The following is a 71,515-nucleotide window of genomic DNA, read 5'->3' as shown; positions in this document are numbered from 1 at the left end:
ATCTATATAAATAACACGCCAAAACTTTAAAAAAGAAAAAATTTTCTTCATGTATTATTCATCATCTTAGTTACCCCACTTAAATTTGTAGAAACAATTATATTTGTCCGAATCCATTATAAATTTGCGGCATTGTGAGAAGCAGAAATGATAGTTTTCCAAAAAAGGATGATCTAAGAATTTGTGATTGATTAATAGCACACATAATTGGCCTACCCTAAAAAATGGCAGAAGTAATTAATTGGAAAGCTGAAATGAAGAGTAAAGTTTGAGAATATTTTGGGTTAGAATTGTCAACCTCAAAGGACTACGGAGAAGAGGCCCTATCCCTGCTCACCTACTCTCTACTCTCAACAAAACTATGTCATTAATGCTACCACTCTCCTATTTATATTAGGCTCACATTATCTTCACCTAATCATTTTTTCTTAAATATATTTTTAATTTATGAACTTCGATATAAAATTATAATTTTTTAAAATTTTGATATATTTTAATTTTTAATTCTAAAATTAATAAATATTATTAACGTTAAATTCTCTAAACATACTGCTAAATTTTTACAGATACTTTACGCTCACTATTACCATTCTTAGTATACACACTTACTTTCTCTTATATATCTATCTGTATCCAAAGAAATATGTGTCTACTTCACTGTGATCATGATCATCATGACTGAGCCACTCACGACATAAATAAATGCACACAACACTTACAACAACACACCATATTTTTCCTCAGGGCAAACATATATATTGGTTGCAAATTTGGCCATGTTAAAATTAAAAAAAATAAAAATAAAAAACATTTTAATGAATGAAGTATTCAGACAACTAATGTGAAGTCCTTTCAAAACACAAACATTAAATCAAAACACATAACAAGATGTGAAGTGATTTAAAAAAGAAGAGAAAACATCATTAAATTCTTGCATTCGAATTATTTGACTAAATTATGCTTCTGTCGAGTCTTTTAATCACTTTATGATATAGATAAGCTACTTATGAGTAATGTACGCCGATTATAAATAACTTACATTCTAAATTTTACATAAGAATGGATATACATACACCGTGATCGCCATCACCAGTCAACTATGATACATATATATATATATATATATATATATATATATATATATATGTATATGTATTTGATACATTAATATATTTGTTTTGAAAATAATTTGATTAAAATTATATATATTAAAGTTATTAACATACAAAATTATAAATTAATGTCATTATAAGATAACTATTGTTTTATAGATTAATACTTCATTATCAAGTATCGTTAAAGTATCCTATACAAGTACGTGTGAAATAAGGATACGTGATCCAAATTGAAGTATTAATACATTATAGAATACAAATTATGTTGGTGATGCACTTACACTTTTTTTTTTTTAATATCCAACTTATATTGCATAAATACAAAGATATATTAATTATTTAACGAATATTAGATATACCTTAAATGCTAAAACCATTAATATGTTTTTATACCATATTCTTCTTCTAGTCAATTTTTATTCTTTTTACTTTTTCCACTCTGACATACAACAAAAATAAATAACATTTACTTTAATTAATATTATTTAATTTACTATTTTAGTTAAAAAATACTCCTTAAACTTTCTTTGTAAAAATTGTCATTGCAATTAAAAGGAGATAAAATTAGTCAGGACTATATTTCTTTTATATTGGTAGTGATAACAAAATGAGTGTTTTTCCTGTTCAAATCATGGGAAGATTGTGAAACTTAAAGTAGATTAAAGAGACTCGCTCCTTCTTTCAATGAAGCTTTTAGACCGTGTTTCTTTTGATAAGATATATTTGGAGGGAGTATAAAAATGAATTTGTATGGATTTGAGATGATGAATATGTGTGTTTTTTGAGTAGATTTAAAGGATAAAGTAAGTGAATTTGGAGATGAATTTTGTGAAAGTTAGTGAGTAATTTGATTAATGTGATAGATTAAAAAAAATTTTAATAGATAAAATTTAAAGATTACTAAAATACTTTTGATAAAAAAATCTAGATAATTATAAATAAGTTAAAAATACTAAATTTAAACAATATTGTAATTATTATACGTATTTAATATATTTTTATTTTTATTAATTATTATTATTATTATATATATATATTATTAATAACAATTATTATTAATATATTTTTTTAATAGCATTATTAATTATTATATATATATATACAATTTATTGTAGGATCAGTTATTTCATCATCACGAATTATTAAATTTCTTTCTTATTTCACCGATCATGAATCAATATGAACCCATTTTTGTTGTTATAAAAAGAGGAATACAAAGGTAAAATATATAATAATCTATACAAATTATCACAGTTTTGAGAGGATGAGATTTTGGTATCATCCCGTAAATCCATCTTTACATTTATTCTCAAATAATTTTAAAGGAACACAAAATTAGATTAATATTTGTTTTCTTAAATCAGTTGATTTGATGAATTTCTTCAAACGAACACGGTATTAGATAAAAGGGAGAAAGAAAATTATATTTCTTTGTTTGGTTAAAGAATAAAAGACTGTATAAAGTAAAAGAGTTAAGTTAAGTCTTTTGCACTTTTATTAATTTTATTTATTATTTTCTATTAAATGAATACACAAATTTCAAAATATTTTCTTTTTATTTTTCTATATCTTGAAAATTGGAATGATTATTGAACCAGTAAAAATCTACTTCATGGTTCACTAGACACACTAGACATGTTAAAGAGAGTGAGTCGGGTTGGAGTTTCCAACTCGCTAACCCGTTGTGGTCCGATCTGCCAATTTGGGAGCTAAAGATAGGTAAGCTCGTTCTGATCCGTCAATCCATTTATTTTTTAATTTTTTATGTTTAAAATTAAAATAAATAAATAAAAAATTTATAAACAAAAATTTTTAAAAAGTTAAAAGAAAATTAAAATAAAGTGACGGACTAGTCCATTTTGAGATGGAACGAATTACATTATCCAACCCGTTTGTTAGTGATGGGTCAAGGGTGGACGTTTTGGTCCGGACTAACTCGTTTTGCCATCCTAAGACGCATCTATAACAATACTCTAAGTTTTTTACATTCAAGATACAGACAAAAAAAATCAAATATACAATAATATATGACGATAATATTATTTTAAAATATATATTTTTTAAATATAATAATAATAAAAAAATTAGATATTTTTGAAGTCGTTACAACAAATAACAAAGATTGCTCTAAGCTTTTAAGGTTTTTTTTTTTTTTAATATTAGCTCATTTTTAACAGACTTTTAACCCTTGTCGACCCTTTTGATTCATTCAATTTACACACCAAAACTATTTCTTACATATTTATACATTACCAAACAATATTAAATTTTTAGTTTCATTGTTTATCTATTTTTTATCACAAGATATTTCTTGTATATTTTCGTCATGTTTGTTTCTTTCCTGAGAAGTAAATACGGTCTCAACTTAATGAACCAACTTATCTTAACCAAACTTAATACCTTCTAATTAAAAAAATAAAAAACACGAACCGTTCATATATAAGATATTAAAATATAGATAAACGTAAAAGATGAAATAAAAATAATTAATAAATTGGACTAAACAGTATATATTTTGATGTCCTTTTCTTTCGTTCACTCAAGTTAAAACAAACTAGAAGTTAAAAGAATCCGAAATCCAATGGTTTTTCACAAAAAATGTATGATTATTCTTTAAAATGGATTTTACAATCACAAACAATAAAAATTAATTAACTTCTATCCACAAAAATGGTAAAATGATTTTACACTATACTTTTCTAATCCGTTATATATAATGGCGATGAGAAATTGAGAAATAAAAGAGAGAAAATACATATAGTGCGTGGTTACATATTGGATAGAATTTACAAACGACCCAGCTGAAGCTGAGTCACTCCACATTCCCCAACCAATTTCTAGATTTTTCTCTGTTCAAAACAAACCCAACTCTTTCAACTCGCCCTAATTTTTTTCCTAACCAATTCACAACGAATAATCATTCTCTTCAATCCACTCACTGTTAATCAAAATCTTCCCTAATCAATATTGACGAACACAGTGACGTACTTCTCATGATGCGAGGTTAAATCTGTAAAATACCCTTCCATTTCCAACTTTAATTTGCCACCAAAACTATATGCATTTATTTACTTAAATTCAATAACAACACACACACTTAACTATTATATCAAAATTGTCCCTACCATCTTTGCTTCTGTTTTTACCACTTGGATTTGGTCCATATAAATTCCTTCTATCATGCAATAGGAATATATTATATATATACATATACATACATATATATATATATATATATATGTATATATATATCTCCATCCTTCTCAGTCTCTCTCTGTGATGAATGCTGATATAACCCCGTAGTTGGTGCTCATCCTCCCGCTTAACTCTCTGCCATATTCAACCATATAACACACGTAGTGGGAGAAGAAATTATAATTCTTGATACTGGATAACACCTTCTTAATCCACTCCAATTTTTCACGGCAATTTTTTTTGTTTTTCACACAAGCCTAATCCTCCATTAGATAAGCCTAAAAAATTTACCACTCCCATCACCCTAATTCTTCTTGAAGCCAAGACTAGAGAGAGAGAGAGAGAGAGAAAGAAAGAAAGAGAGAGGTTTCTTGTTAGCCGTTTCTTTGTGTCTCAAACTTCACCTGACTCTGGGGTCAGAAAGAGTTATTCTTGGAAATACTGAGTTATTAGAGATACAGTTTTTTTATTTTTGAGTCTGAAAGTTCAGTACAGAGAGAGTGAGATACTGGAATAGAAGTGAATTGTTGTTTTGTTGTTTGGATTGGTTTGGTTTGGTTTGGGTTGTTGTTCATTGCATTCTTGATGGATTATTGCATAAGAGAAATAGAGGGAAAGCAAGCGCATGACCCTTTGTTCAACAAGCCATCATCATCATCATCGTCGTCGTCGTCTTGTTCAACGGTGTGGGTTGAAGGGCCTGTGATAGTAGGAGCTGGGCCATCAGGGCTTGCAGCAGCAGCGTGTCTGAGAGAGAAAAACATGGAAAGTGTGATTCTAGAAAGATCCAATTGCATAGCTTCTCTGTGGCAGCTCAAAACTTATGATCGCCTGCGTCTGCACCTACCGAAGCAATTCTGCGAGCTTCCTTTCATGCCGTTCCCTTCTCACTTCCCCACATACCCTTCCAAGCAACAGTTCGTCGAGTATTTGGAAACTTACGCAAGAAAGTTCAAGATTAAGCCCAGCTTCAATGAGACGGTCAAGCATGCAGAGTTCGACGCCAAACGAGCGCTGTGGCGGGTCAAGAGCGTCGACAAGGCGGAGAACACCACGGAGTACTTGTGCCGGTGGCTGATCGTGGCCACCGGCGAGAATGCCGAGGCGGTGGTGCCGGATATCGAAGGGGTGGAAGAGTTTGGTGCGCCCATAAGACACACGAGTTTGTATAAGAGTGGACAAGAGTTCAGAGGGAAAAGGGTTTTGGTGGTGGGGTGTGGAAATTCTGGCATGGAGGTTTGCTTGGATCTTTGCAACCATAATGCTACTCCTTCACTTGTCGTCAGAGACACAGTAAGAACTCCGAATCTCTTTCCCTCTAAAAATCAAAAATGGTTATAAAAAAAAATGTACAAGCTTTTTCTCTTTCTCTTTTTTTTTTTTTTTCTTTCCCAAAGTTCATGTCCCTTCTTACTTGGAATGAATTTCTGATTTAATATGAGAAACTTTCCTTCGCAACAAGACCATCACTTTTCTGATTTCCGCTTTTTAAATCTCGAGTTGTTGTGTTGCGACTTTTGTCATGTTTCGCTTGCAAAACCTTAGATGGGGTTTTTTAATTTCTTTTCCTTTTGTCATGCAAAAATTCCATAAAATATAATGGTCACGGTTCCTATATAAACTTTCACATCACTCACTGCAATCAGAAAAAGGAATTTGCAAGCGAAACGATAAACAAGTTTGGGTTTTGTAGCTCTCCTCACACATACACACACAAGTTACAAAACCCAAACACTGGTTTGGTTTGGTTTCGTTCTTTCATCACCCGGCTTCAAGTTCCAATGGATTGCTAAAAACAAATAGTATTCTTTTGATGAACACAAGTCTTAAAAAGTTAAAACTCGATCTTGCACTTTTTAATTATTTAATTAAGCATGCGCAGCATAGGTGTGTGTGTGTGTGAGTGTGATGAGTGATGAGTTTCATTTGACATTTTTGATGATTTTGTTACTGTGGTAACTAAGATGAAAAAATGTTGTGTGTTTGGTTTGGTTAAGGTACACGTCCTACCACGAGAGATGCTGGGAAAATCAACTTTCGGGTTGTCCATGTGGTTGCTGAAGTGGTTACCCATGCGACTTGTCGATCGATTCTTGCTAATGGTGTCATGGCTTATGCTGGGTGACACTTCTGAATTGGGATTGGATCGACCGTGTTTGGGACCCCTCGAACTCAAAAACATGTCAGGAAAGACCCCTGTGCTAGATGTGGGTACCCTTGCCAAGATTAAAGGTGGAGACATTAAGGTACTTCCCTTTTTATCAAATCAGTTTCAACTTTCCTTTTTAATATCAATCCTCTTCACACCACAACAAACATCTTATTTACTTACTTACTTACTTACTTACCTCCACACACATACATGCTTACTTACTTTTTCTAAATGCTACCTAATCTTTTTTTTCTTTTGCTTTTTCATCGAGTGCTGCATAAATAATTAAAACCACCCCTTATTGTGTTCCCATCTTTACATTTTGGTTTTGCATCATCATTGTGCGTTTCCAATCAAATCGTGGGCGGAAAGCACAAGGTTTTAGAGTATATTTTTTGGGTTGTTTAATGAAAAATATCCGAAAGCTACTCGACAAAATGCGTTCACTAATCACAAATCTCAAATCGCTAATCATTGTTTTTGATCGCGTTGGGTGGGGTTAATTATTTTCTTGGTTGGATTGGTTGTTTGATATGAAGGCACAATTGAAATCTGAATTTGGAAAACTGAAAATTGGTGTAGGTGCGTCCAGGCATTAAGCGGCTTAAACGTCACACAGTGGAATTTGTGGATGGAAGGACAGAGAATTATGATGCAATCATATTGGCGACTGGTTACAAAAGCAATGTGCCCTATTGGCTTAAGGTGTGACACATGACACTTACCCGTTCTTCTTCTTGTATTAAATACAACATTTTTTTTTCAGTGACTCCAAAAATTCTAAAAATAAAGCAACTAATGCACTTAAATTGTGTAGGAAGAAGATATGTTCTCTAAAGAAGATGGGTACCCTGTGACGCCATTTCCGAATGGGTGGAAAGGTAAAAATGGTCTCTATGCTGTGGGGTTTACCAAAAAGGGACTACTTGGTGCATCCATGGATGCAAAGAGAATAGCTCAAGACATTGAACGGTGTTTAGAAGCCGAGACAAATCATCGAACATCTTTTGCGCGCTCGCACTTGCCGCAACCAAATTCATAGTGGCCACTGGTTTGGTTTTGGCTAGGTGCAAACACAAATTACAAGAGCTTCATCGAAGAAAGAGAATTTGGGTTTGGCTAAGAGGCAAAAGAGAAGACATTTATTGAGGAAGAGATTGAAAGTTGGTACTTGAATGGGAACGGAGGATTTTTTGGTGGTATTACGCTATCATATGTGTTCGATTCTAATTCCAAAATGGTGTTCCTCCTCAAATATCCCATGCATGGGTGAAGTGGGCAAAATGCAAAATTTGGATTTTACTTTGATGCCCTTCAGCCTAATTTTGATGGAATCGTTTGGTGTTGAGAGAATAATAAGATGTTGAATTGAATTTGAAGAAAGAAAGAGGGTGGATTTTTCTTTGGGGGGGACCTAGATTAGGTCTTTGGTTCTATGTACGTTTTGTACATTGCATTTTTTTTTTCCCTTGAGTAGGTTTGACTTACAAGAGAGAGAGAGTGAGAAAAACAGAGTAAAAGGACATGGTTGAAAAAACTGAGAGATTTCAGTTTAACCTATATTTCCTCTTATTTCTTTTCTTTCCCTTTTTCTTAGGAAAATAGAGTATGAGATTTTGTGTTGTTTTTTATTCTCTCTGAACGAACGCTTAAAAAGTTTGGCTTGGGTTGGTTATCTTTCTGTATTTTGTAAGTAAACTCGGGAGAAAAAAAGAGCAAAAGCTAAAAAGAAAGGAGAGGGAAAAAAAAAAAGTTTTAGCTTGGGATGAAGTGCTAGATTGTGTACCATTTTGATTACCACTTCCATGCAATTTCATTGTCGAAATGATTTCATTCCAAGTAGGAATCAGGACCACTCTCGCTTTTGAGCAGAAGCTTGAGAATGTGCGTTTGGAAACAGCCAGAAACAATTAATTTCAGGGAATTGCTGTAGAATTTGTTATCACATTTATTACCAACTCACCAACTTCATTAAATTGACTCTCCTATAACAATTCAAGCCACGAGAAGTGAACGCAACGAGCCATATGTGGTGGTGGCTTTTCGCATCAATCACAAGCAACCACCCTTTTACAACACGAATACATGTTCCATTTTCAATTCATCGACTCGATGGTGAATCACGCATACTCCATATACACAGAGATATCGTTGCTTCTCTACATTTAAATTATGTTGTTTAGTTGGCTTTTCTCATGGTACCATAGGTATATGAGGAAAAAAATGATGAGTGCAATGGAAATTGAGAACGGAGCAAAGTAAGATTTGATGGAAAACATATCCCTTTTAAGTTGTAAAAGTATAGGTTGGTTTGTCAGAAAATGTGCAGTGTAGGAGAGGGTGACAGAACCCTACCTGTTATATGCAAGTTGAGTAGATAAAACTATAGAGGTAGTCACGTTGATTTGATATGATCTGAGTGATTGTTGTAATGATAATAAGAAAAAGGGAAAACTAAAAGTATTTATGGATCCTGAAAAAGAAAAAAGTGTAACAGGGTATGGAGGGTCAACGTCATTGCAGTGTCAAAGTGTCAATTCTGGGAGGTTAGAGTGGAAATGGATGATTGTGTTTGTTTATTATTCCTCTCAGGACCCAAATTTATTCTTCTAAACAACCTATCGTTAATAATACAACACCTCTCTCATTTTACTCCAAATTTAGCACAACACTTCTCATCTCAACATGACCCCTTCGTCACAAAAAAAAGGAACAGTCATATCATATAATGTTACTGTTTTTTAAACATCATGAGGGAGCCACATCACTCATAATTCATCCTAGGTGCCTCCTCCTCATAATGCTCAAATCCAATAAAACAACTTCAATTTTTTAAAGGTGAAAATCAAATACATTAACTTTTTATTTAATGACTTATTTACAAATCATCACATACAAGTCTATTCATTATATATATATATATATATATATATATATATATATATAGTATTTTGCTAATATTTATAAAAAGAAATGCTTATCACAGAATTAAATTGTAATAAGTATTTTTTGGAAAACACACTCAATGTACAAAACACGAGTTTATTAGATAGAACAAAAGGTTGATTTGGGATTTAATAGGTGAAATATTCTGTTAACAACATAAAATCATTCTTTTGCAAAATCGTTCTTAATTTTGTCACACTTTATTTAAAAAAAAAGAGCTTAATTTTAATTTATTTTGAAAAAAAAAAAACTTATCGTAAATAAGGATGGTTTTGTCGCAGGTGGTACCAATATCCTAATGTAAGGCACATACAATCAATTTCTTCAAGTAAAAAAAAAAAAATCTTTAACATGTTTATATAAATAAAAACTAAAAAATTATATATATGTGTGTATATATTGGAGTATATAAAGGTTACAGATTTTATAATAGTAACCAAAAGGGGTAAATTTTAGTGATGAGTGATTCATGCAGTGGTGCATGCATGCAACTGTGAAGTGAGCAATGATACACGCATACAAATAAAAATAAATAAATATTTATTTGTGTGCGAGAAAAAGAGTGAATAATGAATGATGTGTACTAATAATGTAGAAGAAGAATGTCCGAGAATTTGACAATGCATAGTTGTGTGATGTATTATTGTATGACATTACATATGGATTTTAATGTTTGAAAATATGGCAGATGCAGACATAGAAGACATATAGTGCATATTTATGTTTAATCAAAACAAACACAAGGAGTGATTCACCCAAAAAAAGAAATAAAATTAGAAAAAGGGAGGTTACCAAATACCAATTGACATGTTGCCTAAAAAATCATGGATTGGGCCCATCTTTAAATTCTTCTCTTTCCTCACCCTCTTATCATTTCCTACACTCCCCCTTATCATTCTTCACACCACATATTTCAATCCTTTAACCCTCTAATTAAATTTAATTAATGACTTTGATGCATACCCAATCACAAACTTGCATTTCACATACAAACAAAATTAATTATGAGGGAGTCAAACTAAAGCTTTGATTTTTTTATGCAATATTTAATTCGCAAAAACAAAATTAACAATTGGTACACAGGAGTTGCAGAATTTATACGTACCTTACCCTTTCGTCTTAGCTACCAACTAACATCACAATGCACGAGTCCTTTGTTTTATATGCTAAACTTTTTTATTAAATTAAATTATTATAAATGCTATGTAATATATGTAATGTACTTGTACAGCGAGTTGAGGAGAGGACACATCCACCAACGCATTAATATGGGATGAAATGACATCGCACATTCCTACTAATATTAACTTACCACGGTTAATAAAGAATTAAAATAATTAATCACATGTAAGGAAAATTTAAAACATATTCCTATCAATCTTAGGTTCATAATAAACAAGGGTTCATATTATTAGATAAAATTCATGATATATATTACTAAATTCAATTATTATAATATTTATTATCCGTGATATATTGTTGATTTCAATGTCCTAATGACTTTGCAAAATTTTAATCAAATATTCTCTTGATTAAGTTGATGAAGACCATTCAAACCGATTCAAAGACAACCGATTTTGACAAAGAAAATTTGGAACAAACACTCGAGAAAATGAGTATATCTCGGTGTTTGTAAGAGTAATACTTAAACTAAACCCTAATTTTGTTTCCTAACTAAAATTTAGATATTAATTATGCAAAACTATAAAGAGAAACAACCTACGTATAATTTTTTAATGTTCCTCTTTCTCATTCTTGTAGTAGTGCTTCTAGTTAATGGTGGTTATAAAAGGGTTTAATGAAGTGATTGGTTGATAAAGTATTTTTAAAGAGTAAGATATCCTATTAATTTTATTATATTTGAAATTATAAAATGTAATGTATTGTTTATATATATACCCACTTGAGAAAAGTCCATCAAATTTCAATAAAAGCAAAATGTCAGATTTGGCCCTTGTTTCTTTCTTTTTCTTTTTAGACTTTAAACACAAATTACACTCTTCATGTTTGAAACGAAGAGTGAAAGCGTGATTAGTTAAATTAAGAAAAATAATATAAAAAAGAAATGAAGAGAAATATATATATTTTTTAAGAATTGGATTGATATGATAAATTTTAGGGAATAATATATTTATAAATTGATTAAATAAAAATTAATTTTGATTAAATCTTAAATTATAATATATCATGAGTATTAAGATTTTTATTATTATTGATTTTATTACTATTTTGATATTTTATTATTGTTTTATTATATTATATGACGTAATTAGTTATATTACGTTATATATTCTAATAAAAGTGTAAAATATTTATGTTAAACCGATTCTTTTTCTTTTTCTTTTGGGTGTGGGAAAATAATTCTCTCTCACGAATTCATCTTCACGTTTCTTTGCGAATAAGAAAATACAAAAACTTACGTTCTAAGTTTTTTATCCCGTAAAATAGTACAAACGTGAAAACAATCTCACAAATTAATTAAGGTAGTTCAATTTTTTTGAAATTACATTGCTAGTGTGAAATATATAACTATTTTGTTAATTAAATTTCTATAAAAAAAATTGGACAAACTATTAAGTTCAATATAATTTGTTTCAATGGTCCTACTAAGGTGTATAAAAATGTACACACACATGGTGCACATGATAGTTTTATGAGTTTAATAAGGATTGAGGACCATATTGGTTTTTCAAGGTTTTAAAAGTGCTTAATAATGTGTGGTCCAAAACGAAAAAATTATTGATGATTCTTACGTTTATGACTAATACCTCTTAAACCAGATTTTGCTCTACATATGGACCATTTTATATTCTTTTCCCACTTCTTTATTCTTATCAAGTATGAATTAATATCCTTTTATTTTCCAAGGGAATATTTTTACCAAAAAAGATTATCTTTTTCACTATAAAGTAGGTTTATGTCTAAGAGATCATAAAAATTATCATTTCTAATATTTAAAAATGATTTCCTTTGTTAGAAAAAAAAAATGAGAGGAAAGGGTTTTTGTTGTCTAATATTTCCTCACCTAATTTAAATTTTTGGAAGGAAAATATGGAAAATGGATGCATTAAATTTGGTGAGATTTTAAAGGACAATAAAATAACGTAATTATAAATTCGTGGAAACTAAATTATTTGAAAAAGTATATCATATTTGATGTTTTCATTATTATTTATAGGGTGTATAATACAACACCACATGGAAGGAATAATATATACTTTTTTTTCTTAATTAAACTTAAATGAAGGAAATTCTCTCAATTAAAAAAAAAATGGAGTTTGAAACAAATAAGCACTTTATTGTTGTTTAAAATTGAATTGGTAGTGTATGATATGAATGGAAGAGAAAAAGAATGGTGATTGGAAAGAGTCAACATCAAGTGAGAGAGAGAGTAAGCAATATAATTATTGGTCAACGAAAAGGTCATCTATCAATAGTCCAAATCTATGATTAGGGTTCGATCAAATGATTGGTTTTCCTTCGAATGTTTGTCAAGGAAAATCACCTCTTATTCAAGTTCCCAATATAATCTTAAACATTATTATATATTATTATTATTATTATTATTATTTTGTTTCAAAAATTAGGTCATCACTTTCTTTTCAAACCCCCAATGATCATTTCTTACAAAGTTGCTAACTTTTTCCTTAGTTTCTGTATGGAAAAATTCCACTTGTGGCAGAAAAAAACTCTTTTTTATAAGTAAATATTTTAATGGTTGTTGGGTAGAAATAATTGTAGATGAAGTAAATAAAATTATTTTTTCTTAATTCCCCCTTATCCAAATTATACATTATAATATGCGAGAGTATTCATTTTCCTTTCTTTCTTATGATAATACAAATTAACAAAATTATAACTATAAAACTAAATACAAATCATTTTTACAATTTTGGATATATATATATATATATATATATATATATATATATATATATATTATTTTGTAAGTATTTTTTATTATAAATATTGATTTTATTTTAAAATAATTGTTAAGTTTAGAAAAATGATAAAAATATAGTTAAATTTAAAAAACGATAAGAAATAAAATTAGTATAGTGATAATTTTAATTTTAAAAAATAAATACTTATCAAAAGGTAAAATTGAAAAAAAAAATGTATGCCAAAAGGATAAATATTTATAACCTAACACCTTAAAAATAAAATATTCTTAATTTCCTTTACTCAAATACTTATTAGACTTCTTAAATTAATTTTATTGTAATTAATTTGATCAAAATCATGTCTCAACATACCATTTCACATGTCATATTAATTTAGAGCATAAATCGAAAACTTCTTGTATACAATCATGATTTGTGAGTTATTTAGATTTGAACAAAATTAGAAGCACCTATTTATGATAAATTGAATTAATAACTAAAGATAAAAGAGGAAATATGAAATGTTAGGGAGAAGATATTTATGAGATATGCAAGTTATTTATGGAAAAATCTTAAGAGTTGTTTAACATATGTATTAGCTAATAGATATAGGAGAAAGAATATGAAATGCCAAAAAGAGAAAGGAAATGTTTATGAGTTAAGGAAGTGTTGAATAGAAAGTCTTAATAAAGCAAAGATTAATTGAGTTGGTTGAATGAAAGATATTAGAAGGGTGTTAATTATTAAATTAATTATTAAAATTAAGTGAAAAAGATTGTTGAGTTTATGTATTTAATAGAAATTGAAATGAAATTAGAGATGCCACAAAGGTGGCTTTCGCATGCCAACCCATGTCACTTGCCTACAATACAGGGACAACTCAGTCACCACTTAACCCACTAAATTGACTACCTCAAATTATTAAATTATTAGTTCAAATAATCTTAAATTTAAATAATTATAAAGCAAATCAAATATTTATTATATATATAATAAATAATAATAATATCTTTTTATTTATTTTTGTTTAGAAATTTGTTTTAGATTATATTTTAAAAGTAAATTTGATAGCATTCTTTTAATATAAATGAAAAAACATATTAGGAAAAACAGTTAAAAATTAAATAAAAACTAAAAATATCGACAATTAATGCTGATAAAATATTGAACGCATAACATAGATATTCTCATCAACATGGTTTATATTTATGTAGTGGACTATATATGTAATGGATAAAGATCCAAGACTTTATTTTAAGAAACTTTTTCTTTCCCTTTTATAATATCTACGAAAAAAAAATAATTTGTTGGAAAATCCAAGTGTAAGTCTAAGTCTCACATTAAATAAAAATGAGAAAGTTGAGTACCATATAAGGATAAAGGCTCATAAATCTGTCGTCTTAAGGTTTTTGGTTGATAATGATGTCAATGCTTTATGTGATTGGACTCAGGTCTCATTGATGTTAAATTTTTCGGTGATCCTCTCTCGAAAAACCCAATACTTTGTCATAAAGAAACTATATTTTGAAATATTATAAAAAATATTTATTGACTAGTAATATTTTGATATTATGAAAGTGAAGAGAAAATAAGATGCATTTGAACTGAGAAGGTTGTTTAGAAGATTATGAGCAGAATGCTTGGTAACCACCCAACACCCAAAAGTTACGGGATTCTTGAAAACGAAAGGAAGAGATTAAAGTGAAAAGAAAAAATTGGAAAAGCAAACAAATGCATGTTCATAATTTACTCTTATTCATAGTTTGTAACTCGTCGTTTTCGACTATGGATCTTTTCTCAAGAATTTATGGTAAGGATAAACACACAACAACAAGTTCGATGACAAAAGAAATTGTTCATTTATCTTCTCTTTTGGAATGTTTGTTCGGTGACAAAAAAAATAGAGAAAATAAAATAAATAAAAACTACTTGATTTAAAAGAAATAAAATACAATAAAGCTGAAAACAAATATTAGGAGACAAATTTAATCCTAACTAATATCGGGTTTGAATCTCAACCTAACATTTTCATGTATGTTATTATATTAGATTTAATTGAGTAAAATATGTTTTGGGATCTTAAATTTAGTTGTAAAATTAAAATTTATTTTTATTTTAAAATTTGATATGTTATCGTCTTTAAATTTAAAAAAAATGAATGAATATATCTTTTTTGTTAGTTTAATGTGTCATTTTCTTTATGTTGAGCAGTATTTTAAATTGACACTTGAGTTAGAACATGTTATGTAAACAACTCAAAAGTCAAGTTGAAATATCATTTAACACGAAAAAAATACTTTGTTAGATTAAAAAAATTACATTGATTCATATTTTAAGTTTTGGAATCAAAAATATAGGAAAGTTGGAGATAATGATTAATTTCAATTTCACGTTCAAATTTTGAGACTAAAACACATATTAATCCTATTTAATTAAATTTTACAAGATCAATTTATAAAACAAGATATGTTCATCTTGATGATCGAGATAGATAAATAAACATATTTCACTAAAATAAACAATAATACATATAAGAGATATACTTGATGGTATCTGAAATACTCACATCAGATAAAATATATCGATATAAATGGATTTACATTTAAAAAGATATTATTTGAAATTGAAATGTAAATCTGTATTAAACATTAGCTAAAAATGAAAAAGTGGAATATATTAACGTAAAATGTGAAGGACCGATACTAATGTGAAATTTATGTGTGACGTTGTTTGGTGGAGTTATCATTTTGTGCTCAGAAATTGTGCGTTGAATGAGATTTTGAAAAGTTATGATAATGTGAAGGGTAATAGTGATGAGATAATGTAAAATCCAGTGAAACAGGGAACAGTACTCAGTGTGAGCTTTGGTGTTGTTCAGGACAAACACTTGAAAAAGAAAAGGGTACAACACATTACTTCTGATTAATAATTATCATAAACTTTCTATTGCTGCCTCCACTCACACACACTGAATCTATACGAAATTTTCTTTCCAGTTTTTTTATTATTATTAATTTTCTTTTAGTACAATTTGTGACCCTGTTGCATATCAATCTAACAAGATCTCAAGAGACGTTAAAGAAAAAAGTATTAATGCTTTTCGTACCATCTCTAACAACCATTGACATGCACTTGCATTGCATCATTTTTTTCTCTTTTTCAATCATTACCCTTTCTTTCGCTTCACAAAGGAATGAAATGAGCAACAACAAAAATTTAAAACTTAAGAAACTGAAAAAATTGGAAAATTTTGAAAAGTAATAATCATGCGGTGAACGTGGATCGAACACGTGACCTTCAGATCTTCAGTCTGACGCTCTCCCAACTGAGCTATCCCCGCTGATGAGCTTGGTGTGCATTTTTAGTAATAAATATATTATAGTAAAAGTTTGGAAAAAAAGCTTTATGAAAAAAAGAAAATCTGACAAACATTTTTGTTTTCTATAATAGTTTTCGTTTTACACTTATTTTCTAACAAAATCACTATTAACTCTGTTAAGGTAAAATAGTAGGTAGTTTAGATGAGGGAAATTGTTATGAATTTAATTAAATCAATGAATAATATAGGGGCGTGAAAATGCAAATAGTAGTTTTTACCCTGGAATCTATAGAAAATAAAATAATATAGAATGTTCTTTTATTTTTATTTAATTTGGAAAAATAGCATGACATGGAATAGTCGGAGAATTCACTGGTGAGAATATATTAAAAAAAATGAAAATTTCCCTTTGGTCCATGAAAGCTAACTATTTTCAAGATCACCCTATTCAAATATTGTGACTTATTTATTTTTCTTAATTCGTTTTAGGTTGGTTTTTCGTACATTTTACATTTTCTTGTGACACTCTAGGTTTAAAAAAATATCATAATATTTCTATTGTTTTAGTGTTATTTTCTGGACCGGGCCTTTAAGAAATGTTGAGCGAACCTTCTAGACATTTAATGATTCAGAATGTAAAAATTAGAATCCACGTATCATAATCCGTAATTATGAATTGAACTATTTTAAAAAAAGTACACTCCTATCATAAATTTTAAAATTTTTGATCCACAAAAAAAATTATTTTATTTTAGATTAAGTAATTAAAAAAAAAAGTGGTTTTGAACCACCTCTACAATAGTACACTTGACATTCATATGCTCCCTCCTGTTATTTATATTTTTCATTTCTCATTTTAGTTATGTTAATGAACTTCGACGTATAACTATATTCTGTCTAATGATTTTTTATTTTCTTAAGCAATTCATATCTTCAAATTATTTGTCCAAGTTTTCTTTTAACTCAGTTTAACATTTATGAAAAAAAGGTTATGCAATTGTAGTTTTCTTTGAGAGTCATCGTTAACGTGCATTGCTTTTACTGCACATGTCATAGGCTATCTTAATGCATTTTTTCGATTTTAACGTTCTCTCAAGGCGAATCCTATATCTGATTATATCAGAACAACTTTCCCTATGTTTTTCTTTTTCTATTATCTCTTGCTTTCAGCTATACAAATCCTTGCCTTCATGTTATACATCGAAAATTTACAAAATGTCTGCACTCTGTCGTTATTGGAATGACATGAAACCTCAATAATACTTTGATTTGGAGGCCTGCACAGTGGACTACGATGTGTTTCAGTGATCCCACACATGCACTTTCAGGCAAGTTTTTTTGGAATGTTTTAAAGTTCTTTCGGAATAAAATATTCTGGAAGGTTTTAGATTTTATGTTTTCAGAACAAGCAGTACAAAATATATTTTACATTATTACAAAAACATGACTCTAATTTTCTGTTATAAAGCGTTTCTTGATTTTCAATCTGGAAGTGATTATACATTCCATAACCCTCGTTATATATTGAAGATGTTTAATCAAGAATGTAGGAATAAATTGGCCTGTTATATTCCATACATTCCATATGTTTGTTATAAGATTGAATGTTTAATCAAGAAAGTAGCTTAAACTTTCTAATGTATTCTAAATAGCATTTTTTGTGCCATGAAAATATATGAAATAGGAATAAATTGGCCTCAAGTCTTCCTTGTTTTTCAGAAACATCTTTTTAAAAGTTATTGTAGTGGTATTTATTCTATTTACTATATATATTAAAAACCTATTAGTTTTATGAATTGTTTGGCCTTTTCTGTTTTCCCAGTTTACCACCAAGTCTACACGAAACGTATGTAAAATCTTTCATTTTCTATTTTCGCTGAACAATATTCAAAAATAAGGACAACGTCAAAGCAAAAAAAAAAAATCTTAAGTTCAGAAATTTTCTCTGTATTCCCTTTTTAAAATGCAAAAATATTTCCAATATAAAGAGCAAACTAGAACAAAATTGACAAAGTTTGAGGTATAAATATCCTGTAGGAAATGAGTATTGTAAAGGCAGAAAGCCAAAGCAACACCGTGTGAATAAGCAGAGCTTCTAATAAAAAATTAAACTAAGTTTCCACATAGCACTGTAGATGAAGGAGCATTTGTATTTTGTCATACAATTGAAGTTGTGTGTTCCCACTTTTGAATATTGAAGGAGGGTATGAAAAGAAGTGTGGTTAGAATGCCTCAAAATGCGAGGAAAAACACACATAAATAGGAACATTTCCTAAACTATTGTTCCTTTTTCGTTTGCGAAAGAAAAGTTACAGCCAAAATTCCATAGCTAATGTTCACAAGTAATTTCATTCGGAAAACTCCCTTCCATTCTCGATAAATGCACAAGATTGAAAAGTAGAATTAAGAAATTAAATGGAAGACAATCAAGACTGAACTCACCACATCGCCATATCCATTACATTACAACAGATACTTCTCAACCACAGTCCTGCCAAACTTCTCTTGAACATCCCTTGGTGTTTCAATCTGGAACAGACAAGAAAAGCTACATGAGATATCACAGGGAAAAGTTGCTTTGAAAACATAAGTAAGACGAATTACTAACCGCATTAAGTGCTTTGAAGACAGCTTTAACTGTATTATGAGGATTTCTGGAACCAATGACCTGTCAAGACAGTCAAAAATTTGAGCAACCAAACACTAAAATACATGACCATGCTCAATTTTTCTACACAGCAGTTACCTTCGACTTGACATTCTTTAAACCAGCCAAGTGAAGTATGGATTCGACTGTTCTGCCAGCTTTCATACCAGTTGTAGTTGGAGCAGGCCAAAGATACACCTATATGGAATAATGCAGAAGACATGAAATCTGCATCTATATCTATATAAAATATACAAACAAGAAAAGCTCATACCATCTAAGAAAACTAAAACAAAACGTTTCAACGTTTCTAATGGAAGAGGAACTTTCATGACATAAATGGGGAAGAAACTACTAGAAGAAGGATAATAAATTAACTACCTTGGTCTTTTTATAAGACGTTTGAATTGCATGGGCAATTGTATGCTCCTCATGTCGCTCTACATAATGCAAATTCTGAAAGCATTTCTCGTAGGCCTGATTTAAGTCAAATCAAACATCAATTCAATATCTATCAGTAGTCTAAAATACTAAATGCGTTAAAGATAATTCACAAGTTTTTTAGTTCGAGATAAATAAATATAATTTTAAGCTGTCTGGTTTTAGCAATGCAATGCTTTGAAGCTATACTCAAGAACAGTGCCAATGCTAAATTTAAAGCATTCAAAATTGGATTTCAGATTATAGTCTAGAAAAGTATATACACTTAAAGAAACCAATAAAAACAATTAATACATAGTTAATAGAGATTCTACGATAACAACTGACCAATATCTGATTTCAGTTAGACTGGAAAGATACAAAAACCAGTTCTCTTTTTAATTGGAATTAAAAAAGACATTTGGATAATCTTTAGAACCATTAAATCAGACGTGATTGAACAAGGATTAACAAGTTTATGCCAGTTCCTCAATGTTAATCCATTTCGATCTCAAGGATTAACAAACCTAAAATCAATAATCTGAATACAAAACAAGTTAATACACCTTCCGGAACTATTAGGAATATCTAATGAAAAAGGGTAATTATTTTGATACTCTTGGAATAATAAAAGCAGACAAGTTATGAAATTCGTAACGAGTCGGTTAAAACACAGAAAACTTAAGAATTGTGTATGATGGATGATGAATGAGATGTAAGGTTTGTGGATTCATAAAAAATGTTTTCTATTTGAAAATTTCTAATGACAAAACAGATGTCACAGCGACATATCTCAGCTCCTGCCACTAATTTTGACCCAAATATCTCAAGGATTAACCACAACCTAAGTCAACTTAATGGTCAAAGAATAGAACCCAGCCAAGATAAATGTCAACAAAAAGAATCACGAAGATTTGGGACATAAATCAATCGTCAATATGCTTTAAACTAATACTAGAAGTTGAAACATAAGGAAATCTATATGATTTATGTCGGGTATCAAATTGCAAATCTTTTCTACATTGAACACAGGCCAATTGGAAACAAACAATCCAGTGCCAAACCGTTTTAAGGAGAGCTTGAAAGACCTAATAAGATACTGTGAATACCTTCTGAAGGGCAACTGGGACTGCAGGGCCTTTGGCTTTTGCAAAACCAATAACACCATTATAGTTTCCACAAGCTACCATGGCAGTATACTTCACAACTTGTCCTCCCTAGATCAAAAGATTCAAACCAACTAAGAACAGACAGATAACAAAGAGGGAAGCAACAACAGGAAGCACAAATTTATAAATTACCTTGGTGACTTTACAAGTTCGGTTCATGTCTATCAATCTTGTATCAAAACCCTAGTATAAGCAGAAAAACCAAACCGTAAGTCAGTTTTATTATAAGCATAATAAGAACATGGGATAAATAACGAAGTTTATGTAAACAAGCCAGGCAATTGAAGTGCACAACATAAGAATCAATTAGAACTTCAAAAAAGATCAAACGACAAGGGTGCAGTGTCCTTGAAAAAAAGATCAAAATATTAATTTGTGCTTCGTAAACAGGACACTAGATAATTTATTAAGGAGGGCGAAAAGGGAGTAAAATAAATAGAATTAAACCAGTTAAAATTATATACGTTTTTTTTTTTTACTTTTAGGAATTTTTTTAATGACTTGAAGACCCTTCCTGGTATTTTTCTTCACTCGTTCAAACTCAGAAAATCCTTACAAAGTATGATTGTCAGGAACATCTATTTATTTTACTATCAATTCACCCCATCCAATTCCTTCTACAAAATGATTCCAAAACCGAACATAACATGAAGTCAACTAATTTATTCACTACGCCAAGAAATTGTTCTTACTTGATCAGGACGAATTCAACAATCGATACACAATTTGCTGGCACACTTTAGAGAGTGGTCGGTATAGTCGAGTAATTGAACACGGTACATAATAAGGTAAAACATGGTGTGTGTCAAAATGCCAAGCCAAGTATAGTGTTTGGTTCCACATCCAATATATGGTTTTCCATGATTGCTTTTAAACTAATAATTATAGCTTCCACATCCTAAACATGATTTCTTACTTCTCAACAGGTTACCAAACACACTAAGATAAGAATCAGAGAATTATGTAGAAAAAACCTCCAAACATGATTTCTTACATCTCAGCTTGTTACCAAACACACTAAAAATCAGAGAATAATGCAAGTACAAAAAAGCTACCTTCCGGTAAAGCGGCTTTCTCTTCTGCTCAGTCAATTCATTTCTGTCCTCAGCAAGATCCTTGATCTCTTCCTCCAGTGCCTTCCCCTTCCTCCCAAACGTATATTCAAGCTCCGCCAGCTTTTCCTCAAGCTTCCTGTCGATAGCCTCAAGTTTTGCCAGCAGTATATTATCCTTCTCCTTCATGTCATCAAACTCCTCCTCCTCCTCATCAGCATTATCCCCTTCCCCAATCAGCTCCTCCTTCTCCTTCTCCAACTCAGCTTCTTCCCGCGCATCCGCGGCGGCAGCAGCATCCGGCTGCTCACGCTGAATCACACCATAATTGGCAGGGTTATCAGGATCATAGGCCTCCTTCCACTGCACCAACCTCAACGCCCTATTAAGCTTATTCTGCAGAACAAACCTATCCTTCTGCTCCGTCGCCACCTTAAGCCGGTTCGTGAGCTCGCCGATAACCCTATATTCCGGACGTAGGCGGAAATGCTTGTGCTCGAACTTGTCAATTTTGGTCATGCAATTGAAGGCCTCATCGAGGGTTTCGGCGTCGGTGAAGCTCTTGAGAAGGTCCTTGTGGCGCCCGTACTTGCGCTCGAAATCGCGGTGCCGTTTGTCGGCGTCGTCCTGGGTTTCCTCGTCGGAATCGTCATCGGAGTCCGTGGGCTCCTCGTAGCGATTCAAGTCCTCCGATCCCTTCTGCTTCTCCTTCTCCTTCTCCAGCTTCGCGATGAGTGGCCCCACGCCCATGTAGTCCTGCTCGGGCTCCGCGTCGATGTCCGCCGTGTCCAAACCGAGTCTCAATCGCTCGTTTCGCTCCCTGAGTCTGTCGCGCTCCACCTCCGCTAGAAGGTCCTGCACGATTCTGGAGTCAGAAGTGGTGGAGAAATGAACATTCCCGATGAGAGGAGCGCATGACCTCGGTTGCGATCTGGCGGAGTTAGTGACGACGCCGGTGGAGGATTTGAATCTGAATACGTGGCGGAGACCGTTTCTTCCATAGTGGATGTAACCCATTCAGAGTGATGAATCACTCTTTCTCTGAGACAAACAAATTGTAGTTGTTTGGTTGAGGAGAGAAATGGAATATACATTAAATTGGAAAAACAGAAAGTGCAGAATGAGAAATTACTATATAATTTGTTTGACACACCTCAGAAGTAAGAAGGAACGCAATTTGTGGTGGCTTCAATGGCGGCACTGAACTACTCTTCTACAGGAGGAAGAGGGTTAAGGAAGCGCTTTCAGGGTTTTTGCTTTTTCTTTTTTTTTCTATTTTTTTTTTTTGTTGTATTTGGATATTTAAGTAATTTCGTGTATATTCAGTGAAACTAATGCTAACAAGGAATCTCAAGAAAATATATAAGTAAATAATTGGTGTAAGAAAATTTATTTACCCTATGTCTGTATTGTTAGTATAAAAAATACTTTTATACTGATAAATACATATTTAATAAAAGGAAATAAAGTTTCTTCAATTTTACTACCACTTCCATTTGACACAACTTTTAATCGGTAAAATGAACTTAACAAAAAGTTAGTAGCATTCTCCTTGGTAAAACTGTATCTTAAAGCCTTAATATGCTGACGAGTAAAAGAATGTATCTTATTGGATTTTTGTATGCAAATTATTTAATAATCATTTTAGATGATTTGAAGTCTTGGAGTGAATGAGAAAAAAATAAAACCTTCTTTTGAATCTTGTATTCTCTTTCTTCTTTTTGTTTTAAATGTATAAAGGTAAAGTATACTATTGATTTACTTTTACCATAAAATAATAATTTTATAAAAAAATTTGTCATATTTTCATGAGTCTTCCATAAAAAAATTTGGCCAAAAAATGTTCATTAAATTATTGTATAGAAATATAGTATTTATTGTTTATTTTGTAATACCTGTGCTAAAAAAATATTAAAAAATGATCATAAATTATGTTTAGTATAGTTATTTTGATATATATTTTTTAAATTATTGTATCTTATTGTACTATTTTTAAGGACTTATTAGTTAACCTGCAAATATCAAAAAATTCTCCAAATACAATATTGAAATATGCAAAACTTTAAACTTATAATTTATAATGTGAATTTAATCATAAAAGTCAAGTGTAAAATCTATTTTAACTCTTATAATCAATGTACAGATAGATTAAATAACCAATTTAAAATCTAATTATTTAAAAACAAGATCTTACAAAAATACACAAAGTCTTTCTTTTAGTAAAGTCAAGTGTTTTTATAACTTTTTAATTATTTTACATTTTGTGGTGTATTTTTTTATTATTTTGTGTTTCTATTATTTAATTTATTTATAGCAAGATATTTTTCATGTCATGTTTTTATTATTTAATTTATTTATATTAATATATATTTTTGTATGTCTGTTATTTAAAATTTTAGTAATATTTTAATTATTTGTATTATAGTGTGTTTTTATTAATGACTTTGATTTTAATACTATATTAATAGAGTGTTTCTGATTTTTTTGGTAGAATCATTTATATATATATATATATATATATATATATATATATATATATATATATATATATATATATTAAATCATTGTAATTTATCATAAGCTAACATACGAGTCTTTAGAAGTCAACTTACACTTTTCTGAAATATTATAACGTGGTGTCAAACGTATTATCTTAACCATTATTTAAAATGACTAAACCTAACATTTTCTTCTTTTTTTTGTTTGCACCGAATATATTTTTCAGGATTAAGTTTGTCAATGGATTGAAGTTGGAAGAACTGAAAACATAAATTTTAGTCAGAAAACAACAATTTAGCTATGTTAGTTTTTTTCATTTAGATGCTCCATACTCAGTTTTGTGACATGTTTGATTATTCAAAAGTATGCATTAGAATCCACAAAAAGCACTTTTCAAATTTTAGACTAAATTAATTATTGCTTAGAGGTAAAAGTCACTAAAATTATTTTACATTTAAAAAAAAAAATCTCCATTCACATGAGCGATGATCAAACTCTCCAGTCCTTATGGCAGATTCCTTTAATCTTTAATTATACTTTCAAATTCTTAAAGTCATGATATTTTCTTCAATCCTTCAAGATCAATGACAAATGCACCGAGAGATAACACATTTTTAACAAAATCAAAGTAATTAAAAAATAAAAAGGACTGTACAATTTTACATGGTTCTCTATAAGTATTATGACATTTAGAAAGAGTTTGCATAATAAATTTGGTGAGTAAAGTTACTCAAATAGTCTCATCTCTGCTAGCCTTCACTATTTTGGTGGAAAATTTTAATGAACTATCTCAAGCTTAGATGCATTCAAATTATTCATTACTTTTTAATCCTCTAATATTTACACTTCTAATTTCTTGAGCTTAGCAAGATTCAAATACAACACTACATTTTATGCCTATTTAACAATCGAAAGAACATAAGAGCAAATTTCTAACTTCTAAAATTTATAATAAAAATAACTAAATTTTATTTAACAATCATTTATTTATTTAATACCATTTAAAATTACTTCAATCTCACAACACCACGAGGACAAGAGCATAACGGATAATTGATACACATGATAAAAAACAGAAATTGAAAATGACATCTGATATCTCATTCGTCGCACTGTTATAGGAGAGAAAAATGTTACAAATTTCTACATGGATGCTGTTTACCAGCTGCATCCTTGCATATATTTTTATTCTTCAGCTCGTCTCCGGCCACGAGAAAAATAATAGGGCATGCTGAGCATTCATGGAAAGTTATCGTTTTCCATGAAATGTTATATGGGGGGACAGGGCAAATTTCATTACATAGAATCTTTAAAATCAATGACCAGAGAACTTTGGAAGCATCCAAGTATTTGAATGAAAATATCATTTCCATTTTAAGGTGACAAATAATAACCATTTTGTAAAAATACAAACCAAACTTCGTTAGAACAATCATACACGCGGGCTGGGAGTAGAACCTCACGCGGGCATGGTTTTCTTTATCCAGATTTCATGTCACTAGCTTTAGGCCTTGTAGGTTGTAGGTACTTGGGCAACACAGAAGGCACACCATGGAATGCATTGATAAAATGATATTATGGTAAACGATCGAGCAAGTCTATCTGGAAACGCGTATCTGCAATGATAAATAGGAAACAAAATATTCGCTTTATTTTTGGCACAATTTAAAATGTCAATAAATTTAAAGGTGTTTCGCTATTACTATAAACTTGAGGGATGGGATGAATTTAGAATTTAAATCACCAGCTAGATGCCATAAAGCAATTCTCTATATTCAAGATTGACGTACTAGTTCTCATGAAGCCATATTTCTCAGAATTAGTGCTTAAGCCAATAGTTCCGTAGCTGGGCCATATGCAGAAGTATTTCATCACGACCCTGATGAGTCACACTACTGGTCATGATCCATGGAGGCACTGATTGGAAGAAACCTCGAATCAAGTGCTGAAAATCATCAACGTTTTCCTCTGGTCTTTTGCCTCCGTTTTTTTTCTTCTTCCGCTTGTCACATTTGGTAAAGATTATTGTCATTGGGATCTGAAAGAAAAACTATATTTAAAACCCACTCTTGCTACTGAAAAAAATTAACTCTGTTCTCTTAATGCACCAGCACAAGTCCCATATGGCTAGGTGCGGGACATGAAATAGAAACTACTTTATGATGCTCCAGTTAAAAGTAGATGGCTAGAGGCTCTCCCTGCTTAATTACCCGACCTTTAGGACAGGGCTCTAACTTTCAAGTACATCAAGTGATACTAGAGCATGATTGTTTATCTTAGAGGGTGCATTGCTAACCGTCCTCTCAAATAAAACCCGGTTCTTCTTGACAGATTGGCATTTAGGGGTGAGCTCCAGTAGAATATTTTCTTTCTCGACAATCCTAAGTTTTAAAGACTAATTTAAGTTGTAATTGTATTCGTATCTGTCCTCAAGTTATATAGATGAGTTCTTACTATAAGTTATTACGGAATTCAATTCTATTTGTCGTCCGTATAGATGATCAAGAGCTAGCTGATCAAAGACAGACCTCTAGTAGATATTATCAATTATCTAACTAAAACATTTTAGTTTCCATAACACAAAGATGTACATGACACAAAGATGAAATGGCAGTAACTCCAATATGCTAGTCAATTATCATCTACAAGAAATTCTACCAGTAAATAAGTAGCTTATATCGGCAACTACACAGAAAAATTCCAGGTAGACAAAAATGAGGCAAACTTCCACACAAGGTATACCATAACTATCAAATCAGGTAGTATATGCAGGATTGAAGGTATGTAAACCTAAAGCATATAGCTTCATGAAATTATTTGCTAATGAAGATAATTTGACACATTACCTGATTCTGACCCAACCAACTGGCATAGTCAAGATCGATTTGTTTAGCAGGAATGCTAGCATCTATTAGAAGGAATACTGAAACTAATGTTGAACGGTTAAGAAAATAGTCCTTGGTGAATTCTGCCCAATCCATTCTAAGTTCATGTGGTGCAGATGCATACCTAATCAAAAAGAACACAATGGCAAATAATTGTCATTGACTTGAGAATGGTGAACAGGATCAAATTATTAATCAACAGTTGTCCTAAAAAACAGTATAAACTACAACTAAAAAAATCTGGCCTAAATGCAAAAGAAATGTTATAATAGAATTTGAGCATTTCAATAAAATTTGCATAGCATGCTAGTCTTGTTGATATCAAGCATTAGAATCCATTTCCAATCGATAACATTCAGTAAAGTCCAGCATCTTTAACATAAAACAAAACTTTGAGAGCAGAGCAGAAGTGAATACACATCGTCTAAAGTCATACCCATATCCAGGCAAATCAACCAGGTACCAGCTATCATTAATCCGAAAATGGTTAATGCATTGCGTTTTGCCTGCAAAACAGAAAGCAGACAATTCAATACTGCAATGTAAATAAATGCACAGAGAAAGAAAAGGTCAATTAGCAATAAGTGAAAAATCCTGCTATCATGTCTCAACTCTCGCTGTGAACTACTATACCCACCACCTTAACATCCATTACTTTATCTTTTGTACAGTATTGGTCCTTTTTGAATATAAGCTCAAAGCAATGTTTGCATACCCCAAAGGTCATACACGTGCAAGACAAGTATCATAGAAAACAAGTATACCAAAAAACAAGGAAACAAGATAGTCCATCTGTCATATAGCAAAAATCGGATAATGAAATATAGGAATAAAAGATAACAAGGAAAAAACAAATTAGGCTTACGAAAAAGGCCTTGAACACTCAGGTCGAAATCTACGGTATTTGAACATTAAAAAAACCCAAATGAGGCTCAATTTCGCCACTCAAACTCCTAAAAGGAAGCCCTACAACTCTTGCAATTCATTTTGAAGTTAATAGGCATCATGTTGATATATAAACACTTATAATATTAGCCAACTAGACAATATGAGACTTTTGACTTATAGAATAATACGTAGAACAAAACAATACAACACTTTTTAACTGAAATCCAAACAAACTGTATAACATCATCCCTCCAAAAACACCTAACCCTAGTCTACGATATCTCAAACACTCTACTGAACCGCATCACAAATCCCTCTCTCACGAACAGTTCAAATGCCTAAACACATGTAAATCTCAAATCTAACACGTTATCAACACATATCTAACATAGATAACACAAATTTTCCATGTATTACAAGTAAAACACGGTGATTTAATAGAAGAACGGCGGACCAGGTTTCTTGGAAGTTAAGGCGAGCTTCTTGCGGCGCACGAGAGAGTTGAGGAGCGAGGATTTGCCGACATTGGAGCGACCAACGAGAGCGAATTCAGGGAGGCCATCGGAGGGGCAGTCTTCAGTTTTCACACTGCTTTTCACAAATTCGGCCTGCGATATCAGAGCGTCGTTTGCGTATTTGCTGAGAATAATGTTGGAACCGTTCAACACTCTCGCGGTGTCGAGAGACACGGTGGTCTCCGGCGGAACGAAGAGCTTCTCGAGGGATAGTTCTGTTGCGGAAGGGTTTGCAACGGTCACGGGTTCTGTGGTGGTGAGCGAGGCTTTGGGTGGTCTTAAGAGGGTGGTTTTGGAGGAAGTGGCGAGGGCTCGGAGAGGAAGGGATTGAGATGAAGTAATCAAGTAGAGAGGGAACCTTGGAAGGTGCAGAAGAAGAACCATTTCACTGTTTTTCGTTATCTGGTTAGTGCAGAGTGTGTGCGAGTTATGGACTCAACGGGTCACTCAAAGGAGAAAATAGTCAAAATATCTTGCCGCTAGAATAAACGACACTCCTCTACACGGTTACTCGTCGTTTTGTTTTTGAATAAACGCGATTATTTGAAAGTAAAATACATAAATGACAAAAAGATATTATTTATTTGTACCATGATGAATTATATTACTAAGTAGTTATATGTCGCGATGAAAATAAAAAACTTGAAAGTTTGTTCAACCTATACGCATTACTTAATTTTCTTATTTTATTTTATGTGAGATAAACTTACACTTTAATTTCTAATAAATAATTTAAAATTAATGATAGATATTTAAATTAGTTTGTTCATCTTATTGACCAATTTAGTCCAATTTCACTTATTGATTAAAAAACTATTTTTGTATAATTGTTTCTAAACTCCATGTTAATTGATTACAAACTTTTAACTTCTACACTTTTTTTATTAACTTTCGTAGTGTTTTTGAAAGAAGATAGACAACCCTTGGTGTAATATAAACCATTTTGCAAATCTTAGATAGGTGATATTTACTATTCATAAATAAATAAAGTGTTGATATTTTTTGTTTATTCGTCTTATTAATCATCTTCATACATGGACAACAAGATAAAAAAAATATCTTAAAATATTTATATATTATTTGTTAAACTCTAAAGTATTTTTTTTAACTAAAATAATATTTTTTTAACTTAAATGAAGGAAGATAATTCATCCTTTTTCTTAAAAGGCTCAATTATAAAATTATTAATTTTGTAATTTTTTTTCAATTTAAAATAAAAAATTGTCTATTTTATTCTCTATAAAAATTGACCTTGGAGTTAGTACTATTCTACCTTTTCTTTATCTAATTATTTCTTATAAGTTAAATCATTTAAGAAGTCTTCCTAACGAAATTTGAAGTAGATCTCGTTCTTTTTAGGTATAATTACTCGTATAGTATACAGTTTGGGACTAGTGTATCAAATAGGTATTCGGTTTAAAAAAAATTATCAATTGCATCCAAACTTTTGAAAAAGTGTTTCAATTAGGTCTCTTTTAGACAAAGTTGACTAACGCCATTAGTCAACGTGTTACGTGTCAGTCTGTGGTTTTTTTATTTAATTTTTTTAAAATTTATTTATTTTTTATTTAAAAAAATAATAATAAAAATGCCACATGTCAAGTTCCTATGTGTGACATGTGGCATTGTCAATGCCACATGTCAGTATCACAATCAAATGTCATTGTGTTAATTTCGATTTAGTCCTCATATATGTTTTTTTTGTTTCAATTTAATACTTACTTATGTGTATCTGATTCAATTTTGACATAATATTTTTTAATAATTAAAATCCATTTTTTATAAAATTAAAAGTAATTAAGTATAAAATTTTTACAAAAATTAAGTATTTGATATTTATGTTAAAATTTATTAAATCATTTATAATAAAAAAAATAGTATAACGTTCATACCAATAAAAATTTTGGTTTAAAATTAGTAAGAGACAATATTATTATATTTTGGAAAAAAAATAAAAATTAACAAACATGAGTACTTAATAAAAAATTAATTAATAAAATAATATGTTAAAAAGTCGTTTTCATAAAAAATATTAGTATAATATTTATACAAATAATAAACTTTGTCTGAAATTGAGAGAAACAATATAAAGTACTTAATTTTGTAAAAATATTTATACTTAATTATTTTTAATCTTATAAAAAATGGATTACAAAAAATATTTTAATTATTAAAAAACATTGGGACAAAATTGAATCAGATATACATACTTAGGTACTAAATTGAAACAAAAAGACATATATGGGAACTAAATCGAAATAAACACAATGACATGTGACACTGACACGTGACATTGCAATGTCACGTGACACTGACAATGCCACGTGTCACACACAAGTACTTGACATGTGGCATTTTTTTTAAATTTAAAAAAATTAAAAAATTAAAAAAAATTAAAAAACTTACAGACTGACATGTGGCACGTTGACTAACGACATTAGTCAACTCCATTTAAAAGAGACCTAATTGAAACACTTTTTCAAAAGGTTGGATGCAATTGACATTTTTTTTAAACCGGATACCTATTTGACATACGAGCCTCAAACTGGGTACTATACGAGTAATTATACCTTCGTTTTATTTGAGTGAATTGGGTTCCTGTTTTGGAAGATTAGTTACAATTATGTATTTGTGTTAGTAACAGTGTTAACTTTGTGACACGTGTCACGTGACAAAGACAGTGTGATGTGATGGTCGCAGTGCCACGTATCAATATTGAATGTGAAAAATTATGTCTTTATGTTAGTAACGATGTTAACTTTGTGACACGTGTCAGCACGTGTTTTTATTTATTTATTTATTTTTCATTTTTTTATTATTAAAAATAATTGTTGCATGTCAATTTGACGTTGTGCCATGTGACAGAGACAATGTAATGTGATGGTCGCAGTGCCACGTATCAATATTGAATGTGAAAAATCATGTCTTTTTGTTCGGAACAATGTTAATTTTGTGACACATGTTAGCACATGATTTTATTTATTTATTTTTCATTTTTTATTATTAAAAATAATTGTTGCATGTCAATATGACGTTATGTCATGTGACAGAGACAATAGTGTGATGGTCGGTAGTGCCACGTATCAATATTGAATGTGAACATTTTCAATGTAGTTTATATATTTGTTATTTTGTCTCAAATTGATTCAATTTTTTTTAACACCAAATCAATTTAAGTTCATATTCAGATTAAGACAACATTTTACCTTTATATAAATGTCACAATGATATTTCAAACAAGATAAAATTTTTATTTTACATTGAACTTTATTTAAATATTGTTTCAAACATTTATATATCAATAATATACAAACAAATGTTAGAGTTGATTTAAAAATAACAACTTTATAAATTGAATTGTAAAATTTTGAATAAATATATATTATTTTAAATTGTTATAATTTTCTTAAAATTTTATATTTGAATTTATAAAGTTTTTATTTTTAAAACAACTATAACATTTATCTATAAATTATATATATATACATATACACACACACACACATATATATATATATATATATATATATATATATATATATATTATTATATAATTTTAAGACAAAATTTAAATAAAATTCAATGCAAAATATACATTTAAATAAACTTAATTTTGTTAAAAATATCAATTATAATAAAAATACAATTATAAATTTTATATAAAAATAAATTTTTGTATAGGGATGAAATTGATTCAATTTTTAAAAACTTATAATCAAATAGAGATAAAATAACAAATATAAAGACTGCACTGAGATTTTTCACATCCACATCTAATAGTGATACATGACACTGTCAATGTCACATCATATTGTCTTTGTCGCACAATGTCACATTAATATGTGACCATTTTTATATATTTTTTAAAATTATAAAAAATAATAAATAAAAAACTATGTTAATACATGACACATAATTAATACTGTTAGTATATTACTAAGAAAAATAATATAATTATAACAAATTTTTCAAAATAAAAAATCTAATTAAGTTAAATAAAAAGAAATTAACTTGAGATTTCCTTAAAATATTAGGACCGGTGGGATATTTAACCTTTCTTATATCACACTCTCTTTCTTAATTAGGGATATGTAGTAAAAGTATCTATGTAAGAAACATGATAAAAAAAAAAAACTAACCCCACTTTTAATTCAACTTTTAAATAAGAATGGATAAAGAATAATTTAATGTAATTATGCTCATGTGTTTCTCGCGAATTTAATGTTCTTATCTTAAAAACTTTTTCTTATTATTTTAATAACATATTTTGTCTTTTATTGACTTGATATTTAAAACATTAAACAATAGTCCTGAAAGCAGCGTCACATCAAACTATAACAACAAATATATCAATTATTTATTTATTATAATCGCTAATATTATTTTGCCTAATTGCAATTTTATTTTATTTTTCTTACACAGAAAGAAAGCATGCCATAGAAGTGAAACAGGGACGACGAGACCAAGGCAATCAGGTCTCGCCACTTCAGCTTCTAATACGTCGAAAGTTTATCTGTCAGGTGCAATTTATTTATTCATCTATTTATTTATTTTTAATAATAAATAATAAATAATTATAATTATAATAAATAATAATAATAATAATTATTATTATTATTTTTCTGGGCATAGTCTCTACTAGTAGTAGTTTATAATTTTCATCTCACCAAATCCCAATTCCAATTTCTAATTAAAAAAATTTCACAAGCTCAATTAACACCGCAGCTACAATTACCGGTTACTCTTTTATCTTCTTCGTTTAGATCTCACTTTTTCTGAAGAAACAAAGGGGCGATCTAACCGTCTGCGTGGTCGTTTTACTCAACTCTCAGTGGCGTGGCCATGGCTCCTCCGCCGCAGCAGTCTCATCGATCGCCGTCTCCGTCGCAACCGTCAGGGTCAGTTCCCTGATCCATTGTCCCTGCGTCTTCTTTTCTTTCTTTCTAACTTTCTCTTTATTTATTCGAATGCTGCACAAATTTGATTTGGACTCATCTACGGAAGCAACTGCATCGCAATTGCCGTGGTTTGGTTTCAGATAAATACGAAATTTCTTATGCTTTGGTTTTATCTTGCAACAGGCCTTCAAATGTTTGAATGCGCTTTTCGCTTGGTTGTCATTAACATTAGAGATCCAATGCCGTTCGGTTTTGTCCTATTTGGCGTATAATTGTGAAATACACTGTGTCCATGTGTTATTACTTAAGTAGTCGAGTTATGTACACCGAGCTCGATAGCACGCATAGCATAGTTTCTGGCGGATTCATCCACTTCCGTTATCTTTTCATTTCAGAAAGTATTTTATGGAATGGCTAAAGTGGCTAAGTTAACTACATTGAGTTGGTGCATTAGCTCTTTATGCCCTTTTTTTTAACCTGAAACGAGCTATTGGCAATTAATTGTAGACAACTTAGATTAGATACGGTTGCTTAGTTGCTTTTTGTGTTGTTTTCCGTTCGAAATTGAAGTTTCCAGTCAGTAATCTACGTTGAGATTTAATGCAAACCTTTAATGTGTTGATTATTGAGGTGAAATTGTAATATTGGTTGGAACAAACGTGAGAAATTGTATTGAAGTTTTGTCCTTGTTAATATCTGAATTATTTTCTGTTAGGTTGATTATTTTTTGGTTGTGGTGTGATATCTTCACGTCAAGTACTGACCTAATGTTTAATTTAATCAGGAAGAGTGAAGTCTCCGATCTGAAATCACAGCTCCGGCAGCTTGCTGGGAGCCGAGCTCCAGGGGCTGATGATTCCAAGAGGGATCTCTTCAAGAAGGTGATTTCCAACATGACTATTGGTATTGATGTCTCGTCTCTCTTTGGCGAGATGGTAATGTGCTCTGCGACATCAGACATTGTTCTGAAAAAAATGTGCTATTTATACGTTGGGAACTATGCAAAGGTCAATCCTGATCTTGCACTTTTGACTATTAATTTTCTACAAAGAGATTGCAAGGATGAGGATCCAATGATACGGGGTCTAGCATTGAGGAGTTTGTGTTCACTCCGGGTGGCAAATTTGGTGGAATATTTGGTTGGGCCATTAGGGTCTGGGTTGAAGGACAATAATAGTTATGTCAGGATGGTGGCAGTTATTGGGGTTTTGAAACTGTATCATATATCAGCTTCCACCTGTATTGATGCAGATTTTCCAGCAACACTGAAGCATTTGATGCTTAATGATCCTGATACTCAGGTGAGGATTCCATTTGTATGAAAATCTCATTCTCAACCTATGATAAATCATATCTGTTTAAATTTTGTAAAGAATTAAGAGTTTCACTTAGAATCAAGCTAATCTAAATTGTCCAATGATTAATGATTTGCAAGCGAATAGGCTCTTTGTAAACTAAGAAGTTATTATCCTTGATCTTGCTTTGTTTTCTTTCATTCCTTTTCTGTTTTCCAAATGATTGTTAGCTTGAATTATGTTCTTGTCCCCGGATGATGTCTTTGGACATTTAGAAGTAGAAATATCATGTTGGTAAGAGAAACATACACGAAACTTTATTTTATCATTTTTTTTTCAAACCAGTGTTTTGATTGTTTTCTGTTTGAAAACAGTAAATTGCCTTGAGTAATCGCCCTTTAATGAGCAGGTCCTTGAGGTCTCATTTAAATACTTTGTTTGCTCAAGAAGTTAAATTGTCTGATTTTTGGTATAATACTTGTGGTTGTACCCCATTAAAAAAATCATTTCAATTTTGTCTATTTGTTAAAATGCTTTGTTATAATGTCAATGCCTGCAGTTTTGAGCATTGTTATTATTATGTCCATGTATGTGTGTGAATGACGTATTACTTCTTTGTTCTTATTGCTTTTCAATTGTTGTTCACCTATATATATATATCTATCTATATATATATATATATATATATATATATCAGAATGACAAATATTCCTATTTCAAGAAATTAAGACAACAGCAGTCATCAAATAAATTGTACATTACGTATATAGTAATTTTTTCTTGATCAGGTAGTCGCAAATTGTTTGTTTGCTTTACAAGAAATTTGGACCTTAGAGTCATCCACATCAGAGGAAGCAGCCAGGGAGAGAGAAACACTACTTAGCAAGCCAATTGTATATCACCTTTTGAATAGGTAATATTTTCTCAAGTAATTCCTTATTTGTCTGGGAAAGTTGTGGTTCTCAAGTTATCTTACCTTAATGGACAGGACTGTTGCATTCTTTCTATTGGGAAAACCCCAAGTCCCACATTGACTAAAGATAGTACCAAAATATAATATATAAGTGGAGACAATATCTTACGACAAGTTGATTTTGTAGAGTTGAATTAGGCCCAAATCACCTTTCTTCAAGACATTCATCACCTCTTTTTTAAGGTGAAACTAACTTTTATTATTATACAACTGATAAACTGAATCTTTTCAACGACCCTCCTTGGGAATTTCCTTTCAATGAAGTTTTGTCTTTCCATTTCTTGTTGGGAAAAAGGCTCATAGAGCTATCGTATAATCTGCTAGTGTCTTAGTTTCTTTGTCCTTGTGTACATTATATAAATTAAGAATATGTAGTTTGATTGTGGGAGTAAATGTTTGATCAAATAGTATCTTCACAAATGGGAATAAGAATGTTTTATTACCTTACTATATGTGCTTCATGTGGCCTATTAGACTATAAAATGTGTTGATAGTTGTAGCAGCCATATAGAGATAAAGAGAAAGCATCTGTAGTATCTTGCAAAGTACCAATTGTTAGAAAACTTATCAGTTCCTTATTTTTTCACCTGCAGAATTAAGGAATTCAGTGAATGGGCACAATGTCTTGTGCTGGAATTGGTGAGCAAGTACATTCCGGCAGATAGCAGTGAAATATTTGATATGATGAATCTCCTTGAAGATAGACTCCAGCATGCAAATGGTGCTGTTGTCTTGGCAACTGTTAAATTATTTCTACAGTTGACTTTGTCTATGGCTGATGTTCATCAGCAGGTACGCATTGATTTTTGCATGTCTGTGTGTCAAAACATCTCATTTAATCTCCTTGTTTTTCATAACGACATTTTCTTATACATGTTATTTTTTTCTGACAATTCTTTGGTCTGAATTCTATCTGCTTTATATCTAGTATTGACTGTACTTTAACTACTATTTGACTGAATGACTCACAGAATACATATATTTGATATTTAGGTTTTTTAGCTGCAAGATTAGGCTTATGTAATTCATGTACGGACAGCTATAATTGTGTTGAGTGTGAGTCATTAATGTAAACTTGGGGATGCAATGGGTCAAGTGTTATAACTAAGTTATATGTGAGTTCTTGAATACATTAAATGTTTTTTTAAGTATTGTACAGTCTATTATACATTAAATGTTTTTTTAAGTATTGTACAGCTTTTTATTTTACAAGCTGGGGTTTGTGCTAGGATTTCACCTAAATTAAAAGCTCAGCCTCAAGCTTAGGTTTCATCTGTGTTTGTATATGTTATGGCCAATCTCAGCTTGGCTTGATTACATACTTTGATTTTATCTTAGTTATTTTGACTTTATCATGCCAGCTTTGACTGCTTATCTGTGATTTCTGTTGCTAATTCTTCTTTTTTAGGTATATGAGCGTATCAAAGCCCCTCTCTTGACTCAAGTGAGCTCAGGAAGTCCAGAACAATCTTATGCGGTTTTAAGTCACCTGCATCTTTTGGTCATGCGTGCACCTTATATATTTTCCTCGGACTATAAACACTTCTATTGCCAGTACAATGAGCCATCATATGTTAAAAAGTTGAAGCTTGAAATGCTGACTGCAGTGGCGAATGAAAGCAACACCTATGAGATAGGTAAGTAACACCAAATTGCTACAGAGAGAAAGGGTTAGGAAGAGGGATTAATTGATATATGATGATTGTATATGATGTCTATTCCTTGGTCTGAGGCTTCCCTTCTAATTACTTATTCATGAATTTCTTGGATCTCGTTTCAGTGACAGAACTATGTGAATATGCTGCAAATGTTGACATTCCCATTGCAAGGGAATCAATTCGAGCTGTTGGGAAGATAGCGTTGCAGCAGTATGATGTCAATGCTATTGTTGACCGACTTCTCCAGTTTCTTGAGATGGAAAAGGACTATGTTACTTCTGAAGCTTTGGTAAACATTACAAGTGCCTGCTAGATACCCTGTAACTTGTGTCTAGTAGTATCACATTGTTTCATATTATTAAGCAAACATGTGTGTAAAGTATGGCATTTTGATTTGCCTTAGTTATAGTAGGGTACACTGATGCAAGTTTTGAAAGTTCATCTATACAGGTGCTTGTGAAAGATCTGTTAAGAAAATATCCACAATGGAGTCAGGATTGTATTGCTGTTGTTGGAAATATCAGTAGCAAAAATGTCCAAGAACCCAAGGCTAAGGCAGCTCTTATATGGATGTTGGGAGAATATTCTCAGGACATGCACGATGCTCCATATGTCTTGGAGAGTTTAGTGGAAAATTGGGATGAGGAGCATTCCGCTGAGGTAGTACTTTTTATGCTTTACAACCTTACAGTTTCCACATTTGAGATTTAGATTTCCTATTGAATGCCATGTTATGCCCGACCCAACAACAGGGGGCAGTTTAATCATAGTCATAGATTTAGTTCTCTGCCATGTTGTACTTGTATTCTTTGATGGAAGAATTCAACCTTTTTTATTCAGCATATCAAGCTTTGACATTTTAGCAATCTGGACCAAAATAAAAGAAATAAAATGTATGCAAATGAGACCGAAATTTGCAGATCTTGAAATCCCAAAAACATAGAGGACCAAAATTGTGGATCGAGAATTGGAAGGAACCAAAATTGCAGTTTAGCCTAAATTTAGCTATTGGATTTTTTATTAAACGGTCTTGGTTGAGTGGGTTTAACGAAAACCTTAGATTGTGACTAACTTTGAGTTGTTTAATCTGTCTCGCTTTGTGCTGAACCAGCCTAAGCTGCAGTTCTTGTGTCCTGCCATTTTTATGCAAATGGCCTAGCACAAACATTAGTAATTGTACTTCTGAAACTTGAGAATCTCCCCTACAATATTTTCTCCTAGCCTTGGCAGAAACAATATAGTACAAATCACTAACTATTGTTGGGTTTGGATTGGGGGAGTTCCTAATTTGATTGTCATATAATCATCTTTGTAATAATGATAAAAGCATGATATCCCTCCCCTGGCAGTATGGAATCACAAAACCATAGTTTACCAAAGAAATGTAAGAAGTTATTTAGCATTATGTCTTGTGAGTATTGCCATGAATGGAGTATTAGCTTGTATTTTTGTTTACTTAATTATATTTTAAACAACTGCTGTCTCATCTCATGATGCAGGTTCGCTTACATCTTCTTACTGCAGTTATGAAGTGTTTCTTTAAGCGACCACCTGAAACTAAAAAAGCATTAGGTGCTGCATTGGCTGCTGGACTTGCTGATTTTCACCAGGTTTGAAATTTTGTAACTGGTTTCTACTGAGTTGTCAAAACAATGAATTGATTCGATTGCAGTGGTGTATTAACTAAACCTTTTGTGGATTGCAGGATGTTCATGATAGGGCCTTATTTTATTACAGGCTTCTGCAATACAATGTATCCGTAGCAGAAAGTGTGGTTAACCCGCCAAAGCAAGCTGTTTCAGTTTTTGCTGATACCCAGAGCAGTGAAATCAAAGACCGCATATTTGATGAATTTAACAGTCTGTCGGTTGTGTATCAAAAGGTAGCCAAACTATTCTCCTCCCAGAGGTTTTAATGAAATAATTTGTTTTGTTTGGACTAATTTTAGGTACTTACTCCATTTCTAAATTTAATAAAATATGTTGCTATTATAAACAAATTTAAAGATAAAAAATGTGGAGAAAATAATAAATAATTCACGTTACCATTTAAAGTGTGCTTTTTGTTTCTTGAATTCTTCCCTGTAAAATGTGTCTATCTTCTTAATGTCACCTGCGATATTCTAAATAATATGCTGTAATAGTTGTTTCAATTAGAATTTATTTTTACATTTTAAAAATATAAAATATTGTGCGGCCAAACTTTGTTACACAACACGTTGAAGATTGCACCTTCTTCTGTGATAGGTTAATTAAACACCTGTCTAATATTAATATTACTTGAAAGCTGAAACATGTTTGTATTAGTGTGATCCTTATGTATTTTTAAATTTGTCAAACTAACAGTGGCGAATTCATGCAGCCTTCGTATATGTTCACTGATAAGGAACATCGAGGGACATTTGAGTTTGCAGATGAACTTGGAAATCTATCTATTACTGCAGAATCTGGAGAGTCTGTTGTTCCAGCTCAGAGAGTGGAAGCAAATGACAAAGATCTGCTTCTAAGTACTTCAGAAAAAGATGAAGGAAGAGAACCTGGTAGCAATGGTTCTGCCTACAATGCTCCTTCCTATAATGGTTCATCTGCGCCTTCTGCAACTTCACAACCACTTGCAGATTTGGCATTTCCAAGTACTGGCTTATCAGGTCAAGCACCGGCTTCTAGCTTGGCAATCGATGATCTGCTTGGTTTAGATTTTGCAGTTGGGACTGCAGCCACGCCTCCACCTCCTTCATTGAACCTAAACCCAAAAGCTGTACTGGATCCTGGCACATTTCAGCAGAAATGGCGTCAACTGCCAATATCTACATCAGAGGTTTGTTTTTAAATTATATCAGTTTCACTAATGCGATAACTTGTACTTCATTCCAACGAACTCATGCAATAAGAAAGTTTTTCAATGTCAGCCAATGAAATGTTGGCACTAATTTAATGAATATGACATCTTATAAATTGTTAAGCTTATTAAAGGATTTAAGGATGTATAGCACCAAATAATAGAATGATTGTGTAGAAATTTAATAGACATTTTTTCATTGATAATTCAACAGAAATTCAAAATTGAATTACAGAAATGTTCTAGTACGTACTCTATTTTTGGCCTCCCCAACCAACAAAAAATGTCAAGCATTTTTATGTTGTACAGGAATATTCTCTAAGTCCTCAGGGAATCGCATCCTTGATAACTCCCAATGCACTCCTGCGGCACATGCAAAGCCATTCAATACACTGCATTGCATCCGGTGGTCAGTCTCCCAACTTTAAGTTCTTTTTCTTTGCTCAGAAAGCAGAAGCAGCGTCAATCTATCTTGTAGAGTGTATAATCAACACATCATCAGCCAAGTCACAGATTAAAGTAAAAGCTGATGATCAAAGTTCATCCCAGGCATTCTCAACATTATTCCAATCAGCCTTGACAAAATTTGGTTTACCCTGAAACTTTATGTTGCACCCTTCAGACAAAGTATGCATGCAATAGGCCGTGACGAAATTTTGGAATCCTGGATTGAATATATAAGGAAGTGGAGGATATCGGCTCCATAACGACCCCAAAAAGTTTTGTGAAAGGTAATCATATCTGTGTATAACAGACGAAAATGCCTGGGGGATTCCATTGGCTAAAAGATTTTGTAGTTGTTTGTATTCCAGTCAACACGATGATCCATCGTATATTCAGTTGTAGAAAACCTAGTCTGGGTTGTAAGTTTGTAGAGTTTTTTATTTTATGCTGATTTTCTGACGTTTATTTAAGTGTTCATTGTGTTCCAGGTCATTATTGGCATTGATTGACTAGTGGTTAATTTCGGTGCTGGGCTGGTACTGAAATGTGAATCTGGATCCTTTATCAGTTGATTGCTCAATACACAATTGATACTCGATGCCTCTACTGACGTTACTTGCTACTTTGCATGATGATTTTTTAATAGGTTAAATATGTTTTTTTATCTCTTAACTTAGTGAAAATTAGAATTAGTTTATCTTCAAAATTTTGTCTCAATCTAGTCTACAAATTTTATAAATGCATGAATTTAGTTTTTTTAACCAGATTTTGATAAATTTATTTAGCATTTCAAATGTTTGATAACTTTTAAATTGTTTACATTGTTTGACATATTTCTACTTTAATATTAGTAGACAAACATGTATTTGAAATCGTTAAAATAATTTAACAAAATTTGGTTATAAAGATTGAATTCACGTACTTTTAAATATGTAGGATTAAATTAGTCTAAAATTTTAAAGATAAATTAATTTCAATTTTAATATTAAAAACAATTTTTTTTTTAGTTTACTATAGACACCACTAAGGTTAAGTATTTAATGACACAATGTTTTACTTTTATTTTTTGTTAGTGTTAGTATTAGTGATCGTGATATTTTTTGTATGCACATGTTTCACCTTAAATGGAGTATACTTGATGTGTGATAAATAAAAATAATTTTTTTTATCTTGTAGATATTAAATTTTACCCTATTAGATTAATATAAAAATGAAGAATCATGCAGCATACTGAAAACAATGTTTGAACTGAAGCAGGTGCACCCAAAAACAAGGATTCTGTTGAATATTATCAGATTCTGAATCAAGTGATTTCTAGTAACATTTGGTATATCTGTATGTATACTGATTATTGAAAGAGAGATGCATTTTTGTTAACCAATTAATTGTAGGATGAAATATCCTACTGCTTCAAAGTGCAGAAGATAATTAACTTTGGTGCATTCTCTGTTCAATGTTTTTCTCATATTATAAATTATAATGCAGTCTATAAAATGAGTTTCTCTTTATCACTGTCCCAATTATACATTTTTAATATTTTATTGTCTTTTAGAATATTTCACATCATATGTTTTTATATTAAAAGAATTCTTTGAACTCTCTAATTAACATATATTTACGTTTAGTTATATTTGATCTTCTTAGTCACCTATCTATTTTACTTCATCCTTCTTTTATCTCTAAATTGAAGTTTTGTATATTTTTAGAATAATTGTTTATCTGTTCTCTTTACGAAAAATAAAAGTTAATCGTTAGCAAAAAAATTATATCACCATTTAAATAATTTATTATAGATACAAAGAAAATGATAAATTCAATATATTCATTTAATTTATAAATTTTAAGTATATTCCGATACAAAAGTAATTTAAAAGAAACAAAATTTCAAAATAATGTCTTCCGGTAGAAAAAAAATTTATTTTATTTAATTATATAAAATGAATATTTATTATTTACAATAAGTAAAATACTACTTCAATATTATTCTTCAAATTATTCAAACTGTCTGGTTAATGAAAATTTTCACATCCCTTCTCATAACGAGAGAAATTCATTTAACATTTTTATATCAACAAAGCAACAAGTAATAATAGATGCTTTCTCTATGCCAGTTATTTTTTTAAAATCAAATAATGAATATAACACATTTTATTGTATTTACTATTAAAATTTCGTTTAATTGGTATGTGAAGGGGCTTTGAAATACTCTTTCAATAGAAACAACTTTTCTTATTGCCTTGTCCGTTTTTGTGAAGGCTATTACTTTCTGTATCTGACTTTTTTTTTTCCTGCATCCCATAACCGCTATGATTTCCAAATTATTTTTTATTAAAATTACAATAAAATTTCTTATATTTTCTTATTTTTAACAAGAATAAAATGTATATATTAAAATTTTCTTATTTTTAATAAGAATAAAATAGAGATATTAAAATTTTATGGAAGTGCAGGAATAGAAAAGGGAGGTACAGAAAAAGAGCCTTTTGCGAATTTAATGTATAGACTGTACAGTCATATAAAGGGAGGAAATAACTTCATTGGTGGAATATATGTCAAGAAATACAGGAAATGAAAAAGGATGATGAAGATAAAATTAATTAAAATTAAAATTAGGAAATACATTTGAATTTTTAAAATTAAAAGCTTAATTGATTTATGATTTTATTTAAGATAAAAGATATAATCATAAAAAATATAATATTTAAAAGTTCAGATATGTTTCTAAATCTAAAAAGCACAGTAATCTATATACACTTTTTCCTACAAAAGTATTATTTTTTAATTTCCCACAAAAAGTTACTTCATTAGAATAAGTCCCTAAAAAATCTAGTTATCTTAATTTTAATATTTAATACCTTAAATGAATTAATTATTATTTTTCAGTTGATTGAAACCATAATGACTCTGATTGATCAGATTAATTTTTAATCACAAGGAGACATAAATTTTTCTAAGTGGGGCATCTTACACAAGAATGATTTCTCTGGGATGCGTAGAAGGATTTAACAGAGGTGCAACATTTTATAGCGATTAACATTATCTTGAATTAAAACGATATGCAATGACAGATACAATCACAGAAAGACAATGAAACGAGGGCTACGAGCAAGAGCAAGCTGATTTATAATTTGCGAGCACGTCAACTAAGGCTTTAAAAACCTATCAAACCAATCAGATGATTCCTTCACTTGCAATCTTGTTAATTGGTGTCCAACTCCATCTTCTGCAATAAACTGCATGTAAAAGCTACCGATCATAAACTTGGATAGAAAAAAGAAGCCAATTATTAACACCCACCGATACATAATTAAAACTTCTCTATTTTCTTTCCTCCGAAAACATGTTTCCAAACACCCCCACTGAGTTCTCATTCCCACATTCTTAGTATCAGAACCAAGCCTCGTTCTTCTTATACTTCTACAAATGTCTTAACTGTCTCTCATTCATTTTAGAATAAGCTCTCCAAAATGTACTTTTTATATTTTGAAAAGACTATTTGAAAATAATTGGAAATGATAAAAAAACTTGTGGTTTGCAGGAAGTAAGTGCCTATAATTTATTCCAACAAGGTGTGTTACATATATCATGTATGTTCCCATACTCAGAATTATTTAATCCTGCAGAATGACTAAAATAAAATATGTAAAAGATGTCAATTTTACCATGCAAGTAAGTTTTTGCAAATTAAGTTGGAAGTAAATCAATATTCTTACTTTTTATCTTCTATATGAGAGATTTTTAATAAAACTGCGGTTTAAATTAGAAAATTGCATGTTGCACTCAATTGTCAAACTTATTCATAATAAACTGATATGGGAAGACAACATTAGAATGTATAATTTTCTCATCGAAGTGACCAACTAACTCTAGTTCATACCTTTAAATTATTTAAGCACTGAAACTCTTTGTATGCCTGACTTGCCTTAGAGATTGGAACTTCGAAACCTCCAATGGGACACCGAGGATCTTCGGCACCTAGAGTTCCCAAAACCAAAACAAATGCTTCAATTACAATTTAGTTTAAAATTATTCACAATGACTAAATGATCGAAATAACTAAATTGACTAAAAAATAAGAAATGATGCAGAGATATGTTATTTCCATACATACACACTAAAGAAGCAAATACATGAAGTTGTATACGAATAAGGTAGCCCCAAATGAAAATGATAAATGTTTTACCATTAAGAATAAGTAATGGACGAGGTGCTATAGCCAGAATTGAATACGGTGAATCGAATTCGGAAGCTAAACCCGGAGCAATTCGGTCCCATACCTGATCAGAAATAAAAAAAATTGTGATTAGTATATAGTATCCTCTGCAAACAGATTAAAATAACAGTAACAAAGCTCTAGATAGAAATTATGTCCGGTGGGTGAATAACTAGCTACAATGGGATACGTATCATGGTACCAAACACTGTCAATCATGTGTGTTGTTAAAGCAATACATAGCAATTCATTTGCAGACAGAATCAGAGTTGATTTCATAAAAATTTGGCTTACCTTCTCCACTACTTCTTTGTCAATAACATCTTTACCCAAATCATCACAAGCCGCTGCATCCAATTACCCAAAACATTAGAGGATGTCCATACAAAAGTACCTTCAAAATATATTTCAGCCATACACTGTTAATTTGCTTTAATGATTTAGTACCCCAATTGGATACTACTAATATATTTCTCCTTCTAGGTCTTACCCAAACACCGTTCTCACGTTGACATGAAATTTTATCGGATGTCCGCAATGAGACCACTGGGTAATTTAATCCATAGACACTCTATTTTAAATAACCAACTGTAAACGATCTCATCAATTTTAAGAATTTATTAGCTGTCGCATACGAAATAATGCAACATGTGCTCCATACATAAATTGGCCCGTACATTATTGGTTTCTCATGAATAATAACTTCAATGTTATATTAAAATGAAATACAAGAAGTAGTAACTAAATCAAAGATAGAAAACATTATTTCAAAAACTCATTTAACATTATCTTACTCTCAAAAACATGCTTTATACTATCAACTCGAGCCTTCCATTTATCATTGTCTATGGCCCATCGAAATCCCTGCAACATATAGTTCACAAGTTTTCGAATCGTTGCTTTAGAAACACATTTGTCTAAATAAAAGCTTTATTCAATCATTCAGTGTCACCTGAACACCAATCAGAGGAACGACCACAGCATAGCGAGTATCAGCAAATGCAGCAAACCACGCATGCATTCCTGCATCAAAGAATTATACAAATGATGAATCATATTGAACATGCCGTCTAACATATTCCATTCAACATCTCTCAACCAACCTCCAAGTGATATTCCGGTGATTCCTATTCTAGAAGAGTCTATATCCTCTCTTTGTGTTAGATAATCGGCCAATTTAATCAAGTCCCAGACCTGCCAAAACATGGAAGAATATACACCATTTCTGAGCCGATTAAATCATAAGCTCAAACTGCCACAATCACATTTGAAACAAATCATTTGGAACGTAAAGTGCGTTGTAATTGGAAGTCCCACTTCAGTTTTATGAAAACAAATTAAATACTTTAAACTACGTTGACTATATCTAAAGATTTAAAGACATTCAATACTAAGTCCCAACTTGTGGATAGACCAACAACGCGACGCAGAATGATGGTATCACAGTCACAGACAAATATAACTTAAATTGATTCAACTGAAAAGAGAAAAAGGGTCACCAAAAAATACTAACAAAAGCCCAGACCAAAAGAATTATATAAAGAGGAACAAAATCTGTGACTTTTTGGATACTCTTGACTACAAGCTCTAATAGGTTGGATGGTTGTTGGGGTCCAATTTCGTCGGTCCTTAAGATACTTTGATTACTTTTGTTTTCATTCTTGAGCATAATTTTTACATTCCATGAAAAGACTAACACAAAAAAAAAAATTCAATCAAGTGATTATTCCATCCATTAATTATATTCCAGAAAAGGAATGATCCAAAAACTTTCAATGACATTCTTAACTAAATGGTGATGTTGCATGATAAATAATAAGGTAATAGTTTATTTTAATTTAATCACAAACTAATAAGTATAACACAATAATTATCCAATCTCAAACTAACCAATTCGGCACAATAATTTTAATAATGTTATTCTAACAGTGTATAATTATAAAAGTCAATAATAAATTACCGTGTCATATATGAATGGCATCGTTTGACCGGTTTTCCACGCATCAACAAGTGCCTGTGTATTTTTTTTTTTTTTTGGTAGGGTAGGTTGCAGCCAAAACAAGTAAAAGAAAATCTTGTCAGTTTTGAATTTTATATAGATGTCTAATTTTTAACTTTCCAAGCGATCTTAGGTAAATACGTCAACAAAAATAGAGTTCATTTCTCTCTATAAGGAAACAAAACACAACACATAAAACAATATCTTTCTAGAAATATTAGTTCTCCTAAATCTTAATCATTATTCTTCAAGGAAAATTATATGTCCAGAATCACTGAAATACGAATTCCATTTGATGCGGTAATCCTACTATTATGTTTCGAATTCATATAAAAAGTTATTTGAATTGATTTACAAACCAAATTCTATTTGTAACTTCAAATTCTTTTTTATGAAATTTACTTTATTGCCATCACTTTGAATGTAAAAGAGATAAGAGCAGCATAGTTAAATATTTTAAACTGAATTACAATCACATCCAACAAAATTAGAGTTACAGAAAACCTAAAATCAAATTGATTTCAAAAGCAAATCAATCCCTAAAAATTTGTTGTTTCAAACAAAGCATTTAAATGTTAAAGTAGGGGTCATGCTATAACTTTTCCCCAAATAAAATTGCGTTATTCATCAGGAGTTCAGAGCCTAAAAGTAAGGCACAGCAATGCAAAGCAAAGCAAGCATTTGCAAGAATCAATCAAACACGTACATCTCGATAGGTGGTTGTGCACGTGGCACGTTCTCCATGGTAACGAGAATCCACCGAAATTGCTATATATCCCCGCGAAGCATACGCCTAAAGCACAGAGAAGAACACCAGCAACCGAAGCCAGAAAAAAAATCCGCGATTACAATAAATTTATAAAACATGAGCACAGTACAAATGCAAATGAAAAATAAACGGTGGAATGGAAGGAATAGAGAAGACGCAGTAGCAACCTTAAGCAATGGGCGCATGATCTCTTTGTATTTGTTCGTACTGTGAAGAAAAACAACGGCAGGTCTTTTTTTCTGCTTATCACTTTCCTTCAGTTTCAAAATCAACACCGGCAACCGTCCTTGCTTTCCTTCCTGAGATAAAAAAATCAACGAGTTTATCTTTCAAGCACAAAATCAAATCAGAATAACAAAAATACCGATTCAAAATTCATCTCCGGAGAATCGAATTATTCATCACCTACCTCTATATTCAAGTAGAAATTCTCCTCCTGAAGCAACTCTTCAAGGTTCTCTATATCAGCCTTCGGACACGATTCCATTATCTCAATCTATAATTTCCACGCGATTGAACCAGTCAATTAAGTAGACATTGAAAATAAACAAAATAAATAACAAGCACAAGACGCTAAATGTCAATAATGACAATACCTCTTCCTTCGTCGGTGGAGAGTTTTGATGCAAAGGACTCGCCACTGGCTTCGCATGTTCGACCGTTAACGGAACTGAAGCATCATCATATACAAGAACAAGTTTCAGTTAAACGAATCGTTGCGCAATACATAGCGAGATTGTGAAAGCTAACGAGTGAAATTTGATTGCTATACCTTCATCTTGTCGTCTACTACGAAGGACTTGAAGGAACTTCGATCGAAGCTTTCTCTGAGCTTCACCAGTGACTTCTTTTTCCGCCATTTTTGTTTGTGATCTAATGTGAGAGTGAGAGTGAGCGATGGTTCTACTTCGCCATGTGAGATGCGTTGCTCGCTTATAAATACCTGTCTTTGGCAGTTGGGTTGAAATTATTATTGAATATTGTAGACACGTGTGGCTCAACAGAATTCGCACGTGCCGCGTTGGTAGCGGACTCGCAGCAGGTGCTACTTTCATCATTTTCCTCTCTTGCTTTCCAGCTGCTACGGTGGCAACTGGCAAGTACAATCTTTCTCATTTCCTTATCCTTATGCATTTTGCCATTTTTTTTAAAGGAAAATTTAAAGGGACGCTTCTCAAAGGGTAATGTTATAAATTAAAATATTCATTTAATTGAATGCTTAAGACTCACGTTAATTATGTTGAATGCGTGTAGTTAAGAATAAAATTGATTTTGATCATGAAAAATACATCATTTATCAATTTACGACAAGTTGGCGTGTGAAGAGGAAACAACTACTTTTTTGTCCGATATATATGACAGGATGCAGAGAAATGAAGAAGACAAATCAATTGTGAAATTAAAGTGCAGAGAGACGAAGTTTCAGTTCATGACTTATTCTAGTGTACTTATCAAAGTTTTTGGATACTTATTCTCATAGTAATGATACTATGAGCATATTCCTTCGTCTACATGAAATATTTCTTGTTCTTTTTATAATTATAAATACTTATTGCTTTAAAAATAGTTTGTTAAGTGATTATTTTGTTGGTATTATTTAAGAATAAATATTGGAGAAACTTATTACTAATAATAAACTCATGTAAGAAACTATAACACCAACTTTAACACGAAGATTATGTGTTTATAACTTTTTTTATTTGTTAACTCATTTAAATTCCTAATAACTCTTTCTCGTGTTTTCTTTAACATATTTTTTCCAAGTTTTGTTTCAGACATTTTTTTTGTGAAAGATTAATATCATTTTTGCATATTAGCGTTGCTTTGATAGTATACTATAATAAACCTATTAATCATTATGTTACTAATAAGAGACTCAATTCATTAAATTCAATAAACATATTTTTTTCCTAACATTTTTTCTCTTAAATTGATATATGCTCGTAGTGAATTAGATTAATAGTTTGATCTTTACAATCATTTCTTAAGAAATTACTATGTTTGTATCTTTTATGTAGAATTGGATTTTTTTGACAATTTAATTGTTGAATTATTGTTAAAAAAATTGCACTGATCTTTAATTTCTTCAATTGTAGCTCTTAAAAAACTTTTCTCAACCATTTTGACAAGCACAAGTTGTATTTGCAAAAAACTCAACTTCAATATTTAATAAAGTAAAATGAGTTACTTTTTAGAATACAAAAATAAGTTTGCTTGAAATATAAAGTAACAAGGTCTTCTTCGTATCAATCAGATCACTTGTATAATCATTATTTGTAAATCATATACTTTACACTTCTTATAATATACTCCAAAGTTACAAATTCTTTGTACGTATCGAGGAATTGCGTTTACGACCAACAAAAATAAATTAATAGAATTTTTTATATGCATGGTAATAAAACTAACTATGTTTAGCCTATATGTATATGCATGGTAATAAAACTAACTATGTTTAGCCTATATGTAGTAAGATGCATTAGACTGCTTGAATCATGTACTGTCAACCTTATTCTTATTGTATATTTAAAGAGTTTTGTATTACATTTAATTATCCCGTCTCCTTAAATAAATTTTCGTTAATTTTATTAAACATTTCTTTTATCTGATCAAATTATGACACAATTAACTTGGTTCTAGATAAGAGTATTTTTTTTTTAATCTCTCTTGAAGGCATTTATGGCTGTCCTTGACATAGTTATCATTAACTTATTCTTCATAAGGACATCATTAACTTGACCAATACATCTTCAACTAATGTAGATACAAACATTCTCGACTAACCTTAACCATTTCATCTTTAACTCGGTATAAGTTAAACTAATTTTCAACATTAGTTGAAACATTTGTTAGTTGGTTTTGATTAAAACAACCAAACTTGGCCATAATTTTTTTTTTTTTGGTTAAGAATTTTCTTGACTGACCTCAACTAATTCTTTTTTCGACTAACTTTGAGTTTGTTTTTTCTGATTTGCCTCAATCAAGTCATCTTTCGTTAAGTCAAGATTGATGCATCTTTCATTTAGTTTGATTTAACTCATAATCTTTATAATATTTTCTTTACATAAATCTTTTGGATTTGTGTGTCTTTTATAGCCTTAATCTATTTTGTTATCTTATTACTTTAATGAAATTAAAAATTCTCCATAAATAATTTATTTTATAAATTGTTTATCTTATTTGTGTGGATCACATGAATTTAATTTTTAGTCAATAAAATTTTCAAAGTGCTTGATTAGTTTACTATTATGAGTATAAAATTTTATTTATTTATTTTACAGAATATAGATTTTCACTAAAACTTCCAATTCTTTCTTATTCTTGAAAATCACGTATCAGAAAAATAATATCTTAAAGTAAAAGTGTACTCAAATAAGAGTATACTAATAAAGAAAGTATACAATATACCATAAAATTTAATCATAAATTAATCTAAATTTAACGTATTTCGATTGAATACTTACCGTACAATTCTTTTGACAATCCAATTAACATTCAAGAAAGACACACAACTAGCAAACTCTCTTTTATATTTAGGATTTATTTGTTTTCAATAATAAATTTGAGGAAGAGTAAGTAAAGGGACGTGAGAGGATATAAAAGAAAAAAGTGAAGTTATTTGTTTTAAAAGATGAAAAGGTGAGACCGAAGGTAAAGTTTAAGAATAATGTGATGAATGTAATAAATATGAAATAATATTTTAATTGATAAAGATTTAGATTATAATTTACCACAATGATTAATATTAGTATAAAATAAAATAATTATTATTAGTTTTAGTATTATTATTATTATTAATTGTATTATTAATATTATTATATTATTAATATTATTATATTATTAATGTTATTATCATTATTATTATTTATATAATTAATATTACCATAATTATTATTATTAATTATCTTCAAAGTTTAATAATAATAATAATAATTATTATTATTATTATTATTATTAAATTTTTAAAATATTTTTAATTATTAAATTTTACGTGTCAAATTTAAGTAACAACTTTTTTATAATTAAAGAATTTTTTGTATAAGTATAGAACATGGGATAGGAAAATAAAAAATTAATTCATACAGTTTCACCCATCTTTGATCAACAATGCAGATTTGCAATGACACAGACTCCAGAATACAAATCTTAGGAATGCAAGGACTTTTCTGATTGGCAAATGTTGATACATGCATTTTCTTGTTAAAAATCATATGAGGGTAAGATGGAATTTAAAAATGAGATGTGATGGACATTTAAGTAAAAGCACACTTGCACTAAGAGTTTAAAAGAAAAAACAAATTTATGAGTATTTAAATAAATACATGTGTGTTTAGTTATTTTTCCTTTCTCATTCCATCTTTCATGCAAAGATAAGAATATTCTATTTTTCCTTGTCTATTTGTCCAATCGTCTCTGATCTTTAAAAATTAACAAGTTTTATTCACTAAAGAATTAATTGAGTTGATAACTCTTAAATTAACTATTCATTTTTGTACTTATTTTTATTATTTATCTTTTTACTTTATGTGAAATTTTGATGAATACATATTTGAGAATCAATATATCATTCCTTCCTTAAAAGTTTGACATACTAACACCTCAAACATACATTTGACATAATGTATACTTAAATGACTCTTGTTACTGGTGATTTGCATGAATCTATTTTTCTATCTCCGATGCTCGTTGCGCGTTGCCTTAAACATCTCGTCGTAAATAACTTTTACATCATTATCATAGATAAATCACTAGCATTGTTCCAACCAAGTTAAATTTACCCAAACATGTATAAATGAAGTAATTGTACAAGCAATAAAAACATATATACTCACCTCCTGAGAAGGCACAACATGCTAAACAACTTTTAATTAGAACCTAGGTTTTGAAATTAATTTTTTTAATTTTCAATTTATTAAAAAAAATACAAATTAAATTTTGAATTTTTGTATTAAAAAGCTAGCGTAGTGGCTTTTAAAAAAGATTATTACTGAAGACGTAAAAAATAAAAATAATTAACTTCATTAATTTTTGTTCATTTGTATACGACGATAAATAATTTTTTGAAAGTTGAGAAAAAAAAATTATAAAGCATATCAGAAATCCAAATTTTTGAAATTGCGTATATGTTCATATTTTTTTTTTGAAAAATAATAAAATTAAATATACATAGTTTTTAAAATTTTATTGTAAACAATTTTTATTTATGTTGTAAGTAACTTTTTAATTGAAAAATATTAAGTTTAAAATATGGTCAAATCAAAATAAAATAAATTTCAAAAACCGTCATTTAAAAGAATAAAATTGAAAAAATAATTATTTTAATTTAAAACTTTTCTTTAAAAGATAAAATTGGATAAATAAATTTTTGAAAGTTGAGAAAAACAAAATTTATAAAGCATTTCAGAAATCCAAATTTTTGAAATTGCGTATGTGTTCATATTTTTTAAGAAAAATAATAAAATTAAATATACATAGTTTTTATAATTTTATTGTAAATAATTTTTATTTATGTTGTAAGTAATTTTTTAATTAAAAAATATTAAGTTAAAAATATGGTCAAATCAAAATAAAATAAATTTAAAAAAACCGTCATTAGAAAGAATAAAATTGAAAAAAATAATTATTTTAATTTAAAATTTTTCTTTAAAAGATAAAATTGAGAAATAAACATAAACATCAGAAGAGGGAATCACTTTTTTTATTTTATTATATATATATATATATATATATATATATATATATATATATATATATATATATATATATATATATATATATATATATATAATTAAAACAACATACATGTTACTGAAATTTTAAAAATTAAGCTGAGAATATTTTATAAATAAAATATGTCATAAAAATATATAAATTTTTATGGTAGTTTTGTAATAATAAAATATGAAACTAAATTTAGTTTTCGTACTTTTATAATAATAAAGTTAATATTTAATTTGTGGATTAAAAATGTATTTAACACTTTTAAAAGATAAAGTTCCCTACTAGACATGATTTATTTTACTAAATATAAATATAATGAAGAATGTGGTTTAAGCATATGATTTACCCTATAGAAAAAAAGTAACTTTTGTTCAAAAAATAGTAATTTTAAACAATAGTACAAAACCATTTTTTTCTCAAATCAATTAAAACCGCATATCAAATGTGGGGGAATTGAGCTCTCAAAAGGCAAATATTTTTAACTATTTTTCAAATAAATTATATTTTTTATTATTATAAATTTTGATATCTTAATATTTTAGAAATCAAAATTTATAAATAATTTCTCATGTCTCCGGTTTTTTCCCATTAAGTCTATTAATATATCAGTGCTACTGCTCACTCTTCAACACATCCATTGGGATAAGCACAGTGAAGCACCACACTGAGAATCATAAAAAAAGCAAAGTGCGAGCATGATAGTGAAAATCAGAGGAAGCAAAGAAGAATGGAACGTAGAAGCAAAACTAATGTGAAGCTGCTAAAGCTAGAGAAAAAAATGTGTAAAAGAGTAACACGTGTCCTACAGGCAACACGTGTTACTTTTTTTATAATTTAAAAAATGTCCAAGTCAGAAATTTAAACACTTATGTTAATGATATGACACATTTCCCTTTACGAGGTACATGTGACATCTTGGGATACTGAAAATAAGGAAACATAGACTCTCTGCTGTTTACGTGTCTCTCCATTTTTGTTCTATGTTTCTTTAATATCCCAAATGCAAAATGCAGCTTTACTCTATTTTAAATATGCACAGCGAGTGTTCAGCAGCTAACATTGAAGTTGAGAGTGCCTCATTTCCACTCTGCCATACATCTTTTTTCCATCACTAGAGAAAACCATGATTCCTTCATTTATTTATCTTTTTATTTTTTTCAATTTCAACCACTCTTTTCTGTGCCTCTTCTTCTCTATCTCACATTCTGAAAAAAGGTCACACTATGGGACCATTACTATTAAATTTTTCGAAAAGGTTAACCACCACATGCACCTCACTCTCTCTACCACTGTACCAACATAAAATTACAAACTTTTCATTATGAATTTATCCTAAGAGTTGGTGAAACCATTTTTTGTTCTTTTAGTAGTTTTATCTTATCGAAACAGAAATACAATAACACAAGTGGTTGATAGAAAAAGGTGTTAACCAGAGTTGGATTGCACTAGCCATTTGTGGCTACATGCTAGAGCTTATAGAGTTGCTATGTCATAATTTTCTTTTCAGTTTTCATTGCAATTCGGCGCCCACTATAATATTCATACAGGCTTTGTTTGGCTTCTTCACCTGCATGAGTTTCGGCTTCAATTTCCAACTCGTAGCCATCTTTTACGGAAAACGAATACAATCATGTTTGCAGTTACACCGTATTCTCCGGCGACTATGCCGGTTGACGTCATTCCTCCGCCGTTCCCGCAACCAGCAGCACCCGCATTCCAATCCTCGCCGTCACCATCGATGTTTCTGACGCCTCCAGCCCCAACCTCGCCGTCGCCGGAAACATTACTCGTCCAAGGTCTGCCGCCACCGCCATCTTCAGTTACACCTATTCCTCTGACGGTGCCGGTGTTGCCGTCTCCGTCGCCGGAATCTTTCACACCGCCATTTCCACCATTCGCAGTTTCGCAATCGCCTCCGGCTCCGATCACCGCATCCCAGCCACTTCCGTTTCCATATGCCACAGCGCCTTCAACGACGTCGTTTCCGCCATTTGCAGTCGCACCATCACCTCCGTCTCCGACAGCCGATTTTCCACCTGCATTGCCAGATATGCCTCTGACACCCGAGGCGGCGGCGGTGACGACATCGAGTTTTCCTCCACCGCCTTTACCTCCTTCGTTCACGAGGGAACCAACCTTGGCAACGCCGTGGAGCCCCGCCTTGCCGTTATCGGCGCCGCAAGAAGTGAATTTGCCGGTGGCTGTGAATTTTCAGAAGACCTCAACATTCCACGTGGCAAGTGGGCTCATTGTTGGGCTAGTAATTGGGGCAATCGTTTTGGTGTTTGGTTTTAGCATTGGATTACTTCTATGCAGGAATAGGAAGAAAAACAAACAGAAGAATCTATGCACGGGTCGCACTAAGGAATCACCACCCTCCATTGAATCCAAGGGTTAGAAAATCTTATCCCTTTTTGTTTGTTCGTTAAATTGGGATAAATCTCATGACAAAAGTTAACATCAGTTTGTTAAGTACTTTCTGCCACTTAATCCAATCAAAATTTCATTTTAATAACTCATACTAACTTGTAATTCAAATTTTTATTGTATATTTAGCGATATGAAACTGCAATAATAACATACGAATAGCTAATTTTTCCCCTAAATGTAAAGGCTTAGTTTAGTAGTTTACATGATCCTTTCTATTATATAAAAAGGTGATGGATAATAGAGTTCAATTCAATGCATTTCATGGTTTGGATCAGGATCTCATGTTATTCGAGTGCCATCAAATCCAACGCTGCCACCGAATCTCACATCAGGTTCTTTTAAGTCAGTGTCTGTGAAAACAATTCCAAATCATGCTCCAAGGGCAGCCTTCAGTCCCGGGAATGGTAGTTTCAGGTATGATGAAATATTAGCGGCCACTAATTGTTTCTCTGAGTCCAATCTTCTTGGAGAAGGTGGCTTTGGCTATGTGTACAAAGGAGTTCTTCCATGTGGAAAGCAAATTGCAGTTAAGCAACTAAAATTAGGTAGCCAACAAGGAGAGAGAGAATTCCAAGCTGAGGTTGAGACAATTAGCCGAGTGCATCATAAGCATCTTGTTGAATTGGTTGGCTACTGCGTTGCTGGGGCAGAGAGAATGCTTGTTTATGAGTTTGTTCCAAATAACACATTGGAATTTCACTTGCATGGTAAGTCTGTAATTTACGGTAACCCACCGGAAATTTTTCTGCTCTGTTGTTGTGGAACTGGTGGTTTCTCGTGAAAAGTTTCCTTTTTAAGTATCGTTGCTTTGTCCTGTCTAGATGAACAGGTTTTTTCAATGGTTCCATACTACAGTTGCATGATCCTGAAGATGACATAAAATTGTATTGCAGGGGAGGGGAGTATCTTCTTAGGATGGACAACGAGAATTAAAATTGCCGTCGGATCTGCAAAAGGGCTGGCATATCTACATGAAGATTGTGAGAATTCTTCACTTTTGAGTTAGAATCTGATTCAGGATTTTGCTGTTAACATATATCATTCCTTGATTTTACATACTTAAATCTTATATAAGGATCCTGTGCTTATGACTATAGGAAATGATAATTGGTTACAGGTAATCCAGCAATTATTCACCGTGATATTAAAGCATCTAATATTCTTCTTGATTTTAAGTTTGAACCCAAGGTGAGTCTAATTTTGTTCCTTGATTATTAATGATAATGTTAGTATTAATTTTATACGGATTTTATATTTCCAAATGACTTCCAAATTTTGTTCCCAGTGCATCATACAACACATGAAGTGTACCTACGTTAATAACTGATGATCTAAGACCTATCTTTCTCAATTACTCTAGAGACATTTATGCTGAGCTTCTGTTTGTATTAGGTTTCTGACTTTGGCCTGGCGAAAGTCTTGCCAAACAACGATAGTCATATTAGTCACCTCACCACCCGAGTGATGGGAACCTTTGGGTAAGGACTCTCTCCATCTTATTGCACGTATCATAGTGAATTACTTAACATTAACCTCATCGTTTTCTTGAAATAGAAAGAGCTGTGAAATCCTTAAAATACTGAAGTAAACATTGAATTTTTTCTCTCCTATTAAGTCAGCATCACAAAGTAAACATTGGTCATTTTAGCTCTTCAGTAAATAAGCAGCGCCCTCTCTTACAAGTAACAGATAAAAAGGGTTGAAAAAAAATGTTTCTATACAGCGATCATGTGTTGCATTTGCATATGTCAAGATCAGCTTTTTGGCAACTATATATAGAACTTCAAAGCCAAAAGTTTCGTTGCAGATATGTGGCTCCGGAGTATGCATCAAGTGGTAAATTGACAGATAAATCAGACGTATATTCCTACGGCGTAATGCTTTTAGAACTTATAACCGGACGTCCACCGATCACTGCAGCAGGATCCAGGAATGAGAGCTTGGTTGACTGGGTGAGTTGACTGAGTTCTCTCCAACAATGTCTATAGATATAGTATATGTTTTTCCAACTCAAAGTAATAGTAAATTTGAAGGACGATTTTCTTTTGATCTTGACCCTCGGAGTATTAAAATGACCTTGCGAATATGTTTGTGTATTGACACTGTAGGCTAGGCCATTGCTTGCTCGAGCACTCCAAGAAGATAGTTTCGACAACCTTGTTGATCCAAGGTTGCAGAAAAATTACGAAGCTGATGAGATGGTTAGAATGATTACATGTGCAGCTGCTTGTGTGCGCCATTCATCCAGGCTTCGACCTCGTATGAGCCAAGTAATCATCTGTTCATTGTGTCTAGATTTCCTTTGTTGAAATTCTCTCTAGCTGTGATAATCATGGTCTGTTTTTAGTGTAAGTACATATGAGCCTCTGATCACTAAGTTCACAATTTGTAACAGATAGTTGGAGCCTTAGAAGGAGTAGTTTCTCTTACTGATCTTGTTGGAGATGTTACACCGGAGAATACCCCAGAACGCAACTGGTCAAATTATTTAGATTATGGTGACAACCAATACCAGTATGAGTTAAGAAGTTTCAATTTGGCACTACCAGCTCAGAAATACAGCTCTAGTGGGTACAGTGAAACCACTAGTGCTTGTGGCCTTTACTCATCAGGCTCAAGTAGTGAGGCTCACGGATCATTCCGAGAAATATTGTAAAAGAGGTTAAACATGGAGAATTGTATTGTGAACTTAGAATTCAGAACTATGGTAATTATGTTCTACTCAAGATGAAAATCTCGTACACAGTCCAGACTAGAGTAAGACGTTCAAATTCTTAATTGGTTTTCAAATTTTTTGGCAACTTTTTATTCAAAAAATTCCTCAACTTAGTGGGTTAGAGATTTCAAAACGTAATTAAAGATGATCTACATAGAATGTTGTGGATTAGCGGTTAGAAAATGAATAACCAAATTCACAAATAATAATAAAAATATGAATAATATAATAATAATAATAATATTAAGACATATTTATGAATTAGAGAATATTAATGAGAACTACAATTCTTGTATCAACAAGAGATAAAAAGTAAAAGTAAAGAGAGAAGGAGAAATATTTTGGGTCGAGACACGTAAAGCATTTTCTTTAGAAAGAAAAAGTTTTTATTGTATATGGTAAAACAAAATCACATGCGTTTTTCTCTCAAGATATAACAATCCGTCAGATTAATCGAGTGCAATCAAATCAATCGAGTGCAATGAAGGATATCTGAACCTTATGAACACTCATGTGTTAAAAGATACTGTAAGGAAGAAGACAAAACACTTATATATCGTGTTTGTTATGTACTCCCATGCAAATAGGAGTATTTATAGGTAGTAGGGAGAGACTTAAGAATTAATGGTAATAGATATGATTAAATAAAATATTAATTTGTAATAAAATTACAGTTAACCATAAATAACATTTATCCATAAACTTAAAAGTTTATACAAATACAAGTAATCGTATGATAATATTTTAAATTATATTAAATATTTCTAACAATCCCCACATAATTTAAAACATAAAATAAAACAAAATATATCACCTTTTCAAACAAAATATTATAGTTCAGTATAAGAAACCTTCCAAGTTCAAGTCTTACCCCTAGTAGTGTTTATAAACTCCCACTTAATTGTCTTGAGCTACCTCCCTAGTAAATAAAACATACAATATTAGTCGGTGCTCATTTTAGGTTCTAATCAGTATTTACAAGTTATGGCCTTTTGCATGTATCTTGTTTGTGAGTGTAACTTAGAGACTTGTCCATGTCTCACAATGGCAGTTCCACCATCACACTCGCTAGATAAACTCTGAAATGGTAGTTTGCAACTCACACCCATATGATAATTGTCATTGGACCTATTAAAAGGTATTTAAAAGAATTAAACATAATAATGCAAATACTTAAATCTTATTATTGTCATAATTTATAGTGCACCTCGTCCATAGAAATGAAGTAATATAGAAATATAAATAATGATTCACATTATTATTATTATTATTATTAAAAATTAAAGATGTGTAGCTTTATTAATAATAATAATAATTCAAAATTATTATTATTATTAATTGTTGATTTGTAAGTTTTATTATTATTCACGTTATTATAATGTTTTATAATTTAGTTTTCATTCATCTAATCTTAGAGAGGATTAGGAATGTATTTTTAATTGTTTTCTTCAATTCGGTTATGACTTAACTAATTACAAGTTTCTTATAAATATAAATATTTTTAATTAAATGTTTATTAAGACTTAACTAATTATAAGTTTCTTATAAATGTAATTATTTTTAGTTAAATTTTTATTAAAAAAGTTGTTATATTAAATACTCAAAACTTTATAATTTTTAATTGAGTTTCTACCGGTTAAATTTTTTCTTAATTAAGTAAAGTAATTTTTATTTTATCTTATCATTTTATTAATTTATCTCCACATATAAGATGAAAATTTGAGATTGATATAAAATGGAGATGATAAACTAAAGGAATTGACCTTTACATTACATTGTGTGTTTGAACGAGAAATTTTAACAATTTTAAGAAATTGTAATTCTTAGTAATTAAATTATTTGGAAATGAATTTTCTTCTTTTATTAAATAATTAATTTGGATAAACTAATTAAAATATCATAAATTTCATTTTTCTTATTTAGATAAAATAATTTAATTTATATATTTGATGGACTCAATTTTATCTTTGAGTGTAACTTAACTTAGCTTGACGATCTTCAGTCTGGGTTGGGTCGGCTTAGCTCAAATTTCCTCCAGGTTTGGCACGGTTTGAGCCGGCTCGACCTTTGACTTAAGCCAACTCAACATTCAACCCAAGCCGACCAGGGTTGACCTTTGGCCTCTGTCAGTCTGGCTCGACTTTTAGCTCGAGTTGATTTGATTCAACCTTTGGCCCGTGCTGGCTTAGTTTGACTTTCGGCCTGAGCTAATCCGAGTCGACCTTCAACCTGTGTCGTCCCAACTCGACCTATGGCCTAAACTGGTCAGCCCCGACTCTACCTTCAACTCGACCACCCTAGCTCGACATTCAGTCCATATCATCCTAGCTTGACCTTCGGTCCCGGGCGTCCTGGCACAACCTTCGTCATAAGTCAGTCTATCTCGATCTTTGACCCTGTCCGACTTGACTTTTTGCACCTGAGGACTTTTTTATCCTAACTGACGAGCAGGTCCACAACTTAAAAATTTTTAATTTCCTTTTTTAAATAAATTTTAAATTTTATTTATTTAAAATACCTTCTTAAATTTTCTCAATTTAAAATTCTTTTTAATTTTCTCATTCAAAACATTATTTTTCTTGAAATGATTTCACATCTTCAAATAAATTAATTATTATCTTATATTACCTCATCCGGTTATTGGTTTTATGTAGAACATGGTGGATGACAAGAAAGTTCATACTCTCCGATAACCTTTTACATCATTGTTTATAATAGAGAATTTAATAAAATTCCTTTTAAATTAACAATAATATTATTTTATATTAGTCACATAATCTAACATTATTTTTAATAGATAAAAAACTCAATCACATCATATTATTCGATTAACGAAATAAATAACCAAATTTCAATAAAAAACATATATTTTGAATACTTAATAAACTTAAAAAAAATAATGAAATATTATGACAATCTCTTAAATTATTCTCACATTTAAAACAAAAAAAAATCATTACTTTGTTACCAATAATTAGTCGCAATATTAGTCATATAATTTAACACATTTTTTAATAGATAAAAAAAATCAATCACATCATATTATTCGATTAACGAAATAAATGACCAAAATTTAACAAAAGCATATATTTTGAATACTTAATAAACTTAAAAGATTAATAAATTATGATGACAAACTTTTAAATTAGTCGCACATTTAAAAAAAAAAACCATTACTTTGTTACCAAATTCGAATATTTAGATTTGCATTTCTTGCTATCATCGCTCCTCTTAGAACAAAGAATAAAAAATAATATATAATCCTTTTCTTGTTTAAATTCATCCTTTAAATTTATGAAAGTATCAATTGGTTTAACCGGTCATAAAGTAATCTGTTTTTACAATTTATTTCTCTCCCAACACTCTCTCCTTCATTATCTTTTACATGTCTTTTAAATTTATATATATATATATATATATATATATATATATATATATATATATAAAAATTAAAAAAATATAATATATTTTTTTATTCAAATGAATGGTTGTATAATTTTTGTCTTCATCTAATATAACAAATATATGTATAGATTATTTAAAAACTATTGTAAGGATTAAAAATATAATAGAAAAATATATTATTAAATTATAAAAAGAAAGAACAAAAAAGATTTTCTTTGTGACAAATAATAAGAAAAATTATACTTGGATAAACAAAATATGAAAGTTAATAAATTTAAATTTGAATGTCATTTAATGTTAAATTAGAGAATGTTACATGCGACTTTATTAGTAATTACGGTTATTTGTAATGAAATGAAACGTATGTTTTGACATTTATATTAAATTTAATGTTGATTGTGTAGTATATTGGAAATGACACTCTGACACGAATACGATATACGATACGTTTATTTTTAGAATAATATAATTTATTTTTAGAATAATATAATATGATACGTATTACAAATATAAATACATTAAGAAATGTAAAATAATTTTTAAAAATTTAAATTATTATTGTATAAATTCAAACTAAAATTAAATATAATAAAAAAATAGTCGATATAAAATGTTATAAATTATCGTCATTACAAAAATATTAATATTTTATAGATTAAAAATTTTATTAATAAATATTAATAGTATCTTAAAATATCGTATATAAATACACTTATCGAATATGAATACACGATTCGAATTAAAATATGGATGCATATTGATTAATTGCAAATTAAATGATATTATCGTCGATCTAGCAATAAATATTAAATGCGATACTTATTTAATGCGATATTTATTGAAAGTTAATACGTTTATGAAATTAATTAATAAATATAATATTTGTCCTGATACATTAGATATTTAATTTTTAAATGTAGTAAATATATTTAATGGAATATATATGGAGAAAAAAATATGTTAGTGAATGAATAAGTACTACAAAATGGTATGCCATTATAATTATTATAGACTGGCAGAACTGTGTTGGTATCTTTTATCGTCCTATATTATTTTAATTAATTCAATTTTAATTTTTATAAGTGCGTATAATATTGTGTAGTAATATGCAGGGTTATTTCAATCAGGTAGATCATTAGTTTATTTAAACTATTTTTTGTTTAGTACCAAAATAATAAAATTCCAAAACATAATTACAGGTAAAAAGGATAAATATTTTTATAGTTCCTAATTTTAAACGCAAAATTAAGAACTTGATGTTATCTTACACTTTTCGTATATTTTATTTCTTAAACTTAATATATATATATATAATAATTTTACTTTTAATTATTTTAAATTCTTTTCAAAGAGTTAAATGTGATATTTCAATTTTTTTATTGTCATATTTAATACCTTAAAAACATTTAATGCAATTAAAGTAGGAGGACTATATCTATTTAGTTGTAAGGTGTGAAATCAAACTGTATCACAATTTAAGACAAAGACGAATTTCAATTTTTCATTAAATTGTTGTATTAAATACATATTTTCAATTATCTCATTTTAAACGTATAACAGATAATAATCACTTCAGTCACCTAACAATCACATCATCTTTCTAAGACTTGGTAAGATAATAATTACTTGGTTAAATTACTTAGTTAAATTTAAGATAATAAATTTTAAAAAAATTTTAAAATTTTTTAAAAAGAATCAAAAAAATCAGAAATTGACACGTGGCGTTGACTTTTAAGAAAATGAAAACCAAATTGATACAACAAAAAACGCGAGGACCAAAATGAAATTTCATAACAAATAAAGAGACCAAAAGAGTAATTTAACCTAATTACTTCGATAAGTTAAGAGCCACTCATTCTTCTATAGAAAAAGTTAAGAAATACACAAACTTTATTAAATACTCAGAGTACAAAATTTTATCAGAAACTTAATTGAGAAAATTCTCAAATTTATTAAGACTTAAAAATATAATTACGCCTAAAAAATTTAAATAAAGAAAATATGTTTTGAATAAAAAATTTTAATATCTTAGTTATAATTATTAAAATTTTACAAACTTATTAAATAATTTAATATTTTTAATAAATTTACTTAGTTAATTAGGTAATATCTTAAATTAAGTTGTCATGTGTTTATCGATAATATTACATATTATGATTGTTTTTTTTTTTAAATATGATAGTATTTTTGAAAAATATTTTCTCTTTTTTGGGTATTGAATTTTTTTGATTTAAAATTAATAATATTTGATTTTTTTTTAAGAATAATTGAAAATTTAAATTAATTATTTGAGTTAGTATTGTAAGTATGAATTTATTTAAATGTACCAGAAGTTTTATTTTGAAATAGTTTAAATTAAAATTTAAAATAAATATTAAAAATATCATCTACTAAAATGGTAACAAATCATAAATTCAAACTATAAAAAGTTAAATTAATAATATTTACAAATACTGATAGACGAATTTATTATTTTATTAATAATAAAAGGCACATTAATTATTTAATGATTTATATTAAATTTATTAAAATAAATTAAAAATGAATAAGCTTTTTATAGTTTTAAAATTTAAGAAAAAATTTAAAAAAAATTGGCAGAAAAGTTAACATTTTTTTCAATTATGTTAAAATAAATGTCGGAATTTGTTTTTGTCTAATATAAATAAAAGTAGTATTATTTGGATAAATGCCGTGAATACTATGTTATATTAGAAGTTTTTATTATAATCGTAATAATTTGAAAAAAGTTTCATCAAATTCTAATAGTGAACATTAAATAGAATTATTTAGGTAAACATATTTAAAAATAATTGTTTCAAAAAATTAAAATTTTCTAATAAAGTAGGCATTTTTATAAAATTTATACATACCGATATCTCAAAATCCATCGATTATTTATTGTTATTAAAAAATACAAAAATAATGTAAAATTTACGATAAAAGTTATATTTTACGAAATATAAAAAAGTTTTACCTATCATAACAAAATTTATAATTTCTTTCATCAATAACTTTGTAAGAAAAATAATTAAAATGTAAGAAACAGATATTTTCAATTTCAGATTTTGAAAAAAGCTAAAACAATTTGTTATGCAAAAATTTCCTTATACTAATGTGATAAGAGAATAAAATTTTATATAAAAAAATGTTTTATCAAAATTATATCTTGTCTTTTCCTTTTTAACACGGATTTGACAGACACAAAATCTGAAATCCTACGTGGCAACTCGAAAATATTTGATTGGGTGAGAGAGCTCAAATTACGTGGATCGTTGAGCAGAGTCACGTTTCACATGGTCGTCACGTAACGGCGAAACCCAATTGATTCCTCACAACACAAAGCAGTAACAACCACCGTCAATTGACCGTTTGCCAAGTTATCTTCATTTTTGGTCCTAACCTCAGTAACCTCTCTCTCTCATTATCACGGTAAATCTTAAAACCCTAATCCTTCTGCAATTTTTTTTTATTTCCATTTTCTACAATCAATTTCTCTCTCCCAAAACAATTTCTCTCTCTATCTCTCTTCGATCTGCTTTGCTTCTGGGGCCAACCGCTCCTGCAATTCCCTTTTGCGATTGGAGGTTGCCCTCTTTCCCTTTTCTTTTTTCTAGATTGATCGACGATTTTGTTTTTTGTTTTTCAATTTTGGTGATTCGTGCTGTTTTTTAATCGCAGTGGAGGCCATTCTCGCAACGTGAGTTTATTAGATCCAAAATTGTTCAGAAAAGAGGTCAAGGAGGATGAAGAAAACCGAACGAATTGCGAATTTGGCTTTAACAGGTTTGTTTCTCGTGTTTCATGCTTCAGTTGATACTCTTATTGAGCAACCTTCCAGTTGCTGTGTGATTCATATCGAGCTTTTTTGGCATTGTAGCACAATGTAGTTGCTGTATCATTCATTCTCAATTGAATTGAATTGAGTTGTGGTTCTGTATTCTAAAATTTTAGGGTATTGAATTTTGGTAGCTGGGCCTTGTTTTGTTTAATAATACTTGTTTGTTTAATAATAATCATAATAATGTCAATGCGTGAGTGATAGAGGGAGAGTGAGTCTGTTTTTGTTCCTCAATTTCTCAATATTATTGTCATTTTATTTGTAATCACAGGTTTAACCTTAGCACCGCTTGTTGTGAAAGTAGATCCGAATTTAAATGTTATTTTGACTGCTTGTCTCACTGTGTTCGTGGGATGTTACCGCTCTGTCAAACCAACCCCGCCAACTGTGAGTACTTAATCTGCTTATTCCCTTCTTTATATTGTGTTCTTTGGTGGTTAATCTGATTTCTGTTGCAAATAATTTTACAGGAGACAATGTCGAATGAACATGCCATGCGTTTCCCCTTTGTTGGAAGTGCGATGTTATTGTCACTGTTCTTACTCTTCAAGTTTCTATCCAAGGACTTGGTGAACACTGTATTGACAGGCTACTTCTTTGTACTCGGGATTGTTGCGCTTTCGTATGTTCTTTTCCTCACGTTGGATGTCCTTGTCATAGTATCGATAAAATCTTTTTGTTAATATTTTTTGTATTTTATTAAACACTTTCTTTTCCACTGTCTACAGGGCAACATTATTACCGTTTATTAAACGTTTTCTGCCAAAGCATTGGAATGAGGACGTCATAGTCTGGCGACTTCCATATTTCCGATGTATGTGACTCCCTGGCTAGTGTGTTTTCTTATTGTTGGTGATAGTATTTTCTCTGAACTGCGGTGCATCTAGTTCCAAATTCCTATTAATGCAGCCTCTGGGCACTTGTACTCGTTGTGATGTGCCCAATCAAATATAAAAAATGCTCGAGGGCTTTATTTGTTGATAATTCATTTATTTTTTCTTTTTAATAAATGTAATTTTTAGCATGATTTTGAACTATTTTCTCGAGAAGGCATTATAAATTCAACCCTTTAGACAAAATAAAGGTAAATGCTTTCATACCCCCATGGACCAATGTGGCTTGTCACAATTATCAAAAGGGGAGTCATTTTCGTGTTATTGTGAAAACTGTTGACCAGTTGGTGGCTCTAGCTACACTCACTAATTATTTTATTTGACTTAAGTTTTAAGTTCTGTTGATCAGCTATGATCACCAATGTCTTTGGCTAATTATTATGCTTTACTGTTTATGTTGTTGGCTTTTTAATTCTTTATTTATTATCATTACACGATTATCCTCATGATTTGCATTTTATGTGTTAGTTATTTGTACATGAAGTTGAGATTAATCTTCCTCATTCAAGTTGATCAAGTTGAGATTAATCTTCCTCTATCACGCATAATATATATTTTTCTGCTTATACTTTTCTTGTCCAGCTGTGGAGATTGAGTTTACAAGGTCACAGGTCGTTGCTGGAATCCCTGGGACATTCTTTTGTGCTTGGTATGCTTTGCGGAAGCATTGGCTGGCAAATAATATATTGGGTCTTGCTTTCTGTATTCAGGTCTGTCAATTTTCTATATATAAATTTTCCTATCAACTACTATTTATGATAAAGTTTCATCATCAATTTATTATATATTTTATACAAAATTTGTGGTACCCACTTTTGTGGTTTGAACTAATATTTTTTATGAATTTTGATAAATAAATTAAATCATTCTATCATTTGTGCTATCAATGTGTAGAATTATGAATCAGTTTTTGATTACTAAAATTTACACCAATGTACATTTCATCACTTGCAGGGAATTGAAATGCTTTCTCTTGGGTCTTTCAAGACTGGTGCTATTCTCTTGGTAGGTGTTTTCTTTCTTTTGTAATTAATGGTGCTCAAAGCGTTTATTTAAGAAGACATGTATACCAACAATCATTTTTCTGTGGATAAACCAGATCATATGTCTGTGTCATTCGTGAAGAGAAACATGAACTCTTTTTAGTTGTAACAAAATACAATTTAAAGGCCTTTGGACCTTGACTTACTCTATCATCTGATTCATTCAGCTTGTTTTTTACTCTTTAAATCAAATACAAGCTCATAAAATGCCTGAGCAAATTATATTTTATTCCCTACAGATATAATAATTTAGTCTTATTTTCCAAAAGATAGAAGACATTTTTTTTTTGCTGTACAATCCTTTGTTTTAAATATGGTCATTGACTTTCTTACATTCTTATTTTACAGGCTGGTCTATTTGTATATGACATATTCTGGGTTTTCTTCACTCCAGTAATGGTCAGCGTTGCAAAATCATTTGATGCTCCAATAAAGGTTAAAACTTTAGCTAAATGAAATGGAAATTCCTCTTTGTGAACCTTTGAATTTTAATTGTGTATATATTTACTTGGATATTAGATAGAAATTGTAATAAATTTCTTCCTAATATTGTCATTCAAATTATTTTGCAGCTTTTGTTCCCCACAGCAGATGCTGTAAGGCCATTTTCAATGCTTGGACTTGGTGATATTGTTATCCCTGGTAGGATGACTCTTCATTTATGTATTGATATATTTATTTTGTGACGTTGCTCTGTAATAATACAGTTCAGCTTTTAATTTGTATCTTGTACCAGACTTTGTTAACCTATGCTTAGAAGATTTTGCGAAAATGGTATGGAAAAGATGAGGGAGTAAATGGAAAATAATCTGCATTTCACTTTGCTGTCACGTAGGAACACAAGTGAATTATTTTAATATACTTCCCTGTTTGTGGAGGAGCAAGAGTGAGAGTTTGAGGGTGTAGCGCTTTCAGATTTTCTCCTCCCCTACACAAATTTTTAAGCTCCCTTGAAGCTAAATTTCAAAATAAAAAACTCTTGTGGTGTAACTATCCCACTCCCCTGTTATATCAAAAAGGTCTTTTCAGCGTTCTAGCTAAGTGACATTGTTCCGAACCTTATTTTTCCCTTTTTATGAATAATTGCTTTGTTGCTCTAAACTCTTAACTTTGTCGAGTTTACTTAACTGATTAAACTTGGTGACTGTATTTTAAAGAGTGATTTTTTACATATTTTTTTGCATTCATAAATCCAAATATCTCAAAGTTGTTATTACTCTACATTACAACTTTGAGATAGAGTGATAAATAAATTTTATCCGTACCTGTATGAACATCTTTGACAATAATGAAGGAAAAGTTTCTCTATAGTAATTTTGTTGGTGTTTGTTACTTCAATTTATTTTGACTACGTATTTTTTTTCCTTCAGGTATTTTTGTAGCATTGGCTTTACGATTTGATGTATCCAGAGGAAAACAGCCCCAATATTTCAAGAGTGCATTTGTAGGATACACTGTTGGCTTGGTCCTTACAATTGTTGTGATGAACTGGTTTCAGGCTGCACAGGTAACTGATCTGTTTCATGTTTTGTTTTGTTTTTGTAGGTTTTGGGGATGTGTGGGGTTGTAGTCACTGATCATTAATGCCAAATACTGTTCTAAATTTCTAATACATGTCTGGCTGAATTTGTGGAACAATCATGGACTTTTGGTGATCAAACTCTCCTAAACTAATTTTTTCCCTTGATTGTATTCCTTTTGCCAGCCTGCTCTTTTGTATATTGTACCTTCTGTAATTGGATTCTTGGCTGCTCATTGCATATGGAATGGTGATGTCAAACAGGTTTGTTTCTTTGCTTATATTTTCTGTTTCTTCATTCTCATATCAGTGTTAGTCCATCCTTTTTTATATATCTAGTGTGCTTTCAGTATTATTTTCCTTGGAGTAGAACTTACCTCATTTGTATTAAATACTATGTATAATGAAAATATGCAAATTTGATTTATCACGTTTTGAACCCCATCAATGAACCATAGGATGTCACCATCAGTAATTTTGCCGTAAAACTTTTGACAATTTTTTATTTGGAGTCGTGAAAGAGTCACTAATATTGGGAATTTAAGTCCTATATAGACTATTACTTTGACATGATCTTTTGCACCTGTTTTTCACTATCTATATATACCTTTAACTAGGCTACATGGACGCAGGAGATGAACTTATGTTTTCTACCTTCTAAACGAAACTTTGCTTTGTTATGAACAGTTTTAAAAGGTTCATGCAATATGTTTTTGTTGCAGTGTATTATGACTATGTTTTGAAAGGATTGGATATATGATTGTTATTTTATTTAGTAACGAGTTAAGACGTGAAGATGGTTAGGATTTATGCGTAACATGTATTCTAACAGTTTTTCATACCCTTTCAATGCAGTTGTTGGAGTTCGATGAGTCAAAGACTGCCAATTCACCTCAAGAGCAGGACAAGTCCAGCAAAAAGGTTGTATAAGTTAATGCATGCCCAATACCAATACTTCCTAGTCAGAGAAGAAATACTGTTTTTTTGTTCTTCTGAAAACACCGTTACATTTAAAGCTAACTTATTCAGCAGCACCCCTGTAACTGATTGTGATTTTAAAAAAATGTATTAGTTTTATCTTTCAAATTTGCATTTTGCTTTTACTGCCTGATTTCTTTGGGTTTCCATGGCATACTTTCTGTTCTCGGCACACACACATGCATTACTTTTTTGGTGGTTTTGGGGGGGAGGGATGGGGGTTTGACTCTGTTAAGTATGGCTTGTTATTCCTATGTTCCTGCTGTGTTTTTCTGGAAAACTTATTCTTTACCTAACTAATTGTGATGTTTATCTTTGTTGAAATTACAGTAATAATCAGTCTAGGATTTGAAAATGACATTTCAGTGGTGTTCAGTAAATAATTCTAAAATCCAGTTTCTAGTTCATATTCAGTAGGATCTGCAATTTTTAGTTTGTTTGACATGAGTTTGTTTACTTGTAATGGTACAAAATAATCTTGAATGGTGCACATGCCATTGTTTAATTATACGTAGCTTGTCCCATAAATTAGTCAAACTGTTTCGCGCCAGGATGATTTATTAACCATGACGCGTTTTCAGATAGTCTACAAACCATATTTGTTCACTGAGTAAGGATAAAATTTTAGCAGTTAATTTAATTCGTATGTTGATTCCTAAACGTAAAATTAGTCTTCAACTATAGAAAATACTTTGGTTTTTTCACCATTTTAGTACAATATTCTCATCAAATTATTGAAATGAGCAAGTTTTAAAAGTTGTATCCACGTAGATAAACTGTTTTTGCCTAACACAAATTTATTATGAAGTTATGCATGCATGACACAACTTCACATTTCTCAAAGTGAAATCAAATTGTCTTACACTTCTATGTTAAAATAAGTGGATATAAGTAAAAAATGATTTTGGTTTTATATATATATATATATATATATATATATATATATATATATATATATATATATATATTATGTCTTTTAAGTTAAGTAGTTTCGCTCATGAAACATACCTCTGATTGTTATGGATTATTGAAGTTAATGTGTATGATTTATATATACTTAGGTATGGCTATGTGTATATCAAATATATACAGAGTCGATATATGTGATGAAGCATGGTTAGTGAATATACGTGATGTTGTATACTGTATAGACATCTAAGATAATGTTTCACAATAATGATAGGAAACCATCAAGAAAG

General features: G+C 30.3%; 7 protein-coding genes and 1 non-coding gene across 10 annotated transcripts; 4 read left to right on the top strand and 4 right to left on the bottom strand.

The window, feature by feature from the left end:
• The first annotated feature begins 4,380 nt into the window (after positions 1-4,380).
• LOC114164627 (indole-3-pyruvate monooxygenase YUCCA6-like) lies at positions 4,381-8,034 on the top strand. Its single transcript, XM_028049364.2, has 4 exons — positions 4,381-5,603; positions 6,308-6,556; positions 7,045-7,167; positions 7,280-8,034. Exons 1-4 carry the CDS (start codon positions 4,896-4,898, stop codon positions 7,502-7,504), a joined length of 1,305 nt encoding a protein of 434 aa, XP_027905165.1. The 5' UTR covers positions 4,381-4,895; the 3' UTR covers positions 7,505-8,034.
• An 8,525-nt stretch (positions 8,035-16,559) lies between these two features.
• Positions 16,560-16,632, bottom strand: TRNAF-GAA (transfer RNA phenylalanine (anticodon GAA)). Its single transcript has one exon. It is a non-coding gene; the product is annotated as a tRNA-Phe (tRNA).
• Positions 16,633-18,690: 2,058 nt separating this feature from the next.
• Positions 18,691-23,261, bottom strand: LOC114164398 (Ribosomal protein S5 family protein). The gene is made up of 8 exons (XM_028049063.2): positions 23,053-23,261; positions 21,903-22,940; positions 20,980-21,030; positions 20,788-20,895; positions 19,640-19,735; positions 19,358-19,456; positions 19,220-19,279; positions 18,691-19,140 (listed from the first exon to the last, which is right to left on the bottom strand). The coding sequence occupies exons 2-8, from the start codon at positions 22,914-22,916 to the stop codon at positions 19,075-19,077; spliced, it is 1,494 nt and encodes a 497-aa protein (XP_027904864.1). The 5' UTR covers positions 22,917-22,940; positions 23,053-23,261; the 3' UTR covers positions 18,691-19,074.
• Positions 23,262-25,464: 2,203 nt separating this feature from the next.
• Positions 25,465-29,124, bottom strand: LOC114196086 (P-loop containing nucleoside triphosphate hydrolases superfamily protein). Its single transcript, XM_028086608.2, has 5 exons — positions 28,626-29,124; positions 27,720-27,789; positions 27,245-27,407; positions 26,189-26,436; positions 25,465-26,014 (listed from the first exon to the last, which is right to left on the bottom strand). Exons 1-4 carry the CDS (start codon positions 29,068-29,070, stop codon positions 26,218-26,220), a joined length of 897 nt encoding a protein of 298 aa, XP_027942409.1. The 5' UTR covers positions 29,071-29,124; the 3' UTR covers positions 25,465-26,014; positions 26,189-26,217.
• A 4,227-nt stretch (positions 29,125-33,351) lies between these two features.
• Positions 33,352-41,398, top strand: LOC114163141 (adaptin family protein). 2 transcript variants are annotated; one of them, XM_028047259.2, is made up of 11 exons: positions 33,352-33,584; positions 34,369-34,885; positions 35,668-35,792; positions 36,446-36,644; positions 37,261-37,489; positions 37,633-37,799; positions 37,961-38,170; positions 39,010-39,120; positions 39,216-39,392; positions 39,872-40,327; positions 40,658-41,398. In XM_028047259.2, the coding sequence occupies exons 1-11, from the start codon at positions 33,529-33,531 to the stop codon at positions 40,946-40,948; spliced, it is 2,538 nt and encodes an 845-aa protein (XP_027903060.1). In that variant the 5' UTR covers positions 33,352-33,528; the 3' UTR covers positions 40,949-41,398. The 2 variants fall into 2 exon arrangements, with proteins under 2 accessions (XP_027903060.1, XP_085523016.1); XM_085666890.1 differs by lacking the exon at positions 33,352-33,584 and adding an exon at positions 34,014-34,029.
• A 2,358-nt stretch (positions 41,399-43,756) lies between these two features.
• Positions 43,757-48,870, bottom strand: LOC114196058 (uncharacterized). Its single transcript, XM_028086559.2, has 13 exons — positions 48,546-48,870; positions 48,370-48,443; positions 48,183-48,269; positions 47,941-48,072; positions 47,711-47,797; positions 46,966-47,019; positions 46,109-46,199; positions 45,958-46,028; positions 45,800-45,869; positions 45,300-45,352; positions 44,976-45,069; positions 44,670-44,767; positions 43,757-44,025 (listed from the first exon to the last, which is right to left on the bottom strand). The coding sequence occupies exons 1-13, from the start codon at positions 48,829-48,831 to the stop codon at positions 43,936-43,938; spliced, it is 1,287 nt and encodes a 428-aa protein (XP_027942360.1). The 5' UTR covers positions 48,832-48,870; the 3' UTR covers positions 43,757-43,935.
• Positions 48,871-54,845: 5,975 nt separating this feature from the next.
• On the top strand, positions 54,846-58,674 carry LOC114162291 (proline-rich receptor-like protein kinase PERK15). Its single transcript, XM_028046124.2, has 8 exons — positions 54,846-55,887; positions 56,200-56,631; positions 56,818-56,904; positions 57,042-57,112; positions 57,317-57,402; positions 57,732-57,876; positions 58,033-58,194; positions 58,320-58,674. Exons 1-8 carry the CDS (start codon positions 55,125-55,127, stop codon positions 58,578-58,580), a joined length of 2,007 nt encoding a protein of 668 aa, XP_027901925.1. The 5' UTR covers positions 54,846-55,124; the 3' UTR covers positions 58,581-58,674.
• Positions 58,675-65,365: 6,691 nt separating this feature from the next.
• On the top strand, positions 65,366-70,424 carry LOC114196301 (signal peptide peptidase). Of its 2 annotated transcripts, none has more exons than XM_028086903.2 (12): positions 65,366-65,474; positions 65,724-65,828; positions 66,155-66,270; positions 66,354-66,505; positions 66,612-66,697; positions 67,359-67,486; positions 67,731-67,781; positions 68,168-68,254; positions 68,392-68,461; positions 69,190-69,326; positions 69,525-69,602; positions 70,194-70,424. In XM_028086903.2, exons 2-12 carry the CDS (start codon positions 65,789-65,791, stop codon positions 70,266-70,268), a joined length of 1,020 nt encoding a protein of 339 aa, XP_027942704.1. In that variant the 5' UTR covers positions 65,366-65,474; positions 65,724-65,788; the 3' UTR covers positions 70,269-70,424. The 2 variants fall into 2 exon arrangements, with proteins under 2 accessions (XP_027942704.1, XP_027942703.1); XM_028086902.2 differs by having other exon boundaries at positions 65,428-65,629.
• Positions 70,425-71,515: the final 1,091 nt, after the last annotated feature.

Source organism: Vigna unguiculata, chromosome 9 (genome assembly GCF_037176805.1).
Source record: "Vigna unguiculata cultivar grain cowpea cultivar isolate G323 ecotype 2 chromosome 9, ASM3717680v1, whole genome shotgun sequence".
NCBI lineage: Eukaryota > Viridiplantae > Streptophyta > Magnoliopsida > Fabales > Fabaceae > Vigna > Vigna unguiculata.
The sequence above is the reverse complement of the archived record's forward strand: the minus strand, read 5'-3'. Positions and strand labels throughout refer to the sequence as shown.

Bases quoted from the DNA above. Each gene is read 5' to 3' on its own strand.
- LOC114162291 (XM_028046124.2), top strand. From the start codon at position 55,125: ATGTTTGCAGTTACACCGTATTCTCCGGCGACTATGCCGGTTGACGTC. The intron at 56,905-57,041 runs GTGAGAATTCTT...AATTGGTTACAG, and splicing joins GGCATATCTACATGAAGATT to GTAATCCAGCAATTATTCAC. The intron at 57,113-57,316 runs GTGAGTCTAATT...TGTTTGTATTAG, and splicing joins ATTTTAAGTTTGAACCCAAG to GTTTCTGACTTTGGCCTGGC.
- LOC114196086 (XM_028086608.2), bottom strand. From the start codon at position 29,070: ATGGTTCTTCTTCTGCACCTTCCAAGGTTCCCTCTCTACTTGATTACT. The intron at 27,408-27,719 runs GTATGACTTTAG...CTTTTTGATTAG, and splicing joins GTTGATTTGCCTGGATATGG to GTATGCATCTGCACCACATG. The intron at 26,437-27,244 runs GTAATGTGTCAA...TTTTTCTTTCAG, and splicing joins GTTGGTTGGGTCAGAATCAG to ATCCCAATGACAATAATCTT.
- LOC114196301 (XM_028086903.2), top strand. From the start codon at position 65,789: ATGAAGAAAACCGAACGAATTGCGAATTTGGCTTTAACAG. The intron at 66,271-66,353 runs GTGAGTACTTAA...ATAATTTTACAG, and splicing joins TCAAACCAACCCCGCCAACT to GAGACAATGTCGAATGAACA. The intron at 68,462-69,189 runs GTAGGATGACTC...TTTTTCCTTCAG, and splicing joins TGGTGATATTGTTATCCCTG to GTATTTTTGTAGCATTGGCT.
- LOC114196058 (XM_028086559.2), bottom strand. From the start codon at position 48,831: ATGATGAAAGTAGCACCTGCTGCGAGTCCGCTACCAACGCGGCACGTG. The intron at 48,444-48,545 runs GTATAGCAATCA...ATGATGCTTCAG, and splicing joins TAGTAGACGACAAGATGAAG to TTCCGTTAACGGTCGAACAT. The intron at 44,768-44,975 runs GTAAAACATTTA...TGGGAACTCTAG, and splicing joins TCCATTACTTATTCTTAATG to GTGCCGAAGATCCTCGGTGT.
- LOC114163141 (XM_028047259.2), top strand. From the start codon at position 33,529: ATGGCTCCTCCGCCGCAGCAGTCTCATCGATCGCCGTCTCCGTCGCAA. The intron at 35,793-36,445 runs GTAATATTTTCT...TTTCACCTGCAG, and splicing joins GTATATCACCTTTTGAATAG to AATTAAGGAATTCAGTGAAT. The intron at 36,645-37,260 runs GTACGCATTGAT...CTTCTTTTTTAG, and splicing joins TGGCTGATGTTCATCAGCAG to GTATATGAGCGTATCAAAGC.
- LOC114164398 (XM_028049063.2), bottom strand. From the start codon at position 22,916: ATGGGTTACATCCACTATGGAAGAAACGGTCTCCGCCACGTATTCAGA. The intron at 19,457-19,639 runs GTAGTTAATTTA...TATTCCATATAG, and splicing joins CGTCTTATAAAAAGACCAAG to GTGTATCTTTGGCCTGCTCC. The intron at 19,280-19,357 runs GTAACTGCTGTG...CTGTCTTGACAG, and splicing joins TAAAGAATGTCAAGTCGAAG to GTCATTGGTTCCAGAAATCC.
- LOC114164627 (XM_028049364.2), top strand. From the start codon at position 4,896: ATGGATTATTGCATAAGAGAAATAGAGGGAAAGCAAGCGCATGACCCT. The intron at 5,604-6,307 runs GTAAGAACTCCG...GGTTTGGTTAAG, and splicing joins CACTTGTCGTCAGAGACACA to GTACACGTCCTACCACGAGA. The intron at 7,168-7,279 runs GTGTGACACATG...TAAATTGTGTAG, and splicing joins ATGTGCCCTATTGGCTTAAG to GAAGAAGATATGTTCTCTAA.